Below are 72089 nucleotides of genomic sequence, written 5' to 3' on the forward strand. Positions count from 1 at the left end.
AGCTTTATGCATATTTAGACTGACAAGTGGAATAAGGAAGGAAGGAAGGAAGGAAGGAAGGAAGGAAGGAAGGAAGGAAGGAAAGAAGGAAGGGAAAGAAAGAAAGAAAGAAAGAAAGAAAGAAAGAAAGAAAGAAAGAAAGAAAGAAAGAAAGAGAAAGAAAGAAGAAAAAAGAAAAGAGAAAAGGAAAAGAAAAGAAAAGAAAAGAAAAAAAAGAAAAGAAAAGAAAAGAAAAAGAAAAGAAAAGAAAAGGAAGATGTGGTAAGAAAAAATACTAAATAATTTAAGTTAATGTGAGTAATTCATCTGATTCAAAGTTTGATACTACAGTAAGTGTTATTATGATAAATTTTATTCTCGTATGGATAAAGCCTAACTCTACTCAGAGATGGGGGCTGATAAGTTCCAGGAGTTAAGCTTTTTTCTGGTCTGAGTTCATTTAATGCGACATTTAACTTTGGATATAGAGATAACCAATATGAGACATGGGAAAAAGAAATGAGAAGCTGGCAAATAAGAGTATTAATAGTCCATCTACAGATGACTACTATATCTACCACTGATCTAAGCACTATACATATATTTAGACATTTAATAAGACAAAATCCTGTAAGATTTGGATTCTCATATCCCATTTTTCATGTGTAAATACTAAGACATCGATGATTTTCTGAGGTTTATAGAGTAGAATACAATGATGGGGTGGTGTGGCGGGGGGGGGGGGGGGTGGGTGTTGGACTCAGTGGCAGAATTTAAGCTCACAGGTGTAGGACTCCAAACAAATATTTGAAATACAGGGTTTTCCAAGTTTTATACATTTCCATACTTCTATTACAATAGTACTAAACCCAAATGTGACTTTGACTATTCCTTTACTTACATAAGTGATTTTCATTTTATATCAGTCCTATAAATAAATTTTTTCCTATTGATAGAAAATACACTGACAACAAAATAAACAAAATATTATTACTCGATTCTATGTAGACACTATTGGTTACCTGATGCTGAAGATCATGAATTATAAGGATCACTCTAAAAAATAAAAATTATCTCATGTTCAAGGGAGTTAAAGAAATGATCACAGACTAATCCTTTCCCTGAGGATTAATTTGGTTGAGGAAGAATTGAACAGAGAGTAACTTCCCCATCTTTAAAGTCATTTGATGCCAATTTCATAAGCTACTTAATACTATTTTATATGGTCAAAGTTGAGCCATCCCATACTCTGAGTACTACTAGATGGTCCTTGAGCTCTGGGCCAACTTTCACTATCCATCACACCATTTCTGGGTAGTGTTACATTGAGGTTGAGACTCAAGACCTGGTTCAATCCTTGTCTGCCAATTATTAGCTGGGTAAGCTTGTGCATGTAATTAATTTAAGCCATAGTTTCCTAAAAATAATAACTAAAGATAATAAAAAGATGGACTCTTGATAGCATTATTGGGAAGTTTAAATGAGTAATAACAGATGAAATTTCGTACAGCATTTAGCACACAGTAACTGCCCAATAAATATTGCCATGATAATAATTTTTATTATTATTTGCAAATAGTAGGATAACAGGGAGGAAGCACCAACTTTTAAAATGTATGCTCCTCTTCATCTGCAAATTAAGCTACAAAAGGACAAGTAAGGACATGTTTTTGTTGAAGATTTTAAATATGAATTCCATCAGAAGGGTCACTATATGTAAATGGATTATTTGTAGGACTATTTAAAAACTGCACGCTGCATTTTTGGTGTAATTTGGCCTCAAATCAGTTTCAGTGATAATTGGTGTTATTTGATCATCTCAGCATAGACCTTTTCTTTCCACCCTCTGGGCACCTTCTCTGCCATCTTTATCAGAATGGCACATCACTTAGCATGGTCATCATGAAGACATGGCTGAAAATTTGTCAGCCACATATCTTAAAATTATTTCCAATTCTTGAGACCTACTCAGCAAACTGGAAGAAGGGATTCTTTTTGATGAACCTCACCAATCTCAAAAAAATGGATTGTTTTCTCATTAATAGAACTATATGTAAGAAGAACATGATATAAAAAAAATGGTTTCCTTACTAGGTATGATTCAAACTATAACCATTCAAATGGCTCTTGACTTGAAAAAAATTAAAAAAAAAAAAAGAAAGAAACAAAAAGTGGTGGTTGGGTGGCTCAGTTGGTTAAGCGTCTGACTTCGGCTCAAGTCATAATCTCACCATTGTGGGTTCAAGCCCCACATCGTGCTCTGTGCTGACAGCTAAAAGCCTGGAACCTGTTTGGGATTCTGTGTCTCCTTCTCTCTCTGCCCCTCCCCATCTCGTGCTCTGTCTCTCTCTCTCTTTCTAACTCTCAAAAATAAATAAACATTAAAAAAAAATTTTAGGGGCTCCTGGGTGGCTCAGTCGGTTAAGCGGCCAACTTAGGCTCAGGTCATGATCTCGTGGTCTGTGAGTTCGAGCCCCACATCAAGCTCTGTGCTGACAGCTCAGAGCCTGGAGCCTGTTTCAGATTCTGTGTCTCCCTCTCTCTAACCTTCCCCTGTTCATGGTCTGTCTCTCTCTGTCTCAAAATAAATAAATGTTAAAAAAATTTTTTAAATGTTTTTAAACAAATGACTCTTTACTATTCCAAACTACACATCCTAAATATCTGTCTGCCATATTCTCTGCTCTAGTCATAGGAATGAATAGCATATTGGGGGAGCTTAAAAATACATAGTACATACCATATCAAGGCATTAATTTTAAAAAAATGGTGATATAAGGAATGGTTTGCACCATTTCACTCAGTGATATAATAGCTAACATTAAATAATTACAGTGTGCTTGGGTTCAGTTCTAAGCTATATTATATGTATTAACTCATGTCATCCTGTTAGCACATATATGCAGTAGATAATATAATTATCCCCATGTTACAGATGATGAAACTAAGATACAGAAATCAAAAAACCAGTCAAAGTCACATAGCTGCTAAGTGGTGGCATAGGGTTAAAACTCAGTCTAGTTTCAGTGTCCATGCTCCTAAGGATCTCATTCATAATCTTACATGAGGGTAGTAATAACAACTTTTAAGTTTTCCTACATAAAAATGTATGTATATTTATATCAATTTTTACAAAGAGCCTTGTTTTTTTGTTTTGTTAATTGCCTAAGTCATAAATGTTACAATGGATGGAAAGCAAGAAAAAATGGAAAACAGTTCTTTCTGAAATGTGTTCTGAAGTCCTACCTACTGCAGACCTCACAAAATATTGACCCTAGCCTGCTTTCATCTAGAAGACAGCAAATCTCTTCTAGATTCATGCACCTTAAAGTAACCTCAATTAATTCTATTTCCAAGTCAAGTACCTTCTCTGAAGTCCACTTAGATTTCTTCCAAAATTGAAATCCATTCACATTTCCTCACAGGAGAGTCTCTGTGCCTTCTTTTTGTCTGTCCTAATGACTAACACCAGCCTGAAATAACCATCCTTCCTGATACTCAGTAGTGGTAGAATATGGGCTCTAGAACCAAACTACCAAGTGTCATCACACCGAGGTCAGCCTTTTTTTTTTATTTGTAATCACATGTAAACTGAGATATATCAGTTCATCGGTTGTCAGTAAATATGCCACAAAGGTGCCAAAGGAAATGGTATAATTCTTGGGGATTATCATAGCACTTTTTCCTCCATGAGCTCTCCTCCATTAAGGGAGGTCTACTACCTGATTCCTCTGCCAAAGTCCCCTGATGCCCTTCCAAGATTCATGTAAATTTTTTTTAAAAAATAATCTTTTCTAATATAAAGTGTGAAAATAACTAAAAGTAATGATGGAATAATCAAGAAATTAAAAGAAAAATTTAAAATACAATATGATAACTAAAAAAAAAGAGAAAAGGAATTTTGACTATGTTTAGTATTTTACATGTCCATTACTAGGTAAAGTACTTTCCAGGCATTGTTTCATTTAACCCTCACAAATCCCTATGCCATCAGTGCTGTTAGTGTGCTCATTTTACAAATAAAAACTCTGAGGTTCAGAGTATTTAAGTTGTTGGCCTAATGGGATACATTTTGTAAGCATAAGTACTGAGATATACACACGGGTCTCTCTGATTTGATAATAAATTATTCTAACTCTTCAACTAGTGAACAATAAAATTGAATGTCTGTAAAAATAACAGCTCACAAGACTGAGACAGAAATTTGGATTGATTTCTTAAAATTATGTCATGTATTAAAAATAATAGATTAGAGTTAAAGTAATATCAGTACTTGTGTTCTATGTTGCAACAAAGTTAAAGGAAAATTATACTCATGATCAGAAATGCAAATTACACCTTGCAATGCAAATGAGCCTCACTTTGCAAACTGCCTACTGAAGAACTCAGTGCTAGCAAAAGTGAGATGCTCATCATTGATTAGAAAAGAGCTCAGCATTTGTTTGGATAAAAATAAATTATCAACAAGAAATTAAGTCAGTGCTATAAGGTAAGTTATTTTTTATGAGTAGGGTGAGAAGTCAATGTTACTTAAAAGCTTGCTGAGCAGATATACAAAATGCATCACATTTTCACATTCTGGATGATGGTGGTTGGTGACGAAGACCCATGCTTGAAAACAGTCTATTTTATTAGCAATGATTAAAAATACTAGTGTTTATGAAATCAACTGTAGTTAGGTAAATACCACAGGTTTTGGTAAATATCACAGGCTGTGTCTGCATGATAGAACAAAATATTATTAAAGTTACAAAAGGAGATTTGGAATTTTGTTGTGTCTACCCAACACTGTGTGTGTGTGTGTGTGTGTGTGTGTGTGTGTGTGTGTGTGTGTGTGTCCTTAACTGTTTTTCAGCAGTATTTCCTATAAGACAAGTTGCCACATTGCAAAGAACTTTTAATGGATATTTAAGAGATATATGTACTAATCTTGGCTGTAGGCTTATTTGATTTCCTACTTCTTTCTTATCCATAGAGAGTTTAGATAATATGATTTCAAAATAATATTATTTACTTTTATTTATTTATTTTTTTTTTTGGAGAGAGAGCGAGCACACATGCTAGCAGGGGTGCATCAGAGGAAGAGGGAGAGAGAAAATCTTAAGCAAACTCCACACCCAGCATGGAGCCCAACAGAGGGCTAGATCTCATGACCTTGAGATCATGACCTCAGCTGAAATCAGGAGGTGGATGTTTAACTGACTGAGCCATGCAGGCATCCCCCAAAATACTTTAATTTTAGAACTCAGGGTCTAGATCTTAAATTCCCCACAATCACAGAATGGTTGTTAGCTATTAAAAGGCTAATAGCTTTGAACCATGTTCAAAATCAACTGGTTATTCATAACCTACTTGGTGGCAGGCTCAGTGCTAGGTACTTAATGACACCTCATTCCCATCTTCACAACTCCATAAGGTCCAAATGATTGCTCTACTATTGCAGATGGATAAATTAATCTTAGAGAAATTTCCCATCACATACCTAGTGATGAACATACAATAATTGGGATATAATCATACTAAAAACAGAACAAAACTGTTGTTTATCTGGAAGTTATATTTAACAGTATGTCCTGCATTTTTATTTCCTTATTCTCGCAACCCTAATCCAGGTTCATCTTATTCCATAGTTTTGGAATTCGTGGTCTTCTCCTGAATTTAATGTTTTATTGCTCATTTGTATTAAATTTTCACAACAAACCTGTGGGGAAGACTGCATTTTCCACATACTTTCCATCTACATTCAGATGACAATAAAACACTTCTTAAGGACAAATGAACATTATTTGGCAGGAGGACAATTTTTCATTTTGCTAATATAGGGTTTCATGGCATATAAACCCTAGCGTTTTGTGCCTGGCCCATAAGTGTTTAAAAAATGTTTGTTGGGGCGCCTGGGTGGCGCAGTCGGTTAAGCGTCCGACTTCACCCAGGTCACGATCTCACGGTCTGTGAGTTTGAGCCCCGCGTCGGGCTCTGGGCTGATGGCTCAGAGCCTGGAGCCTGTTTCCGATTCTGTGTCTCCCTCTCTCTCTCTGCCCCTCCCCCATTCATGCTCTGTCTCTCTCTGTCCCAAAAATAAATAAACATTGAAAAAAAAAAAATTAAAAAAAAAAAAAATGTTTGTTGGTGGGGCTCCTGGGGCTCAGTTGGTTAAGCATCAGACTTTGGCTCAGGTCATGATATAACGGTTTGTGGGTTCGAGCCTGGTGTTGGGCTCTGTGCTGACAGCCCAGAGCCTGGAGCCTGCTTCAGATTCTGTGTCTCCCTCTCTCTCTCTGTTCCTCCCCTGCTCACTCTCTCTCTCTCTCTCTCAAAACTAAACATTAAAAAAAGTTCACTTAAAAAAATGTTTGTTGGTGATGCTTTTTCAAGTGTTATCATTATTATTATTACTAGAAGAATCAACTAGACTATTTAAGAATAAAAACCTTTGTGTGCACAGATCAGTAAGGGTTTTCTAGAGAAATAGCTTCATCATTGTAATTTTTTCACATCTGATAAGCAACTTCAAATCATTAGCAAAATAAGAAGGAAACAAAAAATATTGAGTCAGAGAATAAAATGGTCATATCTGTAGGGCTAACCGTGGGTCTCTGAATAATTTTACTAGACTACAAATGCTTTAAAGACAACCAGGTAGTAGGGAAATAAAAATCCATTTAACCCACTAAGATGGAATCCACTGATGACAATAGCAGCACATTTAAGTAATCCCCACTGTTCCCTTGTCCATAGGGAATAGGAAGGTGTGCAGGAAAGTATGAATCTCAGATTTATGTCTTTCTGACTAGCCACACAACCTCAGACAATTTATTCAGTTTTTCTAAACTTTGATTTCTCATCTTCCAAATGGCAATAATTTGAGAACCTCTATCATTGAGTGGTTGCTCCTATTAAATGAGATGCATGTGCAAAATGCTTTGCACACTGTTCCATAAATGCTTGCTGTTCTTATTATCAACTTTGTTTCCCCATTTCCTTTCAAAATACTTTAGAACTCTTTAGTAAATAACTTGAAAGTTGATTTGACTGTTTTTGATGAGGTGTACTCAGCTGGTTAAATCTGTCAAAATAATTTGTGGCTGTAGATTTAGCCTACATTTCATATCCCCTAATATTTGGACTCAGTTAGGCCAGATTAATTAGATTTTCTGACAGCTGCCCCACTTGGCTGTTTAAGATTAATGGTTTAATGGCTTTATTACCACCTTAACACCCTTCTTCAGAAGAATCAACTTGTGCAGGAAACTCCAAAACCACAGTGCTAAATAAAATTGATCTTCATAAATTCTTCTAAATAAAGGCCTCAAATGACTAGGACTTTTTATTGCTATTCCATTCTCTGTTTCTAGTTTCTGTAGGGGTTCAGTTTTAATGTATCTCTGGGTTGCAAATGTTCTCAAAGCTTCGGGCTACCAGCACAGAACACCCATTATAACGAGATTTCAAAGTATTTTCTTACTTTGTCTGTCTTCAGATACATTTATTAAAAACAAGCAAGCCATAATCACAATGATACTATTTAAGTGATTGTTCTCTGCTATCAGTTTTTGAGCAAAAACAGAAAAGAAAAGCTTAAATCCAGAACACAACGCATGCCATCTACTTCCTGATTCTCTCAGTGAATCATATGTGAGCATTTCAAATCATAGCTTATTTTCATACTAAGAAATGTTCCTGCCTAAGAACAGAATTGCTCAAGGGAAGCTCTTGAGGAGATTGCCTGGAAGAGAAGAGTGGTCAGTCACACTCATATTCAATTTGCTTCTGTCTCAGGAACAAAAATACAACTAGGGCCACTCACAAAGTCAGAAGTCACTGTCTCCAAAGTCTGCAGGGTCAGACAGGTAATAGCAACTTGTAACCTACAGTTGATGTCTGCCATGTAGGAATAGGGTCTGATGCAACAATATTTTGCCTTTTTTTTTCAAAAGAAGAAAGAAATCTAGACTAGACTTACTCTGAATTTCTTGACTTTTAAATATTTCTGATTCACATATTTGAAATATATTTTGTGTGTCACACAAATCTTTCAGGCCAGATCTAGCTAATGAGCTTCTAGATTAAAACTTCTGCATAAGGTCTTGAATGATTGATCAAATTCATTTATTCAAAGAAATCCTAATCAGAGCATAAAATAGTTTTAAAAATAATAATATGTTGAAATCTTTCCCAGCTACCATGGGCAATACCTGTGCAGTTCATCACAATTCTGGCCTTTATTGACATTTGGCTTAATGGAGTCCATTGTAGGAAGTCAACTGTGAACTAGAAGAACTGAGCTATTTCTCCCTATTAGATGAGAAGTACACTCTTTGCTAATGACATAACAATGCACCAAAGGTATCTTTAAGCTCTTTCTTTGGTCTCTATTCTTTAATTGCTGATAACAGGATGATAATAGTCCTCCTTGAGTGGGTTCTAGATATTTCTTTCCTTGACTCCATTTCTAGGAGTGGGTTCTAGATATTTCTTTCCTAGGCTCCATTTTCCCAGAACTGCAAGTATCAGGGGAAAAAAACATCAGTAATAACATGTCTGAAACTTTATGACAGTTATATATTATTATGTTATATATTTATTTTCTCATCTAATGAATAAACTACCAGTTCCTGGTGATCTTCCTGGAAACTATTAACTGTCAACAATGAACAATGGTTATCCAGTTACTTTTAGAGATCAATAAGTTTTTTCAAAGGAGATATTTTATAGAAATCCAGTGTGTAAAAAGACAGCAAGCACTATTCTAGATAAGGAAAAACTCTCTTCCTCTTAACCTTTCCCCACCCCCACTTCCCTCCTTCCAGGAGAACTTAGAGTCCTAAGAATCTGTATTCACAGAGTCTTAAAGCCTAACAAACAACTTGAACTGTGAACATTTTTGTCAAGAACATAATGATATTACTTGTTTGAATCTATGAGTAAACTCAGAACATAGGAAAGTGTGTATGCTTGTGTTTGTGTATTTTATCACATCCAATCTTATTTTTACGTAGCATTTTAGCTCAGTTGACAAGCTGAGCTTGTTTCTATTGCTCCCTTCTTCTCCCTAATACACGTATCTCTAAAATCTAGTTTTTCCTTCTCTTCTTTCTTGGAAATATAGCATTCTTTCTCCTTATTTCTATCTCTAACAGTTTTCTTCTAGAACTTGATCCATCTACTATTCCTACCTCTATCTATTTCACTCTTCACTCTATGATAAAAAAAAAATTAATGACATGGATATTTTTTAAGGCATAATATTTTCTATATTTCCTTCATTGCATCATTACACAAATGGACTATGTATACAATGTTTTGAATTACATACATAATTTTTATTTTTTTTTTATTTTTTTATTTTTTTATTTTTTTCAACGTTTATTTATTTTTGGGATAGAGAGAGACAGAGCATGAACGGGGGAGGGGCAGAGAGAGAGGGAGACACAGAATGGGAAACAGGCTCCAGGCTCTGAGCCATCAGCCCAGAGCCTGACGCGGGGCTCGAACCCACGGACCGCGAGATCGTGACCTGGCTGAAGTCGGACGCTTAACCGACTGCGCCACCCAGGCGCCCCTTGAATTACATACATAATTTTTAAATGCAAACTTCCATGCATCAACCTGTAACAGTGGCTATTTGTTATGGATGGGTTTGCCAGAAATATCATTTTAGCCTTCTGCATTGTTTGTATATTTTTATATCATATATTATTCTTATCATATTGTTAAAAACCATATTAATATGAAAGTGTGGCCATTATATTTCATCATGTAGTTATTCCTTAGTCACTTGGAATTTTTTTTTCTGTTCCTATGACTCTTAAGAAGCTTTCAATTGGGGGCCATTGTTTATCTCCTATTGGCAAAACACAAATCTTTCTGATTTCTCCTTCTGTAGCATTTGGCCTTATGGGCCCCATTTGTTCAAATCCTCATCCTCCTATATCTCTTTGGTTTTTCAAAAGTGTTCTATCTTCCAGCACTGACTGAGTATTCCATTTCTTACAGATATCTCTCTTCATTCTCTCAAAAATATAAAAGCATCCTTGAACAGTAACATAATTCAATATATACATTCTATTGCTTTTGATCAAATACCATAATATAATGAAGATAAGTATGTCAAGACAAAACAAACCATAGAATTATCAGAAGAGATCACAGACCCATCATTTCAGACTCATTTCTTGTTTAAAACACTATTATTTGCAAAAATCATGACTATATCAATCTCTGATCTCTACATGAAATAGTTGTTAAATTTTATGTCACTTCTTTCTTTTTTTTTTTCAACATTTATTTATTTTTGGGACAGAGAGAGACAGAGCATGAACGGGGGAGGGGCAGAGAGAGAGGGAGACACAGAATCGGAAACAGGCTCCAGGCTCTGAGCCATCAGCCCAGAGCTCGACACGGGGCTCGAACTCACGGACCGCGAGATCGTGACCTGGCTGAAGTCGGGCGCTTAACCGACTGCACCACCCAGGCGCCCCTATGTCACTTATTTCTATTGCTTACCATGTTAAGAAATACTCTTTCCAGGTTTGTTGAGATATAATTGACATTTAATGTTGTGTAAGTTTAAGATGTACAACACAATGATTTTATATGTATGTATTGCAAAATGATTAGCACTATATGATTAATAACACATCCATCATCTCACATAGTTACAATGTGTATGTGTGTGTATTATGACAAATTTTAATATATACAATACAATATACAATATGTATTCAATATGAACATACAATATGAACTTCAAATACACAACTCAGTATTGTTAACTATAGTCACCATGCTAAACATTACATCACCAGAACTGATTCACCTTATAACTGGAAGTTTGTACCCTTTGGCCATCTTCACCCATTTCTTCCACTCTCTGCCCTCCAGAGAAGGGGAAAGAAAGTCTATTCAAATCTATTTCAGCAAGAATTTTAGATAAATAAGCAAAATATATTACGTTTAGACTGTCAAGTAAAAACAGTGGTTTGTAACAGCAAAGGCATTAAAAAGAATTCTTGTTTTTCACACCTTTAGAAAAATAAGTGAGGTTTTCATTTCACATTATCTGGAGTTGTATTAAGTGTTTTTCTCAAGTCATAACGTTATTCATTCTGTACAACACCATGATATTAAAAGGGAAATATCAAGCTAGAAGAGTAGGAAATATAATGTGAAGTTAATTGACCTGACGGCAGAAAATAACATAGTATATTGGGGGTCTTTGTTGTTGATTGGACAATATTAATCTAAACAACAATCTGTTTTCAAGGCAAATGGAAAACTCTGAAGAATAAGCAGAGGAAAGAGAATGTAAAATCTGTGAGATCTAGGGATGTGTACATACTACCAAGACATCAAAGAAAAACAAAACGGGGAGAAGAACCCTTTAGAATATTAGAATGACATGCATTATTTGAAAGGAAAACTGAAGGTACAGAGAGATTTGACCATGCATTAAGTTTTTACTTAAGTCCGAGATGCATATGCTCACTCATTGGCTCCTTACAATATCCCATTCACCAACCCCAGACAGGCATGAACGTTAGTAGTCAGATCTACCTTGAGGGAGAGTTTGGGGAAGAATGTGGGAACAACTGGCTCCTCAGAGTGAGTAAGACTATGAGCCAAAGAACATAAAGAACATTTAATGTGACCCCCTGGACAGTTTCCATTTTTTTCCCACTAGACTAGGCCAAGTCAGTGGTTAAGATAACATGCTTGTATCTCTCCATTGTCTCATACTTTCACTTGCCATCATCTCAGAAACACACTTGAGAAAAGGCGTATTCATCTGGATGAGAATCACACTGAAGCTAATTATATCATCACGAATAATGATATTTTAACTTCTTCACAGTATGCCTCCTTATTATTTAATATCCTTGTCCCATTATTACACAGGTTAGCATTTTCAAATCAATGTTACATAACATGTTAATAGCAGGGATCTTTATTTTAGTTCTCATATTAGTGGAAACATCTCTAGTGTTTGATTGTTATATTTGATATTTTCATTTGATTTAATTTAGAAACTACTCATAGGGCACCTCAGTGGTTCAGTCAGTTAAGCAACCAACTCTTGATCTCGATTCAGGTCATGATCTCAGAGTTTGAGATGGAGCCCCGAGTTGGGCTCCATGCTAACAGCATGGAGCCTGCTTGGGATCCTCTCTCTCCCTCTCTTTCTCTCTACCACTACCCTGCTCTATCTCTCTCTCAAAAATAAACTTAAAAAAAAAAAAGAAACTACTTAGAACCCTTAAAAATTCCTTATAGAGTGAGTTCAATATGTTTTTTCTTCAGGAATGTATATTTAATTTTCTCTAATGATCATTAGCAACAACCAAGATAATTTTGTTCTATTTATTGATATGATTCACTAGACAGATGTGAAACCAATCTTACATTCCTGAGTTAAAGCCAACTAAGTCAACAGAATCATGTCTTATACTAACTTAGCAGGTACATTTATATACATATTCAAAAGTGAGATAATTCTATAATTTTATGTTTCAGTGTTGCTTTTCTTATTTCAGAATGTGCTTCATTTCCCTTTCTTACTATACTCCTTTCCATATCTAGATGAACATGTCCTATTTTGGGAATCCAAGATTGACAGAGCATTTCAGAACCAGAGGAGGAAAAACTGTGGCAAATATGACAGTCAAGAAATGGAGTGCTAAAGACAGAGAGTGTGTTTTCACTGAGAGAAAATGTTCATGTAAAGACACTGGGAAAATTTTTTGCTATCTCCAGAATAATAATTATTCATTATGCAGCATGGCCTGATAATATATTTGTTTTTATGCCTATGTATTAGCTCTTATGAAATGAATGAGTGAAATAAGCTTAACTAACCCTTTATTAGATACATCACTTTTTAATATCATCTCCTATTCAGTGGTTGTCGTTCAGTGTTGTTGACTATTTCTTTCACTGTGCAGAAGCTTTTTATTTTTATGTAGTCCCAATAGTTTATTTTTTCTTTTGTGTCCCTTGCATCAAGAGATATACTAGCCAATTATATTTTTGAAGGATTAATAGATTTTAAACATATTTAAAATTTTTCATGTACATTATCTTGTCTATAAGCCGAATTTATGTCTTCTGTCGGGCAAAAAATATTTAAAATTGTTAATAATACTGAATGCAGCATCTAAGCTTATCTCCAGAGCAAATTTTCATATTAAGAATGCTATTAATATTTATCTATTTAAACATCCCTTACAGGGGCATCTGGGTGGCTCAGTAGGTTAAGCATCTGACTTTAGCTCAGGTCATGATCTCACCATTCGTGGGTTTGAGCCCTCCTGCAACTCTGTGCTGATATCTCAGAGCCTGGAGCCTGCTTTGGATTCTCTGTCTCCCTCTACCTCTGCCCCCTCCAACTTGTGTGTGTGTGTGTGTGTGTGTGTGCGCGCGCGTGTGTGTGTGTGTGTGTGTGTGTGCTTGCTTGCTCTCTCTCGCAAAAATCAATAAATATTTTAAAAATCCCTTAAAAATTTTTAAAAATTACAGCTATCAATATTTCTAAACAATAAAATGAAATGAACTGCCTCCATTAGAATATTTCATTAAAATACCTATTTTTATATGTTTTAGTGGCTCCATAGACTCTATTATTATTACCCCTATATATGTTCTTATTAGCCATTCACATATGAAAAGAAAGAAAGACCACTCAAATGAGAACAGAGGCTATTCAGAGCTTGCAAGAGCAAGGAATTCAATCATCATCAGTTGTATTTAAAAAAGACTCAAAGATAGGCAGGGGAATGAGAAAACTTTATATTGAAAAAAAAGAGGACTTCAGGTATGCTCAGATTGGAAGTTGTTGGCATGGAGTAGCTGGAGGTAGGCCAGCTAAAAGCCAAGTACCTCAGGGTGCCTGGGTGGCTCAGTCGGTTAAGCATCAGAATTTGGCTCAGGGCATGATGTCCTGGTTTGTTAGTTCAAGCCCTGTGTGGGGCTCTGTGCTGACAGCTCAGAGCCTGGAGCCTGCTTTGGATTCTATGTCTCCCTCTCTTTCTCTGCCCCTCCCCCACTTGCACTCTGTCTCTCTCTCTCTCAAAAACAAATAAACATTAATTTTTTTTTTTTAATATTTAAAAGCCAAACATCTCATGTGAATGGTTTGGGAAACATATTTGTCTTTCTCCGGCTGATTCTCAGCTGGAAGCAAGGTCAAAATATTGGGAAGTTAAAATGATTGTCCAAGTCCTGACGAGTTTGGGCTGATTGCTACAGAAGATGTGGTTTGGCATCCCAGGACAGTTGCTGCAGAGTTTCTGGGTCAGTTATATTGTCAAAGTGTATAACTCTGGCCATTGGCCTTTTGTATATTCAAAAACTTATCCATATAATATTCAAATAACAGAGACAACATCTTCATGTAAACCTGCCATTAGTAATAGATGACCTCCTTAGCATGAACTCAGAACAAATAATATTATTTCTGTTGATATTCCACAATATAGATTCTGATTAAATAGATAAGGTAAAGAGATATTCAAATAATTATTTTTTATCCAGCATAACGCGTTCACTGTTGCACACAAACACTGATCTAAATAAAAAGTACTCGTTCACTCAACACTCATTGAGAACTGTAGTGTTTGGTTGTTAAATCCCAAGAAAGCTAAAGCACTTCTCTTAACATTTTTTTCACCTTCTTACACGAAGAGATATCTAGCTTTCCCTTGGGATTCCCTGAAAGTCTCTCAACTGGCTATTGTTTGAACTGCCATATCCTAGATCTGGAAGTGGAGTAACAGATCATCTTGCCTCAGATTGCTGCATTCAAACACTCACTCCTTCTCTCTCATGAAACCCCCCAGATCTTAGCATCAGACTGCACCATATGCTTCCCTAACCTGTTGCTGCCATCTACAGATTGATCTCATTTCTTCAAGATTTTAGCACCTTGCTCAAATACTTCCTTACACTTTCTCTTCCTATCTCTTTTATTTATGATTTCAAAAGTCAAAAGAGACAATGCAACGTAATACCTCAATATTCTCACTTCAGATGACTCCAATGTACAGTTAAGGTTGCAGATCAATGGTTCTCCATTATCACCAGTACCCCAGAGCCATTGTAGATTTCAGTGTTCCGTTTCCAAAGCCTAGACCAATTAATGTCATCATTACATGGAACTGGGCCCGGAAACAATGTTTCTTATAATAAAGAAAGGAAGGAAGGAACACAAGAAAGATAGAATACATAAATGGGTAGACAAACAAACAAATTTCCTGAGTGATTCTAACAGTAAGTTAGAGTTGAAAAATAAGCTATATTCTATACCCTTCCATTACCAATAGCTCCACCTCTCTGAAGTCTTTTTGTTTTCTTACTACTCTTCTGAAATCTCATTTCTCCCAAATAATCCCTCATCTGCAAACAGTTCTGATCTGCTGAACATTCTCCATTGTATGCTCACTTCCCTCCCTAACCATTTTAGATTCCAATCCACCGTTTGAATTTCTCCCTTACAAAAATACTAAAGTATCCTGTCCCACTCTGCTCCCTCTTGCAATAATGAATTGTTCTCTTTCCACTTGTTTGTACCATTCCTTCCTGCTCACTCTAGAATATTATTCCTGTCCTTGTCTCCTCTTTCTCAATATCTCTTTCACTGTATCATTTCCATTATCAAGCAAAACTTTTATGATAATTCTACATTTGACAATAATCTCTTGATTTTACATCCTCTCAGTTAGCACCCTGTTTATTTGCCTCTTTATACATTATAACATTTTCTCCATGTATTATCTTTCCATTCTTTTTCCAAACTACTCTAATCATCAAATCCACTCTTGTTGAGGTCAGTAATGACTTTCACCTGAAGAAATAAATTTTTAAGTCTTATATTATTCTACCTATTAACTAGTATTTTTCTGTAGATGATCACTCTTTCTTCTAGAAATCATGTCATTTGATTTATATGATAGCATATTCTTTCTTTTTACCTATTTCACTCCTACTTCCTACTTCAGTATCTTCTTTGCTGAATCTCTAAATGATAGCATCACAAGGGTCTCTATCATCTATGGATAGCTTCTTTCACCTATCTACACTCAATCTCTACATGAACTTAGTCTATCTCACTGTTTATATGCATTCTTTATACTGATGACTAATATTTTAATTTCTTTCACCTTGGCTTTCTTCTGAACTTAAAACTCTCATATCCATCTGTGTCCTTAATTTATTCTCTTGGATCCACAATAGGAACCTCAAATTTAACATGTCTAAAACTATACCTTTGATGCTTCTCCCCTGCTCTTCTCTCAATCTTCCCTATCTCAACAAATGACAACTACATTCTACCAGTTCTCAAGATAAAAATCTGGCATTCACTTTTTTATCTCTTGTTTTCTCTTATACACAATCCCACAAGCAAATCCTGCTGTTACTTTCTTCAGAATATTCCCAATCTTGGCCCCTCTCACAGATTTCACCACCCCAATCCATGGCATCATCATCTCTCACCTGGGCCACCATACTGGCCTCCCAACTAGGCCTTGTTCTACTCTTCTGTTCCTAGTGTCATTCTACTCTCCATACATTAGCCAGCGTGATTCTCATGCAGTATGTGTCAAATCAACCATTACTCTCTTCAGAACTCTCATCCTAAAAAGAAGTCAAAACCTCTTTATAAATATAATATAAAGGTTTAGTGAGTCCTCAAATATGTCCTCTCCTATGATTCTATTTTGTAACCTCTTTACTCCAAGCTTAATGAACATTTTTCTGTTATTTGTACGTGCCAAAACCAAAACTGCTTAGGAGATTTTGCACATGCTATTTTGCCTGTAAGGCCCTTCTGCCATATGTCTCCAGGGCTTGCTCCCTCACTTATTTCATAACTCTTTTGCAACATCATCTCCCCAGAGACACTTTATCTGTCCACCATATCTAGAAGAGCACTTCCCATTACTCTGTTCTCTTCCTATGCTTTATTTTATTGTATTTTGCTTATCATTATATTTATCTACTCATTACTGTGTATTATTTGTCTTCCCACATGAAAATGTAACATTTACAGAGCAAAGACTTTGTTTTTTCCATTGTAGCATTTTAGATTATAAACCATGCTTGCCACATAGCAGATACTCAAATATATTCAAATAAATGAATGACTGCACATTTACTGTAACCCAGGTTTTTTGTGACCCTGCCCTCATGCAGCTCATGTATATTAAACAGAAAATAAGCAAATAACCAAAACAAAAGCCAGATAGTTACAGATGACAATAAATGCTGTGGAGGAAATACATACAATGATGTATATTATAGTGACTGTGTAAGAGTCTTAGGAAGGATAAGGGAAAACATTTCTGAGTACATGATATTTAACTTGATGCCTATAGGTTAAGCAGAAAGTATCCTTTGAAAAAGCTGGAGGCAAAACACACCAGTAGAGAAAACTACAAATACTCAGGTCCTGTATTAAACGAAAAAAAAAAAACAAAAAAAAACAAAAAAAACAAATGCTATGTAACTGACAGAAGGAAATAAGAATACCAAAGAGGAACTCTCAGAATGAATGCATAAGTAAATCAATGACTCTACCAGCAAGGAAAGGGATGTTTCTCAATAGAATTTGTATAGTGACCTAGGTCTACGTAAGACTTACTTTTCTGTTGACCCTCAGCATTACTAACACCCTTGTGGCCTAAATCTAACTCTGACCTATACCCCAACAATAGCTACTCTGCCTGCATCACATGAGCTCAGCTTTCCCACTCATTCCAACCAGCGCCACACATGTTGTCATTCTTCCAGAATACAAAATATATAGCCTGATGAGGCTATCCTGACATCTGTTTAAACAAAATGATGTGGCTTTTTTTTAATGTTTATTTTTTTTTGAGAGAGACAGATAGAGAGAGAGAGAGAGAGAGAGAGAGAGAGAGGGAGGGAGGGAGAGAAACAGAAAGAGAGAGAGAGAGAGAGAGTAAGTGAGAGCAGAGAGAGAGGGAGACACAGAATCTGAAGTAGGCTCCAGGCTCTGAGCTGTCTGCACAGAGTCTGACGTGGAGTTCCAACCCACGAACTGCAAGATCATGACCTGAGCAGAAATCCGACCCTTAACTGACTGAGACACCCAGGTGCCCTGATGTGATTTTTATTTAATTAAAAAAATTATATCTGCAGCAAAGAAAGGAAAATAAATTCTAGTTCCACTTTTGGCAGCAGCTTAGAAGGTAGCCTTATAGTTGTGGCTTCATCTCAGATGTTTTGTGATTTTTTTTTTTTTACCTGCAAAATAAGGAGGTTTGAGTGGATCATTAGTTGTCAAATTGTGTGCAATAGAACTAAAACAAGGATCCCCTTAGGGAAGAGCTAACCAGAGGAAGCAGACCTCTAGATGTTGAGCTCTATTATGACCAGGGAAGCACTGAGTTTTAGGAAATATTGGGGTTCCATGTAAGATTGCATTTTAAAATGGATGTTTCTCAGGGTGCCTAAGTGGCTCAGTTGGTTAAGCACCCAACTGTTGGTTTCGGTACAGGTCATAATCTCACTGCTCATGAGAAAGAACCTCACGTGGGGCTCTGTGCTGACAGCACAGAGCCTGATTGATATTTTCTCCCTCCCTCTCTCTCTGTTCTGGCTTGTATTCTCCCTCTCTCAAAATATATAAACATTTAAAAAAATAAAATGGATGTTTCTTTACAGAATGATAGACTGGTCATAAAAGAAGTATAGTTAAATTTTTTAATGGTAGAATCTAGGTGCTATAAATGTGTTCACTATAAAATTATGACAAGTTTTCCCTATATTTGAACATTTTCTTAAAGTTGGCAAAAAATGGATACCACTATAAAAAATAAAGCTATAGAACATTTTCGACTTAATCAAAGTTTTACTACCTCTTGTAGTCTATGAATTAATAGAGTTACTTACAATCTAGCCTTTGGATTGAAGGGGAAGTTTTTAAAATGATGTTAATATATTAATGTTTTACTGTTGAGAAATTATTGAATCTACATAGTCTTCTAGAATATTGGGTATAGTTCTGAGGCAGAGGTGCTCTTTTTCTTCCGCCTAGGTACTAGAACAGAGATAAGCTCATCAAACAATCATAAATGTATTTGTGTGTGTGTGATTTTTAATCAAAGAATAAACAGATGACATAAAAGGTAGCAGTCATTTTTCTAAATAATTTGATTTCATTTAACTAAGTGCCTAGGCCCTCAAAACAGGTTTGTACATTTGAGTTTACAACAAAGATTTTGGTCAGATGCAATATTCCTCCATTTCTCTTTTTTTATACATGTTAAAAACTAATACAAGGCAAACAGAATGAGTGACTGAGTTCAGCCAAGTACTTCCCAAAAAAAGGCCCTGTGGGCTTTTTAAGCCATCATCTCACAAGATCCACAACTGCCATCCTATTGTTCCAAACACTTTGCAGTCATTAGCAAATCCCTCTTTACACCATGCCCAGAGAATGAGGACAGGCTTCTTTCTCTTTTTTCTCAAAATATCATGGGATTCCACTCAATCTTACAAAGTCAAACCTTTGAAGACTGCTGACAGAATTAAGGTTGTCTGGTTTTAGACCGTCACTGCAGACTGATTTCCCCATATCTCCTTGGTACAGAGATAAGGATATTAACTCCTTCGTAGGTTTCTCTGAAGCACATTTTAGAGAAGCCGTTTACTACAATGATGATCCAAACAGAACAAGCAATAAATGCAAACCTGAGTGTTCTAATATTCATACTGGGAAAAACAAATAATAAGATATACAGAAGATTTCTGTGCCTGGCTCACAGGTTGTGACACCAAGCACTCAGATATTTCAATTAATGTTAACTGAGCTTCATAACCAGGGCAGCAGAAGGTTACAAGCAGTTTCATTCGTGATCTGCTAACACATTAGAGAGTAAAGTACTTCTCTCCAAATGTCTTCACCTAAGTGAGTAAACATGCAGAGAATTTTACTTGAGATCAAATGGAATTTTTTTCCCATACTTTAATGAACTTTAAATGGTCTGTGTTCATTTTACTTGTTAATTACAGTCATGTGCACACGGAAGCTGGTGAAAATCTAATTCACTCGTATTAGGAATGAGTGGTGTATTTCCAAATGTCTTTAGTAAGGAAAAGATAGTCCACCAACAGAGCAAATAAAACAGTTTCAAAGAGCCAGCTGGCAAAGGTTATGACCTGAATCACTATGGGTAAGAAATCATTACCTAGTGTCTTTCAATTATTAAGAATGAGTAACTGAATGCTTGTTTTGCACCGGGAACTACAATAAATGTTTCAACTGATTAATCTCACATAATCTTGCCAATCTTTTGAAGGAGATCATCTGATGCTAATTTCAAAAATGAGGAAACTGAGGATTGGTGAGGTCAACTGTTCAAAGTCACACAGCTGGTAAATGATGAAACTGTGACTCAACCCAGTTTTATTTATACGGAAGCACTACATGTGATGGCCTGTTCAACTACTCCTCACTGTAACCCAGCGCCCTGACTCAATTGCAGTAAACTAATTTTCACCCAGAATTCTTTGTTTGCATAACAGTTCTAGTCTGTGAATATAGGATATCAAGGTGTAAACTCTTGTAGACATGTCCTTTCTGAATTCTCTTTTCAGCATGGTGAAAGTGAAAATTGAAATTAAAAAAAAAAGCTTCCAGAACTTTACAGAGTATATATTTAGTCAAGGAATGTATATCTTCTGAATATGAAGTATAAAAATGTGTGACCAGCAGAAATGTAATAAATTTCACTTCACATTTATAATTTGTTTTGCTGATAAAAGTAAGGACACGATGCTAATTAACTAGTTTATTAATATTTAATCTTTATTTACAAACTTTAAAGGAAGACTGAGCTTTGGAAAACTCAGTATTGTTAATAAATGTTTGATATTTCAGTATATCAAGTATAAATAACTGATTAATATCCTGTAAGTATTATCGACTTATGTTTCTCAAAGAAGTATATCTTATAAAATTACTTTTATTTTGTCTCTTTCCACTATAAACAACCCATCACTTTACTTAAACTTGAAGTAGTGACATCATTGCTTGGATCTGCACAGTATTTGTTTTACTCTTCTGCTAAACAGTAGCTTGATTTTCTTCTGGTGTGAAACCCCACCGCATGCTTAGACAATATGATTAAAGGAGTCTGAGGTTAGCCTAGGGATTGAAAGGTTAGCATACGGCCAGTCAGAGCTACATATCATGGTTTAGATATGGCCAAATGACCTCACGGAGGCCAATAAACTCAAACCTAGGACTCTGCAGTTGTTGCTGTTGTTGTTGAATGGGAAAAGAAAGTATCTTTCAATGAGAGCCACTAGGCTGCCAAGATGTGAGTCTGGATCTTCTGATGGTCCTTCTCCTACCTTGAAGACAGCCTTTCAGAGCCAAGACAACTTCTAGGAAAGCAGATCCAAGAAAAGGAAGAGAAAAATTACTGAAGACATTTTTTTAACATCTGGATCCAGCTTTGCCAGAAGCTTAGAAATTTCCAGGCAGAATTTTGTTTCCTGAGCCTATAAATTCCTTATTTTGTGCAATCTGTATGAGCTGTATTTTTACCTGTAAAACAGGTACTTGAAAACAGTCCTGCTAATATATTTTGACCTGAAGGAGAGAAATATTCACTGAGGTGTGACATGAATGCAAAATTGAGAGGATTGCTTATGCCTGATTAAAAATAGTCTTTATATAGCATTTCTCTCTGCATTAGAAGGCAATTAGGGAAACAAATAATGGAAATTGTATGAAATGGATTTCTAGACAAAGCCCTCAAATCACTATATAAAACCAATGTAATATAGCTAAAACCAATAAATATATCCACTTATTCTGCAGTTAACTCCATAAATTCTATACATTATTTTTAATTGTGAAAGTATAGCATTATTGACTAAACAGACAGAGCTCCCTTACAAAGCAAGGAGATAATTGTCAGACAAATGACAATGCAGAAAGCTGGAGTTAAGAGTCAGTAAACGTGGTTCTAAATCACAATGACTTTTTCCTCTCTGGTTGTCAATGATCACATCTATAAAATGGGAATAATATGTTCTTGTACTAGTCAGCTGTATTGACAACATAAAAGAATATTTATGTGGAACCAACTGGAAGACATGGAAAATATAAACAGCAAAGCTGTATTGTTGGATTAGTTTAATCACTAAAATCTATTTTACAACAGAATGGTGACTTTACATCATTAACATGTGTTAGTTTTTACCATCCTAAAGACACATTTTTGAATATCAAAAAATGCATATTACTTGTATTGCTCATGCCTTCTGAAGTTAACCATTCATTTGATGCACAAGAAAAGAAAGAATTCAGCACATCTACCTTCTGTGTGTCAGGAATCATGTCCTCTCTGAACCTCTAGAGGCATGTGTCCCAGACCCAAACTCCGAAAGTGATTATAGATGTTTCCCAATGAATGGTTCCTACCATATTTTTAATAGGTTTCTATGGTTTCCCCTATAAATTCTATAGGGTGTTCATTCCCCTGCTCTGCCAGATGTGGCCTCTGTCCACTGTCCAGCGGACACTCTCACATCTCCATGTGTGCCTTAGCAGTATTTGAACTGACAATGCCCTTTATCTTCAAATTATCTCTTATCCTTTGCCTATAGTCTGGGGAACTGAAGGCCAAATGTGATCCCACTGACCAGTACATACTGCTTGTTCACTGAGACTTTAGATGAAGCCACCAAGAAAGATTCTTGAATTTACTGCCATACATTAGCCATGGTCCTTCTCATGTTTCCTGTGCAGCTGACTGCATAAGGTGTCATGCTCATCAATTGGCATTAATTAGCAAAGGTAATAAAAATGATCATAATTACTCAATTATAAATATTTCAAGTTTAATTCCACCAAAATGATTTCATGAACTATGATGTGAATGATGCCTCACTGAAAGAAAAGAGACATGAATAATTTTAAGTACATTCAATGGTCATAGGCCAACAATCCATGCCATATATATAATTCTGATCATGTACACAATGACTGATAAAATTTAACATCCCTAGTTTTTCACTCATTTCCAAAGACGTGGCTTAAACTTTATGTTGACTTTGGCATTCAGTATTGCCTCATGAACTCTTTCTGTTTTTAACTGAAATACATTTGACACACAATGTACAACATAGTGATTCAACAATTCTATCCCTTATGATATGCTCACCACAAGTGTAGTGACCATCTGTCACCATACAATGTTATTTCAGTGCCACCTACTATATTCCCTATGCTTCATGACTTCTTGAACCAAGTCCTATAACTATGTTGTTGCAGCTAAGCTAAAAATAAGTTCTCTTCCCACACAAGGTACCCTTCCTTTCTGCCTCCTTATTTCTCCTCTTCTTCTTCTCCTTTCTTTCCTTCCTCCATTTTTCCTTCCTCAGTTTTTATTGAGATGTTTCAGATACTGTGCTATGTGCTAACATGTAGAGAATATGATATTGAATGAGACAGAAGTTCTCTTTCTTTCAAGGACATTAAAAGCCAGCAGAAGAGAGTAAACTGGATAATGCATAGATTGAGGAATAAATATATAGATGGATATGAGAATGCAAATATAGAAAAATGTTAATCTTGCAGAGATGTAGGTGTTAGGTAAATAGAGATTCTAAATGTACAATTCATTCAATCATTCTGTGTTTGAAATTTTTCACAATAACATTTTGGAGAAAAATTCAGTAGAAGAAATAGAAAACAAAACAAACAAGTCTATAAAGTATAATAATTGCTATGATGAGACATGTACAAAATACTATGGAAGCTAATCTTGTTTTAGGAGTAAAGGAAGGAGTCTTAGATTTCCAGATGAAGATTATAATGGGAATTAAAATGGTTACTCCAATATCCATTGTATAAGAGCCATGTGGCTCATAGAGACGAACTCCCATCCACGATTTCTATATTCTATTGGTTCAACTAATCTAAAACTAAACCAGTCAGCACATGACAGTTTCTTATAATTGGGACAGGGCAAGAAATAGGTGTGTGACTCAGCTGGGACCAAAGAAGCAAGAGTAGAATCCTCCATATTCTTGGGGATATGGAGAAATTTGTTTCCTTGATCTTTTGAAAAAAGCTATAGACAGGGGCGCCTGGGTGGCTCAGTCGGTTGGGCGGCCGACTTCGGCTCAGGTCAAGATCTCGCGGTCCGTGAGTTCGAGCCCCGCATCGGGCTCTGTGCTGACTGCTCAGAGCCTGGAGCCTGTTTCAGATTCTGTCTCCCTCTCTCTGACCCTCCCCTGTTCATGCTCTGTCTCTCTCTGTCTCAAAAATAAATAAACGTTAAAAAAAAAATTAAAAAAAAAAAAAAAGAAAGAATAAAGCTATAGACAGAAGCCATTCTCCCTCTCTTTGGGGATGGCATGATGTGTTTTGTTTGATAAGTAGGACTACTATATTCATTTTTCTATCATGACAGAGACAGATTTAAGATGTGGCTGACAACTCAGTCCTGGGTGACATCCCAGAGCTTATGCTACAATCCAACTCGAAGGACACATTTGCTCCTAGACTTTCAGATTGTGGCAGACAATAAAGTCCTTTTAATTTTTAAATTATTCTAAGTTGTGCTTTCAATTATTGCAACACAGAATCCAAGTTTGTTTAGAGGACTATTTTTGTTGTTTGTTTGTTTTATTTCTAATATATATTGTTCCTAGTTTATCAGGTTTAAATGACTAACTTTTTCAGTGTTTTGCAGCCTTTGGTATGCAGCCTCTGGTGATGGGTTAAAAGACAATATGAATGGAAATACATTGTTGTACCCAAATCCTACCTCTAGATGTAGGAATATATGGGAATAAAGCTGGTATATCTTGGCCCTCCCTCCCTAGCTCCAAATTGTTTACTTGTACCCTAATCTAACCATTCCCAAACATTCCAAAATTTTCAATTTGCTCATATATTAAAATGGTCAATAAACTTTTACCAGTGTTATATTCATGGACTCAGAATCTATATCTTCTTATCACAGGTAATATTTTTTTAATGTCTATTTGGAAACAGCTCAGCCCATCTGTTAGTATTTAGTTGCTGTTTTTAAACCAAACTTTCACAAATGTTTGCAATCATAGAAGTAAACAAATAAAACAAATTCTGTCATTGTTTTAAAAAACTCAGTGTTTGAGAAATGAGGGATTTCTTTCTGTATAGTGAGCATATGCTACTGGCTTCCTTTAATACCTATGTCCATACATTTATTGAGAGAAAAAGTGCTAAAGAAAAAATAATAATGACCATATGTTGAGACTTATGGATCAGGGTGGCATATTTCACCTACTATACCAGTTACTAGAAACTCCAAATCGTCCTCCACTTTTATTGGTCTTCCTTGCAGATATAAAAATAAGGATATTTTGATCTGTAAATGACTGTAGTATTACTCTACCAAGAGAAGCAATACTGAGAATGAAAACCACTCAAAAGCAGAAAGGGAATACAAAGGAAGATCCAATGTGTCTCCCATAGCCTTCAAATTTCTTTTCACAGCCCTCTTCTTCTCTCCAAATTCTGTTTCTCATCTCCCAATCCCTACACCCAAGACTTTGTGTAAGAAGATCAGCTTTTACCATATCCCAGTCTTTTTCTTATAGTCTTGTATTAATTTTCTATTGATACTGAGACAAATTTCCATATGCTTGGTGGCTTAAAACAACACAGATTTATTATATCGCAGCTATGTAATTCAGAAATATGGGCATTCCTTCTATCAGCTGGTTTTCTGTCCCAGGTTTCACCAGGCCAAATCAAAGTGTGAACAGGACTGAATTATTTTTTGGACACTGTGGGGAAAAATCTGCTTCCAAGCTTATTCAGGTGGTTGGCCAAATTTATCTCTTTATGCTTATAGGACCAAGGTCCCCATTTCCTCAGAGGCTGTTGGCTAGGAGTCTTTCTCAACTTCTCATGGTTAAGATCCACATCCCTTCATTTCTAACTCTTGTTTTGTCTTCAAAGCCAATGACACATTTAGTCTAATGCTTTCAGTCTAACCTACTATAGGGTTTCACTTCTCATCTGCCTTCCTCTTCTGTTTTTAAGGACTTATGTAATTACATTGGGCCAACCAGGATAATCTCCTTATGTTAAAGTCAGTGGTTAAGCAGCCAAATTTTTTTCAGCAAAGTACCTAGATTGGTATTTTTTAACAGATTTATTGAAGTATAATTCACGTACAAAAACTACACATGTTAAGACAACTTTAGACATATGAATACCACATCCATCACCTCTAAAAGTTTGCTTGTGTCATCTCTGGTTATTGTTGTTTACTTCTTTGTTTTGTTTTTGTTGTGGTAAGAACACTTAACATAGGATCTATCTGCTTGACAATTTTTTTTAAGTGTGCAGTGCCATATTGTTAACTATAGGTACCAGGTTGTACAGCAGACCTCTAGAACTTATTCATCTTGGATAAATGAAACTTTGTAAATATTTACCAACAAAACTACTTTTCCCTCCTCCCCACCAGCCCCTGAAAACCCATTCCATCTTCTACCATTGTTTCTGAGTTTGACTATTTTTAGATACATCATATAAGAGGAATCATGAAGTATGGGTCCCTCTATGACTGACTTATTTCACTTAGCATGATGTCCTCCAAGTTTGTCCATATTGTTGCAAAGGCAGGATTTACTTCTTTTTTAAAGGTGAATAATATCCCAGCATATGTATATATCATATTATATATTTCTTTATCCATTTATCCATCCATGGACATTTGGGTTGTTTCTATATCTTAGCTATTATGAATAATGCTGCAATGAACATGGAAGTGAAGGTATCTCTTTAACAACCTGATTTCAATTCTGTTCAATATGTACCCAGAAGTAGGATTGCTGAATCATATGGTAGCTCTATTTTTAACTTGTTGTGGAAACTCCATGTTGTTTTCTATAGTGGCTATAACCTTTTACATTCCCACCAACAGTGTAGAAGGGTTCCAATTTCTCCATATTTTCTCCAACACTTGTTACCTTTCGTATTTTTTATAAAGACCATCCTAACAGGTGTGAGGTGATATCTCATGTTTTGATTTGCATTTGCCTGATGATTACTGATGTTAAGCACCTTTTCATAGACATAGCAGACACTTATATGTCTTCTTTGTGGGAATTTCTAACCAAGTCTTTTGCCCTTTTTAAATGGAGCTTTTTTTTTCTACTGAGTTAGAGGTATTACTTAAATACGTTGGATATTAATCCATTATTTATTTATTAGATAAATGGTTTGGAAGTATTATCCTGCATTCTACACATTGGCTTTCCACTCAGTTGATTGTTTTCCCATGAACAGCCTTTTAGATTGGTAGAGTCCCACTTGTTTATTTTTGCTTTTGTTTCTTTAGATTTTTTTTATCATATCCAAGAAATAATTGCTAAGACCACTGTTAACATGCTTTCCCCTATGTTTTCTTTTAGTTTTACAGACTCTGGTCCTATGTGTAAATCTCTAAGTCATTTTAAGTCATTTTTTGTGTATTGTGTAATATAGAGATGCAGTTTCATTCTTTTCTATAAGGACCAGCACCATTTGTTGAAGAGACTATTTTTTTTCCTGATTGTGTATTCATAGCACGCTTGTTGAAGATCAGTTGATCATATATTGTGTGGATTTATTTCTGAGGTCTCTATTGTGTTCCATTGGTTATGTATCTGTTTTATACCAGTACTATACCATTATTATTACTGCATCTTTTATAACATATCTTGAAATCAGGTGGTGTGATGCCTCCAGCTGTTGTCTTTTTCTTAAGACCACTTTGGCTTTTTTGAATCTTTTGTAGTTCCATATGAAATATAGGATTTTTTTTGTAAAAAATTCCAGTGGGATTTTATGAGGATGGCATTGATTCTGTGGATCACTTTAGTTAATAAGGACATTTTTGTCAGTTTTTATTTAAATTCCAGTTAGTTAACATACAGGATAATATTAGTTTCAGGTGTAGAATTTACTGATTCATCACTTACAACACCCACTGTTCATCACAAGTGCCCTCCTTAATCCCTATCACCTACTTAACCCATCCCACCCACCCACCTCCCCTCTAGTAAATCTAAGTTTGTTCTCCATACTTAAGAGTCTGTTTCCTGGTTCGCTTACTCTTTTTTTCCCCATATGTTCATCCGTTTTGTTTCTTAAATTCTACATCTAAGTGAAATCACTGGTATTTGTCTTTCTCTGACTAGAGCTACACTCTAGTGCCACCCAAGTCATTGCAAGTGGAAAGATTTCATTCTTTTTTATGGCTGAGTAGTATTTCGTTGTATGTGTATGATATATATATCATATCATTTTTATCCGTTCATCAGTCGATGAGCATTTTTGGCTATTGTTCCCATAATTTGGCTACTGTTGATAATGCTGTTATTAATTATTAACATCAGGGTCCGTGTATCCCTTCAAAACAGTATTTTTGTATCCTTTGGATAAATACCTAGTAGTGCAATTGCTGGATTGTATGGAAGTTCCTTTCTTTTTTTAACTTTTTGAGGAAACTCCCCAACCAGAAAGGTTGTACCAGTTTGCATTCCCACCAATAGTGTAAGAGGGTTCCCCTTTTCCACAGCCTCACCAACGCCTGTTGTTTCCAGTGTTGTTAGTTTTATCTGTTCTGACAGGTATGAAGCGGTGTCTTCTCAGGGTTTGATATGTATTTCTCTCATGATGAGTGAGTTGAGCATCTTTCATGTGTCTGTTAACCATCTGGAATTGTTCTTTGGAAAAATATCTATTCATGTATTCTGCCCATTTTTAAAATGGATGATTTGGGTTTTGGGTGTTGAGTTTGATAAGTTCGTTATATATTTTGGAAGCTAACATTTTACCAGATATGTCATTGCAAAAATCTTGTTCTACTCAGTAGGTTGCCTTTAGTTGTGTTGATTGTTTCCTTCACTGTGCAGAAGGTTTTTATTTTGATGAAGTCCCAATAGTTTATTTTTGCTTTTGTTTCCCTTGCCTCAGGAGACATACCTAGTGAAAAGCTGCTATGGACAATGTCAAAGAAGTTACTACCTATGTTCTCCTCTAGGATATTGATGGTTTCCTCTCTCAGATTCAGGTCTTTAATTTTGAATTTTGAATTTATTTTTGTGTATGGTGTAAGAAAGTGTTCCAGTTTCATTCTTTTGCATGTTTTTGTCCAGTTTGTCCAACACCATTTGTTGAAGACACTGTCTTTTTTTCCATTGGATCTTCTTTTCTGCTTTGTTGAAGATGAGTTGACCATGTAGTTGTGGCTCCATTGCTGGGTTTTCTATTCTGTTCTGGTGATCTATGTGTGTGTGTGTGTTTGTTCTAATACCATACTATTTTGATCACTATAGCTTTGTAATATAACTTGAAGTCTGGAAGTGTGATGCCTCCAGCTTTCCTTTGCTTTTTCAACACTGCTTCGGCTCTTCAGGGTCTTTTGTGGTTCCATACAAATTTTAGAGATGTTTGTTCTAGCTCTGTGAAAAATGCTGGTGGTATTTTGAGAGGGGTTGCATTAAATGTGTGGATTGCTTTGGGTAGCACAGACATTTTAACAATATTTTTCTTTTGATCCATGAGCATGGAATGTTTTTACATTTCTTTGTGTCCTTTTCAGTTTCTCTCATCAGTGTTTTATAGTTTTCACAATACAGATCTTTTACTTCTTTGCTTAGGTTTATTCCTAGCATTCTAACTATTTTATGGTTCTTGGTGCAAAGATAAATGGAACTGATTCTTTGATTTCTCTTTTTGCTTCTATATTATTGGTGTATATAAATAAAACAGATTTCTGTACATTAATTTTGTATCCTGCAAATTTACTGAATTCATTTATTAGTTTTAGAAAGCTTTTGGTGGTCTTTCAAGTTTTCTATATAGAGAGAATGTGGGGGATAGGCTTAGGAATCCCCTGGGCCTACACCAATGGGTTAACAAGGCATAAAGAAATACAAACCCATAGAATGCTCACACTCGAGTTTGGGTAAACCAGATTGGTACCCCAAGAATATGGAGGTGCAAAGGCATCCCAGAATAGAGAGAGGGTGCAGACCCCACAGAATAGAGAGGGAGGGGCAAAGAACCCAAAATAGGAACAGGAGCAAAACCTCCCAATACAAAGGTATATAAGGTAAACAAGATTAGGCATGCAGAGCAAAAATGCCCCTTAATTTAGTACTATAGCAGAAAAGCTGCTTTCCCAGGAGGAAAGGGCCAAGTTAGGTAAACTGGTGAATTAGACTATGGACACTGCACTGCAGGCAAAGCAGCCCAGAGTGGAGATGGTTAACAAAAGAAAAGGTGTCTGTTAACCCTGAGTTATTTCCCCTATCTGTCTCATCACCTAGGCTAGCTAAGATAAACGGGCATGGTGCCTCCTGTCTGCAATTAACAACCATCTGCCTATCTGCCCAGTACCAGGATTTTGTTTTATGCTGACCCTAACCCCGAACACTGTGTATCTTCAAACCCCCCTCTTCCCTCACGTCCCCAAGTTAATGTTCCCAGTTTCTTTGTCTCTTTCTGCATGCTCACCACGTTTGTAAGCCTTCTGATCTTAATAAATATGGGGCAAGGACCCATATTTGGGGCTCTTGTCTCTTCCGGGACATTAGCCATCTCTCACTTTAATCCTACATCCAGCTCTTTTGCTGGCCAAAAGAGAACTTTAGACTTAAAGTCTATGACAAGAGAGTACCATGTCATCTGCAAACAGTGAAAGTTTGACTTCTTCCTTGCCAAGTGGAATGCCTTTTGTTTCATTTTGTTGTCTAAATGCTAAGGATAGGACTTCCAGTATTATGTTAAGTAACAATCATGAGAGTGAACATCTCTGTGTTGTTCCTGACCATAGAGGGAAAGTTGTCACGTTTTCCCCATTGTGGATGATATTAGCTGTGGGAGTTTTGTATATGGCCTTTATGATGCTGAGGTCTTTTCCTGCTATCCCTACTTTGTTTAGGGTTTTATCATGAATGGATGTTGTACTTTGTCATATGCTTTTTTTTTTTTTTTTTTTTGCATCTATTGAGAGGACCATATAGTTCTTATCTTTATGTGGATATTATATTGAACCACATTTGCAACCCAGGAATAAATCCCGCTTGATTGTGTCAAATGATTTTTTTAACGTATTGTTGGAGTTGATTTGATTGTATTTTGTGAGAATTTTTGCATTCATGTTCATCAGGGATATTGGCCTATAGTTCTCTTTTTTAGTGGAGTCTGGTTTGGGAATCAAAGTAATGCTGGCCTCATAGAATGAGTTTGGAAGTTTTCTTTCCATTTCTATTTTTTGGAATAGTTTGAAAAGAATGGGTATTAATTCTTCCTTAAATGTTTGGTAGAATTTCCCAGGGAAGCCATCTGGCCCTGGACTTTTGTTTGTTGGGAGATTTTTGATTACTAATTCAATTTATTTGCTAGTTATTGGTCTGTTCAAGTTTTCTATTTATTCCTGCTTCAGTTTTTGTAGTTTATATCTTTCTAGGAATCTATACATTTATTCCAGATTGTCCAATTTGTTGGCATATAATTTTTCATAACATTCTCTTATAATTGTATTTCTGTAGTGTTGGTTGTTATTTCTTCTCTCTCATTTGTGATTTTATTTACTTGAGTCCTTTCTCTTTTCTTTTTGGTAAGTCTGACTAGGGGGTTATCAATTTTATAAACTTTTTCAAAGAATCAGCTCCTGGTTTCATTGATCCTTCTACTGTTTTAGTTTCTATGTTTGTTTTGTTTGTTTGTTTATGTTTTGGGTCTTTTGTTTTTATTTCTATATAATTTATTTCTGCTCTACTCTTTATAATTCCCTTCTGATGGCTTTAGACTTTGTTTGTTATTCTTTATCTAGCTTCTTTAGATATAAGGTTAGGTTGTTTATTTGAGATTTTTCTTGCTTCTTCAGGTATACCTGTATTACTATATATTTACCTCTTATGACTTGCTGCATCACAAAGGTTTTGGATCCTTGTGTTTTCATTTTCATTTGTTTCATGTATTTTTTTATTTCTTATTTAGTTTCCTGATTGACCCATTCATTCTTTAGTAGGATGTTCTGTAACCTCCATGTATTTGTGGTTTTTCCAAAATTTTTGTGGTGGTTGACTTCGAGTTTTATAGCATTATGGTCAGAAAATATGTATGGTATGATCTCAATCTTTTTGTAGTTGTTGAGGCCTGATTTGTGACCTATTCTGAAGAATGTTCAGTGTGAACTTGAAAAGTATGTGTATTCTGCTGCTTTAGGATGAAATGTTCTGAATATATCTGTTCAGTTTATCTGGTCCAGTATGTCATGCAAAGCCATGATTTCCTTGTTGACTTTTTGCTTAAAGGAACTGTCCATGATATATGTAGGGTGTTAAAGTCCCCTACTATTATTGTATTATTATCGAGTTCCTTTATATTTGTTATTGTTTTATATATTTGGGTGTTTCAAGTTAGAGGAATAAATATTTACAATTTTTAGATCTTGTTGGGTAATCCCCTTTATTATGATATAATGCCCACCTCATCTCTGTTAGTCTTTGGTTTAAAATCTAGCTTATCTGATATAAGTGTGACTACTCGCTTTCTTTAAACATCCATTTGCATGGTAAATATTTCTCCATCCCCTCACTTCAATCTGCAGGTGCCTTTAGGTCTAAAATGAGTCTCTTGTAGGCAGCATATAAATGGACCCTTTTTTTAATCCATTCTGACACCCTATCCCTTTTGATTGGAGCATTTATTCCATTTACATTCAGAATAATTATTGATAGATACATATTTAGTGCCATTTTATTACTTATTTTGTCATTGTTTCTGGAGATATTTATTCATTACTTTCTGGTCTGTCCCTTTTGGTCTCTCCTTCCAACTCAAAGAGTATTTCCTGGAGGGCTGGTTTAATAGTCACAAACCCCTTTAGTTTTTGTTTGTGTGGGAAACTCTTTATGTATCCTTCTATTCTGACTGATAGCATTGCTGGATAGAGTATTATTGGCTGCAGATATTTCCCATGCAGCACATTGAGTATATCATGCCACTCCCTTCTGGCTTGCCAAGTTTCTGTGGAGAGATCTGCTGCTAGCCTTATGGGTCTTCCATGGTAAGTTAGAGACCTCTTTTGTCTGTCTGCTTTTATGATTTTTTTCTTTATCACCATATTTTGCAAATTTAATTACCATATAACTTGGTGTTGGCCTGCTTTTGTTGATTTTGATCAGAGTTCTCTGTGCCTCCTGGATTTGGATGTCTGTTTCCTTCCCCAGATTGGGAAAGTTTTCAGATATTATTATGTCCTCAAATAAATCTTCTGCCCCCTTTTCTTTCTCTTTTTCTTCTGGGCCTCCTATGATATGAATGTTTTAAATTTGATGGAGTCACTGAGTTTCCTAAGTCTACTCTCATGATCCATAATTTTTCTTTCTCTTGTTGTTCAGCTTCATTTTTTTCTCATAATTCTATCTTCTATATCACTTGTTCATTCCTCTGCTACCTCCATCCTTATGGTCATTATGTCCATTTTTGAATCTCAGTTATTACATTTTTCATTCCTGCCTGATTGTTTTCTTAGCTCTTTTTTCTCTGCAGTAAAGGTCTCCCTGATGTAGTCTATGCTTTTCTCAAGCCCAGCAAGTATCCATATAATTGTTGCTTTAAATTCTCTATCAGGCATAATACTAATATCTGTTTCAGCTAAATCTCTGGCCATGACTTTTTCTTGTTCTTTCTTTTGGGATGAATTCCCCCATCTTGTATTTTTGTCTAGGTCTCTGTCTTCTTCTGCGCATTTGAAAAGTCTGTTATACTTCCAATTCCTGAGAGTAATGGCTTTATGAAGAAGAGGTCATATACTGACCAGGGCCTGGCACTTCAGGAACTGTCTCTGGTGTGTGCTATGTATACTCTGCCTCTGTGTTTGGCTGCTCTATCCCTGAGGCCAATTGTCTGCAGAATTTTTTCTTGCCTGCAGTGGGCAGTGTTTGGACTTTGGCCAGAGTGTGGCAAATTTTAACTAGGCGTTCTCTGATCTGCTTGTTAAATGAAACCTGATGCTACATCCGCTAGAACTGAAGCCTGGAAGAATTCTATAGTCAGTAGATCTGGTGCATGTGGAAGTTTCTGCTGGGCTTCTAAGGAAGGGACCCACTGCTGGTCCTAAGGCACACTTGCCTGAGAAAAGCAGTACCAGCAAAGCACATGGCAGTGGGACTTGGTAGAAGCAGGTTAGTAAGTCACCGTTGGTGGTGTGCTGTTTACTGAATGAAGTTGCTTTATGCTGAGGGGCAAGGGAAGGAAATGGTGCCAGCCAGATCCTTCATCCCCAGAGAGGAGACTAAGTGCTTTCTGCTCTAATGGAATCACTCCCAGAAGAGGGAATAATTTTCCCTCATGTGTCCCAGGTGTTTTTCAGATAGCGGTTTTCACACTGTCTCTGAATTGTTTGCCTGCCTGGAGCAGCACAGTGTCCCCCAATCGCTATCCCAGCCAAGCCTACTGACTTTTCAAACTCCAAACTTTAGGTACCTGACGTGGTGAGGACTTGCACTGATCTTCTGGGGGAGGGTATTACTGCACTGGGACTGATGCAAGTTTGACCAAGGAAGTTCAGCCATGCCAGAGTGCAGGGGCATGGGATTTGGAGCACAGCAGGCTAAATAGCCAGTGTACAATTTAGCTGCCCTCAGCAGGTGCCTCTGTGCCTATGCTTAGGGGCAGGGAAGGGAAATGGTGACTGCTGGCTCTTTTGTCCCTTGAGAGGCAACTGCAAACATCACCTCTCACAGATGTACTTCAAGAAGAGTGAACAATCTCTCTCCATGCATCCTAGGCAATCGTTAGATCACAATCTGCCCTGTGAGTTGCTGGCATGCCTTTTCTACTGGAATTGGGCAGCATCCTTATATTCTATCCCAGCCAAGGCAGCAGACCTTTAAAACTCCAGGCTTTGAACCCTTCTGGTTGCAAAAACTCACAAAAATCAGCCCCCCTTCTTTCCTAGCCAAAGGCTTGGGAGATGTGTTCTCCTTGAGCTTACCCTTGTGTGCTCCACTCTCTCTTCTCTTTCTTTGCAACCAAGGCTTCCTCACCTCTGGCGCACTCATGATCCGTTTCTCCCCTAAACCATGTGTCTTCACTTCTTATCTTCCTTGATATAGCCTCTTCCCTCCCTATAGTTGTGCAGTGTAGTTCATCAGTCATCAGGTTGATTTAATGGGTATTCAGGATGATTTGATAGTTATCTAGCTGCGTTTGAGAAATGAGGCAAGCCTAGGGTCCTCCAACTCTGCTACCATCTTAGCTCCCCTATTGGTAATATGGACATTTTAACAATATTAAGTCTTCCAATCCATGAATGTGTGATGTCTTTCCATTTATTTATGTTTTTTTAAATTTTTTTCATCAAAGTTTTGTAGTTTTCAATGTACACGACTTTTATTTCCTTAAGTTTACTACTTTTATTCTCTTAGATGCTATTACAAATAAGATTGCTTTCTTAGTTTCCTTTTTTGATAGTTCCTTGATAGTATATAGAATCACAATGACTTTGTGTATGTTGTATACTATATATGTTGATTTTGCATTCTGTAATTTTACTGAATTTATTTATTAATTCTAAGATTTTTTTGTGAAATTGAGGGTTTTCTATATATAAAATCTGCCATCTGTAAATAGAGACAATTTTATTTCTTCCTTTCTGATTTCCATGCCTATTTTTTTTACTCTCTTGTCTAATTGCTCTGGATAAGACTTCTAGTACTATGTTGGACAGAATAACCCATTGTTCCTTATCTTGGAAGAAAAACTTTCAGTTTTTCCCTGGTAAGTATAAATTGTAGCTGTGGGTTTGTCATGTATGTCTTTACTATATTGAAGTGCATTCTTTCTATACCTAGAAAAGCAATATAAAAGATCAGTAAAAAGAAGAGCTGGTTTTTTGAACAGATAAGCAGAATTTGCAAATGTTTAAGTACACTAAATAAGAAGAGAAAATACAAATGAAATTAGAAATGAAAAAATGAAACATTGCAACTGATTCCACAGTAATGCAATGGATCACAAGAGACTAACTGAACAATTATACATCAATATATTAGATAATTTGGAAGAAATGAATAAGTTTCTGGAAACATACAACCTACCAACATGGAATCATGAAGAAATAGAAAATCTAAACATACCATTAACAGTAAAGAGACTAAATTAGTAATCAAAAACTTCCTATCAAAGAAACTTAACACAGGAGTAGATGGCTTCACTAGTGAATTCTGCCAAACATTTAAAGAATTAATGCCAACCTTCTCAAACTCTTCCAAAAAATTAAAGAGGATAGAACACTTCCAAACTATTATTACAAGATCCAGAATTACCTTGAAACTAAACCCAGACAAACACACTACAAGAAAAGAAAATTATAGGCCAATATCCCTAATGAACATAAATGCAAAAATCCACAACAAAACAATGACAAACCAAGTTCAACAGTACATCGAAGTGATCATACACCATAATAAAGTGGGATTTACTCCTGGGATGCAAGGATGCAAGGATGTCTATACTACTTCAAAATAGACAAATTGATACATATGATACACTATAAAAAGTTTTTAACAAAATTCAACAAATTTTCATGATAAAAATGCTCAAAGCTTAGATTAATATTTCATTGCAAAATCAGGAGATGTTAATCTGATGGATGACCAGTCTGTAGAATTTTCACTACCACATTCCTCCATGTGCCAAAATGTAACCTTCCTACATTCTGTTCTGCCAACTAGGGGAAAGAACTTAAATTTATTTAAGATTAATGCTGGCAAGATCCTTAATGGATCCTTCTTCCAAATCTGGGCTTAATATATACCTTTCAAGTCTTTAGGTCATGGGAAAGTCTGATGAGAGAAATTTCTTGATGTTTTTTTGAAGCATGTTTTAAAATATTGTATCTTTGGTTGTGGTTGTACCTTGTGTCCTCGGAATTCCCTGCAGGTGATGGTGCTGTATTCCAGTTTTTGGAACAGTGAACTGCTTTCCCATGTTGGGGGAGTTCCTCACCTTACAAATATCTCCTACCATAAAAGCTAGAAAATGCTGGATACTCACTTCCCTAGGCTTCACTGTTATCACATACACATATGACCTAGATTCAGCCAGTTAAGCACATCAGAGCTAGTGACTGGAGCAGCAAAAGTGGTAAGGAACTCTTTCTATAGCAACGGTAACAGGTTCTGAAAATAGTAAATCCCAGTGAAATTGCCAATTCTATTAACAACCTTGCTCTATGATTTAGTTTTAAATGTGGTTTCTAGCTGCAGAGCTTTGAGTTTTGTTTTCCAGCACCCAACAATTCTATAAACTCCCAATATCCTTTTAATAAACTCTGTCTCTCTTTTCTCAGCCAAAGTCTGCTTTGGTTGTTCTCAACCAAGAACAATGAGTTACATAGACAACATCAAATGTGCTAATGGAGACTTTGAAGGAGCTAATGGCACTTCACAGGGGATCTAAGTTACCACAATCCACAGCTCAGGTACTAAAAGAGTAGAATATAGCTTTGCCTCCAATGTGTTTCTGCCACTCATCCCGGGACTTTCATTTGAAAGAATTTAGCTCTGCATTTGGAAATTGCCAGTTTAATTCCTACTTTGTTTTTGTTTTTATATCAAGTCACTTTTTTTCCTATTTACATGACTAAGTGTTCAGTGAATTATAAGCAAACAAAAATTGTCAATTTTTGATACATTTGCATAAGAAATAAGTGTAATGATTTTATATTGCATTCCAGTGAAATAAATTCATAGAGTAATTCAGATGGAAATCATGCATATTTTTCATTTAATGAAATATGCAGGTTTTTTTCTTTAGAAGATTAAAATTAAATGTTCTTAGGCAAGCCTTGAAAACAGTTTAAAATGAGAGCAACAGAGACAACAATAAAAGTTCAGAGTTTAAACACTGTATTGAGTTTAAATCATTCATTTGGCATCACCAAGCATTTTTTTATTCTTCAATATTTCACTCTTTCTTCTTTTGTTGCAGATCACATGGAACTAAAGAAAACTCAAATATCTAATTGTGGCCACTTGCCCAAAACTTTGAATGATGAGTAAAATTAGAGACCTACATCTCTTTAAAATGAATGCCAATAGAAATTAAACAAAAAAAAAGAAAGAACATAAAAGTCACACACCAATATTATTGCTCATTGATACTACTTCCATTTTATATTAGATACTGGCTAGAATAGTAAATAGTTAAGTTATCCAGAATATATCTTTGCACTCTCTATCCTGGTTTAAAAGAAAGACTTTTTCTTTTCTTTTAAACTCACTGGATGATGGGCCTAACTGACATGATTCTCTTGCCTTATTCATGGTTTATTGTTAGATCCAGTTTTTTTTTTTTTTAATTTTTTTTTTCAACGTTTATTTATTTTTGGGACAGAGAGAGACAGAGCATGAACGGGGGAGGGGCAGAGAGAGAGGGAGACACAGAATCAGAAGCAGGCTCCAGGCTCTGAGCCATCAGCCCAGAGCCTGACGCGGGGCTCGAACTCACGGACGGCGAGATCGTGACCTGGCTGAAGTCGGACGCTTAACCGACTGCGCCACCCAGGCGCCCCTTGTTAGATCCAGTTTTAAAAGTCAAGTTAGTATTAAATTCTTTAAAGCATGTCACTTTTGCAAATTATGATTCTTCCTCAGCCTTTTCAAGAAGGTTCTCCCAGAAACACTATTTATTTTGTGTCAATTTAAAATTCACAGAAAACAGATTCCAGAACTCACTCTGTATCTGTGACTAGCTGTAACAAACCTTTATTAGCAAGTCATTTTAGATAACTGTTTTTACTAAATTAGATTCATTTAGTCTTACCAATCTTGATGGCAATAAATAAACAAATAAGTAGTTTCTGAACACTAACTATATCGTATACATTGCCCAGATGTGTGTGTATGTGTATGTATGAGTGTGTTCTTGTACCCCATATGCAATGCCCTTTCTTCTTGTGGGGAATTCTCCTTTGCAAATATAATTGGTGGGATACCTTACATCATGTCTCTACAGGAAGCTGGACAGAGGAAGGCTGTAGAATCCTTAATCGTCATTCTCCCTACTTTGCTGGCAGCCATATGCCAGTATATAGACCAATCACAGACTTCCACATCTACTTTTATTCACTTGATTGTGAGGTCAAGAGCAAGAGCACCTGCTTCCTTCAATACAGTATATGCTTCCTACCCTCTAACCCTCCTGTCCACATGCACACCTTACAAGTTTGATTCTCCAGCCTTTATGTTACTCTGTGAATTCCAAAAAAGCTTCTTATTAAATTTACCTTTTTCAAAGAATAGCTAGAGATGGTTTCAGCTGTTTGCAGTAATGACACTAAAAACCCAAGCACCCCGACTGATATACTATTAGGTTTAGAGGATGGAGTTGACTACATTTAATGGTGCCAGATATTAGACAAAAGGAATTGTATGTGCTGTTGAAGGGCATAGAAAAGAATGTTGATGCTACATTTTACAAACACTAACTGATTATCTAAAATTCCCTACATTTTCTATTTGCTTTTTTAATAGCATTAAAATAACCCTATGAAAATATCTCAGCATTTTCTTTTCCAAGTAAGCTAATCCAATTTTTTAAAGTAAAAAATGCCAGGTTTAAATAATTAATTTAGCAATATGTACCCTTTAAGAGGGAGAAAAATGAAAAACTAAACAAAAATGTATAAAATCAACTTTGACATCACTGTTACATACAACATTTTAGAAAACTGATTGTTTGCATCCCCAACCTCCCACACTTGAGCTTATGTACTTTCACTGTTTAAATTTTACTTGTCATAAGTGAGAAGCTAAGTAAATGAAAGTAGCTTTAAAAAGATCTGCACCCAGCATCATTGCATCAGAGTTGCAGACATCAAACTCAGGCTCATGAGCTTGCCTTCAGATTTAATTCTAGATGTCCTTTCTCTCCTGCACATGTGAATAAATAGGAAAATGATTTCCGTTAGCTAGATCTCTGGTTTAAGCAGAAATGCAATCATCATAGTTCCTAAGTGTTGTGTGTACACTCTCTAACTCAATTTTCTCAGCATTATTTAGACACGCTCACTGCTTAAACCTGATAGGAAGCCTTACCGCCCATACCAATTAACCTAACCCTGCAATTTAGTTTTACCCAGTCGTCCTTGAATCCTTCCTTGTTCTCTTCTGTGCTACTTATTTGAATTGGTTTGAATCCTTTCCCAGAAAGTGTTTGTAATCTGAAAATTGTCTTAATCTCTTTGGTCCAATTTTTCCTGCTCTTTAATTTCCCATGGGACCCAGGTGGATTTCCAAACTTTTCCACACATCACATGGAACACTATTTTTTAAGAACAATTTTCTCTTTGCATTTTGCCCATGGGAACTGGGATTCTAAAAACAGCAGTAATCAGCCAAACCACAATAAAGAGCTTATCTTCCTTCTATTCTCATGGGGTTTCTAGATGTTTCTCTCAGTAGGATCCAGAAAGGAAAGAAGAGACAAAAATGTGTCTTAACTGCCAAGCTAATGCTACTCTATACAGGTTAGGCATTGAAAAATATAAATCAGTTGAGAGGTAGGAAGTCAACTATGCCCTTGGAATGACAACTTCTCTGGGTACTTGGGACCAGGCTTAAATAAAGAAATGAAACTGGGATCTCCAATTTGGCTCAAGTAGAAAATAATTAACCCCACATCACTTACCATTATAAAAGTAAAATAAAGTCATTAGAGGGGATGAGTATGTTCTCTGAAGATTTCATTTAGAACTTGGTACTCCTTTAGGTCATCATCTTTAGAGCTTCTATGATTAATGTTGAGGTATAATATGGTTTTATGGGTTTAATTGACTTATCTGGATGCATAAATTCATGATTTTCTGAAAAAACACTGACAGATATTCATGTCACTCTACATGTGTTCATATTTTTCTCATATTTCTCTAGGTGGGAGTTTTTATGCTGACATTCTCTATCCTGCAAACAAATTGAGCCCTATAATGAGACGTTGTAACACACTGGTTAACTTGGGATTTAAGATCTGCACAAAATAGATTTCCTATAAAACTAATAACAAGGCAACATAAAATACAGTGATATATCCGATTTCTCTTCAGTATCAGGATGATGTTAAGTGGTGTCTCTATAGAGTTATATATGTTAAGGGAAACTAGAGTTTTTAATAACAAAAATTACCATAATTCTTTACTTCAATTTCTTCAAATAAGCTTCTTCTTGATTGTTCTTCCTAGTAAAACATGAAACAAAGACTCTAGCAATAATAACATACTAGAGCCTGTATTTTCATAATTTCAGTTTGTCCTCAAAATAACTTTATGAGTTAGGTATCCAAGTTAGGCATCCACATTACCTCAGTGTTACAGAGGGAGAGAGGGTGGCTTGGAAAGAACTGTTACTTGCCCAGAGTTACAGCACTAGTGGAGCCAGTACTTGAACCCACATCTATGTAGATACAGAGTTCAAGTTCTCAAACACATCTCATCTCCATGGAGAGACACAAATATTTATATAAATGTAAACCATATAAATTACAATCTCAAGATTCAATCTCTGCCTGGTAGGAACAACTGTACTGTGCTAGTTATCTTTGGCAATGGAGAAACCATTCTCAAGTAAGACAGAATCTTCCCCTTGGTGCAATAACTATTTGCATTTCTGTCTTAAAAAGTAAAGAAAAATTGAAATTTCCCCAAAAGACATGACATGAATACCAATCAACACATAGCTTTTTTATTAACCTGAAATTATAATAATCTTTATGTCCAAAAGTTCCAACTGTAAGACCAAACAGAGTAAAGAGAGACCTGATAATGCAGATTTTTTGTAGAATTATATAAGAGACCAGGATAGTATATATTCTAGACACAGGAGAGCGGGTAATTTTCATGGCTTACTTGTAGCATACATGTGAGTTTGTGTGGGTGTTTGCAAGTGGTGGACATAGAGAAAAAAGGGAGTATTCATAACCATCTAGTCTCACAGAATTATTTTAAGAGTTACCAAATGATACATGTCTTAAAACATAGATTACTTGTAATCTCCTATTCAAAGAATTCCATGTATCCTATAATTCATGCATTAGTCTAATTTTCTTCAATATTTTAAATATTTTTATCCTTCAAAAGTATGCAACTAAAATTACATACTCTGAAATTGCCTTTCTTGAGATTGATTTACTGCTGTGATGCTTGCTAACTAGAAATGGATTCAGAAAATGCTGAGATAAATAGCTAACCATATTAGAGAATATAGTGCTAAGCTGTGATAAACCTAGAACTGTATATATTATATTACCATATGTTAGTAGTTTTCAGATTAAAGAAAATTTATAAAATAACTGTTTTTTCCCAGAACAGACACTTCACCAAGAAATATTATTTTCTCTTTGTTTATGTCCTAATATCTCTGAAGGAAATTTTTAATACCTGATGTGTGTGTGTGTGTGTGTGTGTGTGTGTGTGTGTTTATAAATCAGAGGACACAAAATAAGAGTCCACAGGTCTTTGTTAGTCTACAGATATGTTTTACTAGAATAAATTTTACTAGAATAAATTTGAGCCATATGAAAATACAGTTGATTCTTAACACGGGTTTGAATTGCATGTGTCCACTTATATGCAGATTTTTACTTTTCTTTAAATATACTTTCTTTTCCTTATATTTTCTTAATAACATTTTCTTTTTTCTAGTTTGCTTTACTATAAGAATACAGTTTATAATACAATGTTTATTTTATTGGTAAGGCTTTCAGTCAACAGTATGCCATTAGCAGTTAAGTTTAGGGACAGTCAAAAGTTATATATGGAATTTTCACTGCATGAGAGGCCAAAACCCCTAACCCCTATATTGTTCAAAAGTCAACTGCATTCTCTGGATGTTAGCACTCTCCTGTGTAAAATGCAATTTTTGGACAAAGTGATCTCTGAGCTCTTCTGATTTGAAACCGTGTGAGATGCTGAATGCTGACAATTGCTATCTGTCATTTAAAATAAAAGGAGGGCTACCAATTTCTACTACAGTGATAGCTTCCCATGTTCGGGCTACAGTCAATTAGTGGGAGTGGAAAGCAATTTGTCTGCAACTTTCTAAGGCAGTACTGTGCAAACTTGAGAGTGTGTAAGAATCACCTGAGAACTCAAGAAAATGCAAATTCTTGGGCTATACCCCTCCAGACACTGACTAAACATGTCTGGAATATAAACTGAGTACTGTATTTGCATTTCTAACAAACTTTCCAGGTCATGCTAATGTTATTGGACCATAGACACATTTTGAAGAGCACTCATTCACCTGAAGAAGAATCATTCAAAAGGCATTCAACTCATACCACATACAAAAATTATCACAAAATATAATCAAAGACCTAAGTATGAGAGCTATTTAAAAAAAACATACAATCTTAAAACTATAAAACCTTAGAAGCAAACATATACATAAATCTTCATGACCACAAAATATGTACCAGCAACAACAAAAACAAACTGATAAAGAGACATCATCAAAATTAAAACAGTTTTGCTTCAAAGAACACCAATAAATAGGTAATGTGGTGATGGATGTACAACTCTGAGAATATACTAAAAACCATCAAACTCTATATGGTAAGTGGGAGAATGATATGTAATGCAAATTATATCTCAATGAAGCTGTTTTTAAAAGGCATTAAATCTTTACTGAGCAGGTATTGCAATTTGAGCACTGTCTTCTCCCTCTTTTTAACTTTGAATATATCAGATTAGGTAGCAATTCCTCTGGAACATTTTTCTAACTTTCACCTTTCCCAATGACTTGACTTGATACTTTGACTAAATACTTTCAACTCACCTCTGCTTCCCCTTCAGAGCCTGTGTGTCACTTTACCAAGATAGATTATTCAATATTCTGTCATCTTTTTCAGATTCTAAATTCCAGGAACCATGAATATTTCGTCTGCCATGCTATGTCCATAACTTAATACAGTGTTTGTTAGAGTTGGTGGTTAATAAATTATTCTCAAATTAATGAAGGAAAGGCTCATGATCTTATGAGATTTTATAGTGTCATAATACCTTGGTAGCATGAGGTGAAGAGAACGCCAAGCACTTCCTGTGCTCTTCACAGGCATACGGCCATGGTTATTGTGAAGACAAAGCACATTTTGTTATAATCAAAGAGGACACCCAAGGACTTTCTTCAAAAGGAGCATCAGATGGCAGAAGATTTAGAGTAAAACCCTTACCTTTTCTTGTTGTTGTTAAAACCTTAACTTTTTTGTTGTTGTTGTTTTCTTTTAAGCTCTGTAGCTCTGGGCAGACTGCCTCACCCAGCTAAACTCCAGTTCCCTCATCAGTAAGGCAATGATGATGAAATTCATTTCTATTTTCCTGTCTGGGTGGTTGTGAAGAACAAACAAGATAATTCAGGTGTTCACTTCTTGCAAAGATGTGAAACTACATACCATGCTAATGGTATGACATATGAGTAAAGAATTAAAAATTTGAAAACTGAAGAAAGTCATTTGTTTAGATCAGAACCAAACAGCAGACATGCTTAGTTGCCTACACAATAGCCATTTCTCTTTTCTTCCTCACTAACAGGATTCCAATTTTGTTTGAGTAGCCATGTGCCCTCCCCTAGGAACTGAATTCTGATTGGTCTAAGCAAATCATTAAAATTATATTTTCCTTATCTACAATTGGTTTTGGGATAGACATTAGTTCAGTTCTGGCCAAGGAAAAATAATGTGAATCTAATATGTGCTTCAGGGAAAGATTTTCCTCCTTGAACAAAAGTATACAAGAAAAAAACTCTTTTATTTCCACCTACTTTAACTCCCTGTGTGAGATTCCATTGTAGAAGGACCTCAAGCAGAGGGCTGCTGTCACCAACTCCCAATTGTGAAAGAAGGGCCAAGAAAAACACAGAGATACTGCACCATAACTGTCAGTGAGCCACCAACCTTGGAACCAATGATCACCAGAGTTTTTGCCATATGAAGTGAAGAACCGCCTGTAATATGGAAGCCACTATTAGTGGTGCTTTAAAATAGTGATTTTGAAAGTGCTCTAACTGATGTTAAGCTCTTTTTTGGAAGTGTGGTGACAGAGTGACACAGGGAAAGCCCTAGTTTCCCCTAGTCATTCATAAGGCCTTCACAGCTATCTAAAGCAGTTTAGCCCAAAGACTCCTTGCATTTTGCCACATTAGAGCTGGAACAATAGGCAATTAAATTTTTGAAAATTGGAAAACTTGTTCTTGAAATTAGGCAGATTAATTGAAATGATAAAAGGTATTTTTAAATGTTCATGTCTAAGTGCTTGTCACACTAATTTCGCTAAAAGAAGAGAAGACAAAGCATAAGAGAAAAGAGGATGAGTTTTTCAAGCCTGAGCATTTGTTGATTTCTAACGTAGATTCCTATAGGTTCAGGACACTGTTTTAAACAAGGTACAATGGATAGCTGAAAAGTAATTGTGCAATTTTCTGAGTGGCTTTTGAAGCCTTACTGTCCCAGTCAACACCCATCTCTTTTATTAGAGTAACCACATCAAAGCAGCCAGGAAACCCAGGAATGCATAAGTAGGCACAAGGGCACATGTGTATACACAGACACACACGCACGCGCGCACACACACACACACACACACACAAAACCACACATAATTACTTTTGACAACTCTTCCTTTATCTCACTGAAGAAAGTGAGAGTAATTCTACCCAACTGAATTTCCTTGGGGGAAGGGGGTACTTTTGTTGAAAATACACAAGTGCTATTAGTTAAATAAAGCACCTAGTGGAAACTCAGACAACAGATCTTAACGCTTTTTAACAGTGTGTCTGAAAATAGTGACTATTGACATGTTTTACAATGAATTTATTCTTCTTACTCCAGAGATAAATCCAAGGCAGACTCAGTTGTAGTAAGCATACATAAAGCTAAATGATTTGAAGATACAGTAATGAGTCATTTGTCTAAAAAGACTGACTCTAAGTTAACTGATAGCAAGGCTCTTCACCTTATTCATATCGGAGTTCTCAATGCTAGGCAAAATCCCTAGCACAAAGGAAGGGCTCTATAAGTTTTTGTGGAATAAATTTTTGACTGAATGAAATCATGAATAAATTACTAAGTTCCCAAATTTTAATGCTATGGTTCTTTTAATTCCTTTTCTGGATCCCAAACATTGTATTTTTGTAAAGTATCTTTCAAACTCCATGTATGATGAATATTTTGAATCATAAGAAGAAATATGCCTCTACATAATTTAGATTGTCATGAGCTAGAGTGAAGAATTGTTGGATTTTAGATTTATAAATGTTATACATTTATAAACTGAGAGCAGGTAATATGTGATCTCCAGCAGGGATCCAGGACATTGAAAATAACTCAGAGACCCAATAATACCTGAGCAGTCCACTACATGTACAGATAATCATAGGCTGAGGGTCATTGTTGTAGTAATGACCTATCCTGGAGAAATGCTTTGACCAAAAAATGGTTCATCCTCTTCATCCAAGTCCAGCTTCAGCTAAGACCCCTAAGAAATAGTAAAAGAGGATCTCATCCATCTAGACACCAATATAGTTTAAGCAGTCCTGGAATAGAAGATACTATAGCCAAATTGCCCTCATGTCTTGCCCTCCTCTGTCCAGTGGGAAGGAAACGACCTAAACAACCTCCCAGTTCAGCCATATTGCCACTTTGGCGATGCCCTTCATACAAAACTTGTTCACTCCCTGCTTCTAAATCCTTAGGTCATAAAATCTTCAAGAATATTCTTCCTAGCTCCCTCTGCTCACTTACATGCTCTTCTTTATACCAATGCACACAATCAATCCATTTAGATGTAATCTCTTCCTTCCCTGAATTCCTAAACCATATATATATATATATATATAATATATATATATATATATATATATATTATATAAATATATATAAAACCCACAACATTTGTCTCTGCATGGCATATTATTTTACTATGTATAGCCAATCCCATATCATTTCAGCATATGTAGTCTGTCCTATATCATTTCATCATGATCACTAGTATTTTTAACAATGGATACCTTTTATTTTTTTTACATATTGAGCACTAGGTGCTATGTTAGGTGCTTCATAATTGTGTGTCAGGGTCATATCTCAGATATATCCCCCAGTGTTCCCCTTCATTCAACCTATTCCAAAATAGAAAAAAAAAAAGAATCAAAGAAAGCACTAGCCTAAGTATACATCCTTGACTAAAAAGTGACTGTGTCTCCCCTTAATACCAAACAAATCATTCATCCTGATGCTTTCCTTTTATTTCCTATCTAGATCATGGACTCCGTACTTTTACAAAACCAGAGTTTGTGGAAAAGCCAGGGAAAAACAGAGGGGAAAAACGTGGAGGACTCTGGATGGCAAAAGACAAAAGAAGTTTCCATTCTGGAAGATCTGGGAGTAGAATGGAAGGGACAACTCTCCCAATTTCCTAGAGAATGGAGGAACCATTTCCTAAGGGCACCCCAGTATCTCAACAGTCCTAGTCACTTGTAAGTGTCTGAAATAAGGGTATCCAATTTGGGGGACATATTATGTAGTTCTCCCCACTTGTTCTAAATTAAGAGGCCTTGGTCCATATGATATTCAGAAGGGTTTCATTAAAAACTATTACCATATGTGTATATCCTGTGAGTTTGCCTTGGTTACACACTTCTAGAATGGTATTCAACTCATCTTAAGGGTACAGTAATTATCCTATTAATCAACATATTCAATTAACTAAGATTTCCTATTCATCAAAAACATACTTAATAAATGCAAGTTCATTTAGCTAAGAGAAAGCACAGGCATATTAATCTCCAGTAAATTTCAGATGACAATAAGATTAACAAATGTTTATAATCCATTTCTATCCTCGGCCATCAAAGCAAACATCAAACTCAAGCTGTCATCATTGTGATCCTAAATCATATAAAATGTTAACAAGCTAACACTTTAAAAACTAAAAAAGCACAGAGCACATCTTTTATTAGATATTATGATGGTCCCAGACATTTAAGCCTTTCTTATTAGTTATCCAGAGGAAGTAAAACATGACTTTTATCATTTTTACTCCTCCCTCTAAGACATAAAGTACTGGTTAATAAAGTTTTTCAGGTTTGTCTGCAGCATAATTTGTGACATCATTAATCATGAAGAAATTGATTATTTTTGCCACCTAATTAGTGAAACAAACCTCCATTTAGCACCTTGTGCTGAAAACATGTCAGCACTTCATTACACAGATATTGGAAACTGCAATCTGGTTGCTATGGTGACAACAAGATCCTATGGGGATTTTTGTGTTTAGCTGACACCTCTAGATCAGACAGAATATGATTAAAAGAAAAGAATCTAACTTAAAACACTTTTGTGCTGAAAACACTATAAAATTATGTTTTTCAAACTGCCAATTTCAAATAAAATGATTGTATAAGTCTCCATAGAAATAAACTTCTTTTTGTATTTCATTATCTTCAGACTTTCATTTGTCTTTACTTTGAAGATAAAAATCATTATTGTAGAAACACTCAGACCATAAGCCCAATTGTTTAAATATTTTATTGATTTTAGCAATGTATAAATCATGATAGAAGTCAGAGAGTTAAGCCAAAGGAAAAAGACAAAAGATGTATGGCCTTAAAACAATAAATAAATAAATCAGAAACATAGATTGCTTTATGTTAATATGATTCTGTGACAGTAACTGGCAGGGAAGCTTGTTAAAAAGACAATTCATTAAAAGTTATAGCTGTTTGGTTACATGCCAGATTTTCCCCTGTTCTTCCTTTATGCTATCGCTCTGCATTTATTTGCAATACTTGGTTTTTACAATTTGACATACATATAATGGAGTCCGGGGTTAATATTAAAATATAGAAAAATATTCCAGTCAGCAAATAATGATTGAGCTCTTATTTATTCTAAATAAATGTAACACCTTATAATTTTTATAATTTAATCCTCCTTTCAAAAAATTCATTGATCTCAAAAATGCAATATCTTATTTGCACAGCCCATTTCAGCACCTAAAGATGGCATAGCTTTGCATAGTCTTGGGTAGTTAGAACCTGGCTTCTGTCAAGACTAGGGTGCTACTACTGAGAGAATGGTCAAGACCCAGAAGACTGAGAAAATCCTAGGGTGGGTATGGCATGTGCTTAACAAGTGCACTCCAGAGCACATAATACCAGCCAAGTGTGACAAAGAGAGAAGTCATTTGGTAGTGGAGTCCCAAATGGTTAGTGCCCAAGATGGCTCTTAACAGCACACAGGATCTGAGATTTAATTGCAGGAAAGATTTCAGCCCTGGCAAAATTTAGATATAAGGCAGGAAAACCAAGGCATTGGCATACCCACAACCTAGTTTGGGAAGCTATTTTTATTTTTATTTTATTTTTTTTTTAATTTTTTTTCAACGTTTATTTATTTTTGGGACAGAGAGAGACAGAGCATGAACGGGGGAGGGGCGGAGAGAGAGGGAGACACAGAATCGGAAACAGGCTCCAGGCTCTGAGCCATCAGCCCAGAGCCCGACGCGGGGCTCGAACTCACGGACCGTGAGATCGTGACCTGGTTGAAGTCGGACGCTTAACCGACTGCGCCACCCAGGCGCCCCTGGGAAGCTATTTTTAAAAGTATCTAATTTCCAGGGCATCTGGGTGGCTCAGTCAGTTGAGCGTCTGACTCTTGATTTTAGCTCAAGAGTCAGCATCACTACCCTGATCACTACCCTGATCCCAGGGTAGTGGGATTGCGCTCCACTCAATGTGGAGCCTGCTTGAGATTTTCATTCATTCATTCATTCTCTCTCTCTCTCTGTCTCTCTCTGCACCTCCCTCCTGCTCTCTCTCTCTCTCTGTCTCAAAAATAAACTAAAAAATGAAAAAAATTAATTTTCATGGATGCTGAATCAACAGGAGCCAGCAAATCATTATTGATGTCCCAGGTGACACTGAATTGTTAGCTCTGCCACTGGACATGCAAATTTAAGAATAGAAGTGATAACTCTTCTGAGAACCTAAGCATAATATATAGTAGACTGTATTGGTGAATATTGACTCAAGAGAGCCCTAAAATCACTGAAAAAGTCTATTCATAAAATAAATTATACAGAAATCATTTTGCAAGTCTGAATAATGATTTAGCAGAATTATAAAGACAGGGAGACTCCATTTGACTTTAGCACTAAATAGCAAAACTTAGCATAAATTATCTTGCTGGCCTCAACTTCTCTGGAAGCACAAAAAGCAAATAATCTGCTATAAAATAAAAGGATAAAGGCAACCTTTGGCATCCAGATCCCATTTACTCAGGGCAAAATAATGTATATTAATTTTTCTATATTTCTCTAGAATTCATAATCAAGTCAATAGTAGCCATGTATATTTGGTATAATATGTTCTCAGAACTACTCTTAGTGTCAAATTTGTGGCATTACTTTCAGCTATATTGATGCTAGCTAGAATCTCTCCTAAGTACTATATGGAGCTCTAAACTCCATGACTGGAGAAGTGGCACATAGGCTTACAGCTGTGGAGTAGAGTTCAGTTTTCTGCCTGATTTATGAATAAGTATCTGAACTTCAAACTTTATCATTCTATAGGTACCACATCAATTCCTACTTAATCACTAAGGAAGGTAGATGGCTATACTATGACTTATGTAAGTGTATCAGTCCACAGACAAATATGAAACTATAAGGTGTTTTGATTTTTCATTAAATCTTTCATTTTGAGATCATTTTAGAATCACATACAGTTACAGGAAATAATACAGGAATATCCTGTGACCCTTTATCCACTTTCACCCAATGCTAATATCTTTATAAAACTACAGTACAATATCCCAACTAGGGTATTGACATTGATGCTATCAAGTTGCAGAACATTTCCACTACCACAAAATCCCTCATGTTGCCTTTTACAAACATACTTCATTCACAGCCCTAGACCCTCTTTAGTTTCTGATAGCAGCTGATCTGTTCTCTGTGATCACAATTTTTCAAAACTGTTATATAAAGAGAATCATACAGTATGGAATATTTTGGAACTGACTTATTTTATTCAATATAATTATCTGGAGATTCATCCAGGTTTTTTTGCACATATCAGCAGTTTATTCCTTTTTTACTAAGTAGTATTCCATGATAAGAATGTACCACAATTGTTTAACCGTGTAGTCATTGAAGGGCATTTGAATAAAACCACTATCAATATTCATATACAGGCTTTTTGTGTGTTTTCATTTGTCTGTTGTAAACGCCCAGAAATGCAACCGTTAAGTCATATGGTAGTTGCATGTTTAGTTATTCAAGAAACTACCAAATTGTTTTCCAGAATGTCTGTACCATTGAATGTTTCCAAAAGTGATGTATGAGTGATCCATTATTTGGCATTCTTGCCAGCATTTGATGTCAGTACTGTATTTTATTTTAGCCATACTGGTAAGTTAAAAGTGACATTGATTATCATTTCATTATCATATTTTCCATCTTCATATGTTCTTCATGTCTTCTGCCATTTTGTAATTGGATAAAATTGTTTAGTTTTGTTTTTTTCTGTTGAGCTTTGATTGAACTTTATGCTTCCAGATTCCAGTCCTCTGCCATGTATGCAGTTTTCAAATATTTCCTCCAAAGTTGTTGATAGTCTTTTCATCTTCTTAGCAAATTTTCACAGAGCAAAATGTTTTGATTTTGATAAAGTTCATTTTATCAGTTTTTTATTTTATGTGTCATACTTTCAAGGTGAATTCTAAGAACTCTGCCTAGCTTTGGGTCCTGAAAATTTTCTCCTATGTTTTACTTCTAAAAGTTTTATATTTTTACATTTTACATTTAAATCCATGATCAGGGCGCCTGAGTGGCTCACTCAGTTAAGTGTCCAACTCTTGATATCAGCTCAGGTCATGATCTCAGGGTCATGGGATCAAGCCCTACATTGGACTATACGCTGAGCATGGAGACTGCTTAAGATTCTCTTTCTCTCTCTCTCTCTCTCCCCCCCCCACCCAAGACATTCTCTCTCTCTCTCTCCCTCTCTCTCTCTCAAATAAAAATATAAAAAGAATTTATAAAAAATAAATAAGCTCATGATCAGTGTCAACTTAATGTTTGTATACTGTGTGAGACAAGCTGAGGCTCATTTTTTACCTATGCTATTCATTTGTTCCAGCACCATTTGCTCAAAAGTAATCTTTTCTCCCTTGAATTAACTTCCTCCTTTGTCAATAATTAGCTGGGCATATTTGTGGGTCTATTTCTGCCTCTATTCTGTTTCATTGGTCTCTGTGTCTATTTCTGACAATACCATATAGTTTGGATTACTGTAGATATATAAAAAGTCTTCAAATCAGGTAGATTGATTCCTCTCATTTTATCCTTCATTTTCAAAATTGTTTTAGCTATTCTACATCCTTTGTCTTTCTATTAAATTTTAGAATAAGTTTGTCTATACAAGAAATCTGGCTGGGATTTTGATAGAAATTGTGTTAAATTGAATTAAAAGCAAATGTAATTCAGCAAATAATATCAAATTGAATCATTATCTCAGGAACACAGAAGTGGCTTCTACAGCAATGGGTCACAATCTAATATTTGTATGTCATTATGTTCATGCTGAGGTGCTTCACAGACCTCAGCTGGAGATGAAGGAGAGGCCTAGGAAGTCAAGTTTCTCCTGTTTCCTGGCTAACAATCTTCAAAAGCAGCAATCCCATTTAAAAGTATTTTATGTACCGGTACTTTTATTAATCATTGCTCTGTATGAAATTATCTCTGAACTTAATTACTTAGAAATAAATACTTCTTTCTAACCAAAGTTTTGAGACTCAATAATGTGGGAGCAGCTTAGCTGTGTGGTTATGGTTCAGGGTCATTCATGAGGTTGCAATTCAGTTGTGAGCCAATGTTGCAGTCATCTGCTTCCACGATGACTCATTCACATGGCTATTAGCTGGAGGCCTCAGTTCCTCACCCTATGGAACTCTCTACAATGCTATTTGAGGATCTTCATGACATGGCAGTCCGTGTCTCCCAGAGTGGGTGATTAAGAGAGAGAGAAAAGAGTAAGCCACAAAGCCATTTTTGACCTGGTCACTCACTATCACTGTTGCAGTAGTCTATTTTCTATAAAAGAGTCAATAAGTCTAGCCTACCCTCAAAGCAAGAGAATTAGACTCCATCTTTTAGAAGAACAAACCCACCATAGATTTATACATAAGATGCCATTTAAAAAAAAAAGTGTTTTGCTACTTTAGAAAAGTTAGAAAATATTTTTCTAAATTAATTTCATGAATGTACATGGCAATTCAATTATGTTACCATTTTGGTATCATAGAGCTTATTTTTGGTAATCCTTAAGCAAGGGAACAAAGGACTTTTTTTCATAACCAGATCCAATAAGAGTAAGTGTCTAGATTTCTTCCACTACCAATTTTCATAATAATTAACTATTAAGAAAAAAAGGAAAGAAAGGTGTTTATGGCAAGCTTTGCAAGACAGTTTTACATACAACCATATACACATGCACTTATACACACATGCATCTGTACATTCCATGTCCACATCTAGGCACACAGATATACATACACACTCACTTGCCTAATCTTCATTTTTCCCATATGTAAAATAGGAATACAAATAGTACGTAATACATAAGACTGAGGGTAAAATGAGATGATACCTGCAAAGCACTTGGCACAATGCTTGGCACGTGGTTAGTGTTCAATATATGTTAGTTATTTTTGTTACTTAAATGACATTGTCACAAATATGCCTTTCCTGTGATTATAAATAGGAAGAGAGGAGTTATATACTGGTATATAACATGTTAATACTAAATTTCTCAAATAGGACTATCCTGTTTCTCCCCCACTGCATTACTATTTTTAAGACTCAAAGGCACCCAGCTAATAAGTAGGCAAACTGGGATTTAAACCCAGTTTTCTGATCTTTCCACTACACTACATAGATTGAATAAATGGCTTTTCAGCACATATTTTAAGTGCATTTTTTTGTAACCATCCACTGATGTATAGGTTTTTTCATATAACCCTTATTATATACATATGATATATTCTGATTAGATATGTGAGGTCCTCGGGGATAGGGTCCAAACTCTTACTACTTCCACTGTCCTCTTTGCCCATCCCTTCCCCAACATAATTTCTCAGTACAATGCAATTCTATATTCAGGTAATCAATAAATTCATGCTTCTTAAGAAGATAAATTCCTTCCAGCACCTACTGATTTGTAATAGCTGGTTTTGACTATAAACATTCAACTCTGATGTAGGAAATTAATCAAAATCAGATATTCAGTAGCCAAGTGGAAACAACAAATGTGATAATCATATGAACATGCGGACCTATAGGTGCCTGACTATTCTCACATTAGTTTTCTCTTCAGTTGAGTAAAGGTTTTACTATAAAAAGTTTAATCCTGTTGCTATTTCAAATAAATGAAAAAAAGAAAACCTTTATCTTAGACTTCAACACTACTCAAAAGCAGCAAACTGACTGCAAAAGAAAGATACCTAATGAAGAATATAGCTCACTGGTTCTCAGAAACAAAGAGTAAGCATATGAATGGAAAACACATCTGGGTCCCTATATGGATAATAATTTCTGAGGAACTTATGAACAGGAGAATCTTATAAGAGGACAAATTGGAATTGCCTCTGGGGTACTTACCCACAAAGTGTAATCTAACAGATCATTTCCCAAACTAAGCTGGTCCCTCAAAGATAGAGTCAAATCCTCTGGCTGTGTTGAGTTCTCAAGAAGAGATCAAATAGAAATGAGAGCTGGATAATGGTCTGGAGAGATTTCTGGAATGGGGATACTATTAAATTTGGTGAATTTTAAAGAAGTCTGACACTCTGCCCCTACCAAGTAATGTGCTTTAGCAGTTTGGTTTGACTCTTTGAACCAGAGGGCCTGAAAAAGAATTAAAGAGTGTCATGGAAATCTCTTTTATTGCACCAGATGAGGAACACCAGCCTTAGTAATAATGAAGTTGGTAAGCATAGAAACCTCTCTCAGGAATCTAGACTCTAGAGTCTTACAAGTTGCTGCCTGGCTCACTGCTCAACCAAGACTATCCAGATATAGATGGCTTACATACTTAATGTATTTAATGGATTCTAGAAGTTCAACCTAAGTGCCAGGAAGCAAACAAAGAAAAAAAAAAAAAAGAGCCATGTGGAGGAAAAAACAAGCAGAAGGCATAGAATGCGGGACACTTAGTGAAACAGAGCTACTGGGAAGAAAGAAACTTGAGCAACGCAAAAAAAAGTAATGAAAGCAATTAATGACACTCAAAGTTAGCACCAAAAAAAAGTTCTTGTGGAAAAAAGTGATGCACAACTATACAATTAAAAAATTAAGATAAATTGCATTATTGCAATCCAAATTAGTGGCCTGAAAGATTAAGAGGAGCTATAATACAAAAATAATATTAAAGGAGATGGAAAAATACTAAGAAAACATTAGAAATTTGAAGGATGGATTGAGAATACTAGGTAAAAATAACAGGCAGTCCATGAAGAAAAAAAAAAAAAAAAACAAAGAAGAACTTATAGAAAAACAGATTATAAGCAAATTGAAAAAAAAATTTCTGATAAAAACTCTCAAGAAAAATCTATAACCAGAAATACAAACGTGAGGACACAGATCTCCACATCAGAGGAGAAATTGAGAGTAGGACAATTAACTTTACAATATACATAGTTTAAGGGGTAATGATATAGTGTCTGAGAGTATGCAATTTAAGAGCCAAGCTAGGATTCTTAGCTAGAAATAGAAAAGACATACTGCTGGCGAAAACATAATAATGATCTGGAACTAAAAATACTAAGATATTTCTGAAAAAAATAACAAAATATTAAAATAAGGTAGGATGCATAGGTAGACTATTCTCAGTATTATCTCTTTTTCCTAGTAAACAGAGACACAATAGAAAAAAGTTTATTATGAGGAGGAACTATTTATAAATTACTTTCGTATAATAGCAAAATGTATTCTATTAACAAAGTTAGACAATAGAGCAATGAAGTAAATAATAAAACTCCAAATTTGCAAGAGAGAGAGGTAAATACAATTTTTCTAAAAAACAACAAAAAAGAAATGATTAGCAACTTGATCTAACCAGAAAAAAATGAAATGGAAAAAAGTAAACAATAATATAAAATAAACACTAGATATACATAAACCAGAGAAAGAAAATCTATTATATCTATTGTTATACCAAATGTGACCATTTAAAAGCATTTAAAACTTTAAATGGAAAAGATACTGAAAAGGAGGGATAAAAAATTGATTGATCATCCCTATAGATTGGTAAAGGGTCATCATCAGTTCCTTTGGGAAGAAGAATCAGAAATAAATGAACCCCACTTTTCATCCTTTATATTTAGAAGAGTAAGATTCTTCTATTAAGGATCTTGAATGGGAAGGAGGAAGAGAGGAAATAAGAGAGGAAGAAAAAAGAGAGAGAGAGAGAGAAAAGTCCTCTCTATCTACTCTGTAGCAGTCCACCATTTATGTTCAAATGCTAAATATAGAAAAGTTGCCATTTGTCATTTTGAATGGCTACCATGCTCTTTGATTTAGAATATGTCCTTTGTAACTAGGAAAATGGTCCCATCTCTTAGCCCAAAGAGGAAGTGTTTAATCAGAGATAAAGAATAGGAATGCCTTTTCTCTAGATCCTTCTGTCCTGTGGTAGATTATTTCAAAGCCTGTTATTTCTCTGATCCTCTTAGCAGAAAGCCACCAATGCTCCCATGGCAATAGTCAATCCCAGATTTTCCTTTCTACCCCCATTCACCTGTACCTGATGTGTTAACTTGTCAGGGCAGTCATACCAAAGTATCACCAACTGGGTGACTTAAACAGTAGACATGCATTTTCTCACAATTCTGGAGGCTAAAATTCTAAGATCAAGGTGTTTATGGGGTTAGTTTCCTCTGAGGTCTCCCTTCTTCACTTATAGATGGCCATCTTCTCCCTGTGTCTTCTCCTGGTCTTGCCTCTGTGTCTATGTCCTAATCTCTTCTTATAAGGGAACCAATTATATTGAATTAGCACTCACCTTACTGATCTCTTTTTAATGTAATGACCTTTCTTAAAGACACGATTTCCAAATACAGTCACATTCTGAGGTACCACAGGTTAGAATTGCAACACACAAATTTAGAGAGGGACATAATTTAGCCCATAACACCTGCCTCCCTCATCATTGCTTGCTAATGATTGCAGGGACAACATTTCATTGACTCAGACTGATCAGCGAGCATCAGCATTTTGGTGTTTATTACCCAGTTCTGCAGTATCTACAAAACTGATTAGAATCAGCATTTTGGTGTTTATTACCCAGTTCTGCAGTATCTACAAGACTGATTAGAATCACCAGGGTCAAGAAATAATAGAATTAATTATTATCTCACCAGCAGAGCATGCACCTCTAGTTATTATTAGTTGGCACTAACCGGGAGGCTTTCTGCCTGACCTTGGTGAATATGGACTAGTGACAGGAATAAAGCAATGCTTGGTAACAGGAAAAGCCTGTTTTTCTTTACTTTATTCTCATACTTCACTTAGGATACCAAATGTGTGAGGTTTCTCCCACATGGACCAATTACCTGACTCCACTTGGGTGCCCTACAATTCCATTTCATTTTGACACTAACTGAATGAAATTAGTACAGTCACCACAGTAAGGACTCAGTCCCACAAAACTGTCCCCAATTTCAGACACCAATCTTAGTGCCGGGTTATCACCTACACTCCTGACTGACCGGCTATAAATCGGGGTTCCTATGACCCCCCTCTCAGGTTTGACAATCTGCTAGAATGGCTCACAGAACCAGGGTAACAGTTTACTTATTATTACTGATTTATGACAAAGGGTATATTATGGGATACAAATGAACAGCCAGGTGAAGAAAGATACAGGGTGAAATCCAGAAGGGTCTCAAGCACATGAGCTTCTTTCTCCATGGAGTTTGGAGTGTGCCACTCTCCTTCCATATGCTTGTGTTCTTGTCCACTAACCTGGAAGTTCTCCAAACCCTTTTGGCTAGAGTTTTTATGGACTTTCAGTCTGTAGACATGATTGACCAAATCATTAGTCATTGGTGATTAACAACCTTCAGTTCCTTTCCCCTCCCCAGAAGTCAGGGGATGGGGCTGAAAGTTCCAGCCCTCTAATCACACAGTTGGTTCCCCAAACTCCTTTCACCTTCATCAAAACAGAGCTATTTCAGGAACTGGAGACAAAAACCAAATATAAATTTATTTTGTTAGGATTTCTGTGCCAAGAACGAAAGACAAAGACCAAATATATCTTATTATATATCACAATATCCTACTTGGAAAAACCTGAGTTATATTATCTCAGTCATCTTCTCTTCCTTAGAGGTATGGTACTTATACTAAATCAAGCATTTTTTGGGGGGGTCAATAATAATAGCTTTTGGTTGGGTTGCAGATGATTAAGTTTGTACTATTACTTTTAATATTTGAGAACAAACCTCACCCCGAGTGAATAGAAAATATCACATAATCTGCTCCAGGCAAGTAACAGAAGTCAGTGTTTTTGAACCAGAGATGTCTATTCATTTATCAGTCAAGTAATTTTTCAGTATTCATCACATTACAAGCTTTCTACTAGTTCCTAAAAACTCAACGATAACAAAAACAGACTTCACTTGTCTTCTTGGCACTTACAGTCTGTTCAGGGGAGATATTATGAGCTGCACACCCTCTTCAGATCATACACATCATAAAAGATGATAGAATGTTAAACCTGGGATGAAAAAAATCTAGTATTTCTCACTTATGAGGAATCTGAGGACTCTCAGGTTTCTACTAAGAAACTATTGCTGGAGAAACACTTAATTAAAAGTTGATTGCTGGAGGCATCTGGGTGGCTCAGTCAGTTAAGTATCTGACTCTTGATTTAGGCTCAGGTCATGTCTCAGGACTGGTGGAATCAGCCCCCACGTCGGGCTCTACGATAACAGTGCAGGGCCTGCTTGGGAATTCTCTCTTTCCTCTCTCTCTGCCTCTCTCCCGCTCATGCTCTTCCTCTCTCTCTCAAAGTAAATAAATAAACTTTAAAATAAAGGTTTATTGCTGAATACAATACACATTTCTCCAAAAAGATATCCAAAGGCCCAATAAACTCATCATTAGCCATCAGGGAAATGCAAAACAAAAGCACAATGAGGTGCCACTTTATACCCATTAGGACAGCTACAATCAAAAAGGCAATAACAAGTGTTCTTAAGCATATGAAAAAACTGCGTTGTAAAATGGTACCACTGCATTGTAAAATGGTACCACTATTTGAAAATATCCTAATAGTGACTCAAAATGTTAAACATAGAGTTACCATTTGACCCAGCAATTCTACTCCTATGTATATATCCAAAACAAATAAAAACATATGTTCACACAAAAACTTATATGCAGAAAATGTTTATAGCAGCATTATTTATAATAGCCTAAAAGTGAGAACAACCCAAATACCCATCAGCTGATGAACTGACAAGCAAAATGTGGTATATCCATACCACATAGAATATTATTAAGGAAAATAAAGTAATGAATTACTGACAGATGCTACAATATAGACAAATTTTGAAAATATGATAAATGAAAGAAGTCAGTCACTAGAGACTGCCTATGATACCATTTATATGAAACATTCAGAATAAACAAATCTATAGACACAAAAAATAGAGTACCAGTTTCCCAGGGTTGGAATATGGGGGTAGAAAACATTGAAGGAATTTGGGAATTGAAAATTTTCTAAAATTGAGATGATGCACCACTGTTGAACTATAAACTTTAAATGGGTGAATTGTGTATTATGTGGATTATACCTCAAAGCTATTATTTTTAAATGCCAGTTGCTGTCATTTTAGGTGTCTACTTCTTGCCGATATGATCTTAAACAAAATGGGAAGATAGGCACAAGTAGAACAGTCATTACTGACCTAAAATGATTACCCCAATAGTCAGAGAATGCTTGTATTTTTTAAAAATTTAAATAATAAAATATAATAAATAATTTTAATAAATTTAAAATTTCCATCAAGATAATGGCTCAACACTAGCAAAGTCAGGTAAGGAACTGCATTCATCTAGCTTTCAGAACCACGTTCTTACCATTATACTTTCTCCATATGGACTGCACAACTTCAAAATTCACAACATTGTACAGTGAATGGCGCCCCTTGGAGCTCAGCACACCACATAAACAGCAACCCACAATGATCCCAATTGGGTCACTGCTCCAAAGGGTAGAAGAGGTTTACTACTAAGTATACTAAACCCTTGGGTTGTGAGTGTAATTTTTTCTGGAAACATGCTTGTAATCAAAGCACTTGTATATCAAAGAGAATTTCCCCATAGGAAATAATGGAAACTCAGATGATTCATTCCACACCCAAAAATATTCATATAAAAACGATTACAATACTGTAGTATAATACAAAATAATAAAGAAAATACAATATATAGAGAAAAATAAACAAATTAACCTTCACTTACCTTTGAAACCTTCATGGTTGGTATGAGGGAGACAAGAGAGAGGAGGGTTATTGTGTAGGACGATTTTCATTATCACGAATGGATGTTGACTACAGTACAGTATTAATGAACTCTTGTCATACACTGTATTTAATGTAACTGCCAATAAGGCAGCAGAGGAAAGGGTCTATATCTGCAGGCAGCCTGACCTAGAATGAAACAAAGCATTCCTAAACATACTCTTGTATAGAAAAGCAGAGGACTGTCCACAGCTGCTTTGAAGTGACAAAAATACAGTAGTGCCAGTTGTGGGCACCTTCCAACATTCTGAAAAATCACTGATTTCGCCCAAACACCATAGCTTCAGACTGAACATCTGAGCATGGGAGATGATCACCCAGAATCCTGCAGTGAGCTAGAAAGAGAAGAACCATTGGCTCATTCATGATCATGTGACATTCAGTGTCAACTACTACTCATATTGCAAGACATTTATCAAGTTAAAATTTATTAGAAATGTTTGGTCATCTTGTGGGACACTCAAAGAACAAGTTACTCTGAATCCAAGGTTTTATTGTATTTGAACTTCCCAAAGGTAACGTACATCCTGATTTGTTTACTGAAACTTAGGAGGTACTTTGTATTCTATTATCCTTACCCAGGACCATGAAATCAGCATTAAGAAAAGGAAGGCATTTACTGACACCTGCAAGTTACTTCTCTGAAAAGGAACCAGTATGCTGGTAGGAGTCATGGACTGCTGTCTGGGTGAGCAGACTTGTCTAGTGATTTTCTATAGTCAAGCAACCCCAAGCAACCTTCAAAACAAAACAAAATCTTTTTAGCTTAAAGGAATGTAAAAAAAAATCAACATACGATAGAATTTGGCAATTTAATTTGTTTCCTTTAATTTAATTTTCACGTGCCAAAAGTGCAGACTAAAGAGGTGTTAAAATGCAGGGAACAACCTTATAGAATTACTGTTGCTCCCTGTAAGAGGTTATGAAGAGGACATAGATGAGAATTTCCCTGAACCACTAAATTTTAATGCATGGTTGATTTGGGCACTTTGAGATGAAGTGTGTAAAGGGCTGGTTTCCTTGAAATTTCACAGTGTACATAGATCATAAATGCACAGCTTTGATGTTTCCCTAAGGTTCTTATGTTCTCTGTTTAGAAGGCAGTACATTATACAAGTGAAATGCTGAAACCATGTCCACTCTATGCAGATAGTGGATAATTTTTTTCTGTAAACATTGCTTCTTCTTCAAAAGTTTCAGTAAATTAATGATGAGATACATTTTAAATAATAGATTGCAATAAATTGATATGTTTAAGAAACAGTTTGAAGAGATCATAAAGAAACAGAAGTCTTTCCCCAACAATCGTTATAGAGAAATGATAAATGTTACTTTCATCTTTCATTAGAAAAGTAATGCTTATTCCTTAAAGAAGAGGTTGAACACAGAAAACATTTTTTAATATCTTAAGAACCACCATCATAAAACAATTATGTTAACATTTTGGTGAAGTTCCTCTTATTTTTCATATCTAATTTGTTTTGTTTTTCAAAGCATCAATTATATATTGCAACCATACTATTTATCTTTACAAGTTTGGGTTCAAAGCCTAATATTTAAGCCTGAAACATGCCATATTCTTCACACACACACACACACACACACACACACACACACACACACACTCACCCAGAATTTTATTCAAAGGACAAGTTTTATTTGCTCTAATTTCCTTAATGTAGCCAGAATATGTATGTGCTCCTTTGAAGCTGAAAGATTCCAGAAGAACTACCACAGTTGGTTAGTCTGATCTAAACAGTTCCCAAAACAGATGTCTGGGGGTGAGTAGAAACTCAGAGAAGGACAGTTGCCCCTGTGAATGTTAGAATACATCATCATCCTGTACAGTTCTGATGCTAATGCTTGGGCCTGGGACTTTTCCTGAAGATATTATTACTCCTCAAGCAGACCACTGGGTTTGTTCAGGTGGGACAGAGGAAAACCTTTCCACAGAATTGTGAAAGTTAAGGATGATTCACCCAACATTGGCCTTGTATCTTAAGATGACAGCTATTTGGATTCAGTCACAAAAGCTACTTTTGCTAGGACAGAAGCCTGGGCATATCTCTGTGTCACCCAGAAAACCACTTCCTTCTGAAATATAGCTTTACAGCAAGAGAGAGTCCACTCATTCTTTCTGTGCCTTTCTCCTTTGAAAAGTTTATCTCTGGAGTCAGATTGTCCTCACCTGATCCCAGGGCCTCCTTCGGGGCCACTTCAATCCAACTTTCCTAGATGAAAGGGGTTGGGTCTTGACCCTTTCTCTACTAAAGAGCTCCCTGCACCTTATATAAATGAGCCCATTAGTTCCAAGACAAACTTCAACTTCCACCAATCAATGCTTTCCTCAAGCAACAAAAAAAAGTTTGCCTCACCAAACAAATCACTGTCCTCTACATATAAAGCCACATCCCATGGCAGTTGAGAGTACGGGTTCCAAAGCCTCAAGGCCTGGGTTCAAATCTCATCTTTATCATTTACTTTCTTTATGACCTTGTCAGATACCATGAATCTTCTGTTCCTAGACTTCCTCATCTGCATAATAGAGACAATATCAATGTCTTCTTCATAAGAGTATTACGAGAATTCAGAGTTAACTTATATAATACACTTAGAAAAGCACCTGACATATAGTAAACACTGAATATATGCTAGCTATTAGTGCCCTGATTTTTTCACTTAAAATTATGACTATTTTCCATGTTATTTCTTATAGCTGCCTATTTTATATCAAATGAATGTAAGCTTATTCAACAATTCTCTTAAAATCGGAGATTTAGCTCTGTTCATGTTTTCACTGTTACTACTCTATTGACATAAATATCTTTATGCATTAATTTTCTCATGTTTAGTGTTACATCTTTGAGTTGAAGTTCCCAAAATAGAAACAACTAAATTGAAGAATAAACAGTTAACAGCACCTGATAAATTTTGCCAAAATACCTTACAAAATCAATCTAATTGTTTTCAGCAATTTTGATGCCAGTGTAGTCCCAGACCTCAAAAGGTAGAATTTGAAGAAGAAAAAAGACTCCTAATTTTTTAAATAAAATTCTCAAATCTAACCTCAGACTTTATTATGGGTCTTATCTGTCCTCACCTTTTGCTCTGAGAGCAATACTATTATTCCAAACCAATACAATGATGTCTCTAGTCTTCAGCATTCCATGACTTGAACTCAAATTTGTTAAAAATGAAAAATGGGAGCTGACCTTCAATAAATACAAATACTCTCAGTCTACACTTTTCTCAGTAAATATTGCTTAAACATTTGTTGTGTCAAAAGCCCTACAATGGAATCAGAGAAAATAGAGATGACTCAGAGACAAATGCCTGTGATAAACCTGAAATGCATAAATTCAGAATAAAGAAAACTTAGAAAAGCAAACTTATTCCCTGTCATCAGAATGTGACTGTAGAACAGCAGTATAGCAGATGAAAGCTCTGGGTTAGACTGCTTGGTGTGAAGAATGTTTACTTTGAGCTAGTCTTAATATTAGATAAAGTCTCATGGAAGACTGAATGTAAGTCTCCATTGGTGGTACAGGGATGGCTGAATTAAATTGTCCCCTAGCTTTTAATTCCCCTCCTCATGAAGTTTTGGATGGGCACGGAATCACCCAGCTAACCCACATTTCCATGCAAATCTTGCATCTGAATTTGGTTATGTGATAGAGTTATGGCCATGGGGATATGAGAAGAAATTGAGTGTGCAATGCCTCAAAATTGCTTTAAAAAGGAACGGGTACACACTAGGCTTTGCTTCTTCCCATAGGTTGATATATGGTAGGATGTGGAGGATCTGCCTTGGTTCCACATGCAAAGAACAAAAGTTTTGGATGACTGAGCTGAACTGTTACATGAGAATGGGATAAAGTTCCAGGCACTTTAGGAGTAAGGTTTCTTGGGGGTGCCTGGAGGGCTCAGTCGGTTAGGCATCCAACTCTTGATTTTGGCTCAGGTCATGATCTCAGGGTTCATGGGATTGACCCCTGTGTCAGGCTCTGTACTGATAGCATGGAGCCTGCTTGGGATTCTCTCTCTCTCCCTCTCTCTCTACCCCACCCCTGCTCACACTTACTTTCTCTATCTATCTCTCAAAAATAAACAAAAAAAAAATTAATAGGGCTTCTTTGTTTATAGCAACTTAAGCTTCAACATTCCTGATATAATACAACTCCAGCAAAGGGCAAGTTTGTTTTTATTTGAATTTTAAAAAAGAATGGCCATGAAATATCATCTGAAAAACATAATCACTAATGACTTCTACATTGTTCAAAGATCTTACCCTCCCTGCCGGAAGTGCTGTTGGCCCACCACCTCCATCTGCCAGTTCCTCACAGTATGCCTTAGCTGTATAAAGCCACCTTGCCCATGTTCACATCCTAATAAACAGCCTGCACATTAGAACCTTCTCATGCTCTACTTCTCAGAAAGTTCAACCTGCAATGGTATGTAACAGGGGTGGTCCCCAAAAGCAGGGAATAGAATGGATTGTCACCCTCTGGCCGGCAGTTAAGGTCCCATCATTGGTGGTAGATGCATCACAGATGGACCCTGGTACAACTAGATGGCCCAATTGCTAAAACTCATGGGTACTGAATTGTGATGGTGTACCAGAGCAAGGAAGGCCAGAGCTAACACAATGTATCAAACATTTGAAAAACTGGGGGAAATAGTAACCATAATGACAATGGAATTAAGTGGCTATTACTAAGCTCCACTGATGCTCTAGAAAAAGACAATGGAAAGCTGAGAGCAATTAACAGGCAATTGAAAGCTAACTGTGAGAGCCAGAGAGCCTCTTTGGTAGTAATAAGCTCTCACTTCCTGCAGCAGGGGGTCAGACAAAGTTAAGGACCAGACTCAGGATTTAATTGTCACTTGAGGAATTTGTACTTTGTCTTCCAAAAACTCCAGGTTCTCCAGAGTTAGAGGTCTTGGTAATCCCTAAGGCACACGTTCACCAGGGAACAAACCACGAGACCCTTTGAGTTATAAGCTATCTCCATTGTCTGAGCACTTCGGATGCCTTGTGTCAAGAAACCAGCTGGCAAAAAGAGTCACCCCTTTGGCAGAGTTTCTATGACACAATAGGGGCAAGGAGGGATATTTTTGACACTTCAATGTTCCACATGGGTGCTGCTTGATATCCCCTTGCAAAGTTTTGATGCTACATCAAGTGAAGCCACACTGGCCTAGAGAAGGGCATAGTGACCAGAAATGAGATTCTGGACCATGCCACCAAATAAGCCAGTGAAATCACCAGAGCTTCCAACTGTTGTTTATGGAAATCTGGAATGTACAGTTGAAGAGAGAGAAAATGAACATCAGTTGTAACCTCAAAACCAGCTGCAACAGCAGGGGCTCTGGTTTATCCCAACCAAATTTCCTTTTCTAAGTTTATCCCAGAAAGAGGGCAACCAATTAGAATCTTGGAGAATAAACTCTCTGAAAAAGCAAATAAAAAAATATATTATATTAAACATATATATAATATCTATACACACATACATATATCTCATTTGTGTATATATATATAATTATACATAATTTTTATGTGTATTTATAATAGACATATAAAATTTTATATATACAAATCTGAGTTCAAAGGGTGGATTTTAGTGGGCACCATGAGGCACCACTTAAGGAAGGTCTTGTCTCAGTCTTTGGAAGAGATGTCAGCCAACAGCCTTTGGCTGTCAGCCCCTTAAGGAATTTCCTTAGCGGCACAATCACCTGGCTCAAGGTTACACCCTTCCCAGGGAAACACACATTCAGTTGCTAATTGTGGTGGGCCATTAAAAGCCTAGCCATTTTGGCCTAACAAGGGACAACTGTGATGGACCATTTTAACTCTGGAGCCAGCCGGGGCTGTCATCATCAGATCAGCATTGTGGCTCCATCTATCTTTGCCCCATGTGGCTTCCTTCCTCTTCCTCCCACAGGTTTTGCTCTCCTGGGCATTCCCGAATAAACATTGCATGTGCTACAACTGGTCTCAGTATCCAATTGCCAGAAAATCCATCAAACTTCTTGAAACACATTATTCACTTCGATTATAAGACATAGCAATCTCCTGCCTTTCTTCTACTTCATCAACCACTACTTCCTCTTTTATATCATTTCTCTAACTCACATGCACCAGGACTCCTTTTTCAGTCTTCCCCCCTCTTTTATCTATTTCTCTTGCTGATATTGGCTAGTCTTACTGCTTTAAATATCATGTGATCTGTAAAGCAGTCAAAGCAGTTACATTAAAACACAGAATCATGTCACTCCTCCCAAAACCATCCCATAACTTCTCACCTCAATCAGAGTAAAACCCAGTTTTGTTGTTTGTTTTTGCTACAATGACCTACAAGCGTTGACACCAGTGGCTCTCAGCCCTGGATATATGTTAGAATCACGAGGGGAGCTGCAGATCCAGTTTAGAAAAAATAAGTACAGTATTTCAACTTTATGAACTCAAAGTTTTTTTAAAATATATATATTATATATATTATATTTATATATTTATATATTTATTAATATTTATGTTAATATTTATATATAATATTTATATACTTATATATTTATGTTATTTATATATTTATATTTTTAATTAATTTATATTTTAATTAATATATTTATATCAATATTTATATAACATATATAAATATTATATATATATATGTATGTCACCAAATCAAATATAGGTAATATTACCAAGCAGTAACAGCCATAGATACAGATATAATAAAGCACACTTTTGAATACTATTAAGGTCAGGTTTGTACTTATGTTAGTAACCACTCCCAACCATTACTTTAATTACATAGGTCAAATCTTAGGAATCATCTCTGGCTTTCCAGTTTTTCTCACACCCATAGTCCATCACCAAAGCCCGTGGCTCTTGTTTCAAAAATATATCCCTTACAGAAGTAATCATTAATGTTCAACAAATATCTCCAATCTCCTTCCTATTTCCCAGGTCCTGTGCATATTAGGTTGAAACCATGGAATTAAGACAAGCCAAGCAAGTGTGAATGCCAATAATGAGTACCATCTCCAGTCTAAAGAAACCAGGAGCTAGTATGCCTCCTTTATCTCTCTCTTCCTCTGCTCTACTGACCTTGAAGGCTACATGCTCCAGATGGTGTTGCTAAAATATGGAAGAAACTTTGATTCTTGAGTCACCATTTGGAAGAGAGCTGCCTTGGACAGCTGCCCAAAATGTATCAGACTGCAAGAGGTGAAATACACTTTTATCGGGTTAAGCCATAGAGATTTGGGGATTTGTGTCTTGTAGCAGCTAGCATTAATTACTCTAAAAAAAATTAACGCTGGTTCCAGGAATGGGCAGGGGTTTCTCTAAAGAAAACAAAAGCAAAAATACAAGGCATATTTTCAGGGGCCATGTGTCAATCATAACTATGATCATATCATTACTGAGTTAGCAACTCTAGGAGAAGAAATAAGAAAATAGAAAATAAGTAATGTTCATTGCTTAGTGTAGTCACTAAAAATGTTACTTCTTTACACAAGATTTTCTTCTCCCCACTTCCCACAGTTTCAACATTCATTCTGCTGTGTATCACTTCATATTACTCACCATTACCTTAAATTATACAATATTATTGTTTATTCATTGAAGATGTGTCTCACTAGAATAAAATCCCCATAAAAAATATGACTGACAGTCCCATGTTTACCACTTTATCATCAGAATATGTAGCAGTGCCTGTCACACAGTAAAAATATATAAATAAATGTTAAACAAATGAAGAAAAGAATGAATGACTACACCTTCCTTTGAGATGAAGTCTTCTTTAATCAATATGCTGTGGTAACTGTCTTTTCATTCTCTTTCTCTTTTATTTTTAATTTTTTTAATGTTTTATTTATTTTTGAGAGAGAGAGACAGAACATGAGCTGGGGAGGGTCAGAGAGAGAGGGAGACACAGAATCTGAAGCAGGCTCCAGACTCCAAACTGTCAGCACAGAGCCTGACACAGGGCTCGAACTCATGAACTCTGAGATCATGACCTGAGCCGAAGTCAGCCAGTTACCCGACTAAGCCACCCCGGCACCCCCCTCTCTTCCTCTTTCTACTTCACATTCTTGTTCTCTCTATAGAAACTCTCTTTTCTTTCTCCTTTATTCATCTGCTTATCTTTTCTCTCTAAAGACTGGTTTCTCTGCTTCCAAGTTTACACAACAGCCCCACAACTTCCAAATTAATGTGTTCTCTTATTATACCATAATTCCTAAGTTATCTTAAGAAATGACCTTATTTAGGGGTGCCTGGGTGGCTTAGTTGGTTAAGTGACTGACTCTTGGTTTTGGCTCAGGTCATGATATCAAGGGTTGTAGTTTCAAGCCCTGCGTCAGGCTGTGTGCTGACAGCACGGAGCTTGCTTGGGATTCTCTGTCTCCCTCTCTCTCTCTCTGCCCCTTCCCACTTGTATGTGCTTCTCTCTCTCTCTTTCTCTCTCTCTCTCTCTCTCTCAAAAATAAATAAACACACAAAAAAAGAAATGATCTGATTTAGTTGCCTTGGGTCATTTATGACCACTTTTGTCTATGTGGGGAGAGGAGGTATATACACAAATATCAATGTCCTAAGTAGAAATCTCAAAATACGTTCTACTACAAATGCTCTCGAGAGCAGAATAATGAAGAGGAAGCTGATTAATTAATTTTCAAATAACTGCCCCCTATTTGTGACATAAATCCTTTATCAGGACACCAACCATTTAAAAACAGTAATGAAAAAAAATCCTAAAAATTGCATTCTAAAAAGGAAATAGATAGCTGAGTAATATTATTGACCATTTTGAAGAGCAAGGGAAAAGCAAATATTTTAATCAATTTTTATATCATCCAATATCCCCCAATCTTTAGAGTTACTTGTTCAGTTTTATGTTTAAAGCAAAACTCTCTTTGTTGGAAGCATATTCAGTCACAATACTACAAAAAATATATAAGGGTTAAAAATAAAATCACATATACTTTTTTCTATATGGAATTATTTTATTCTGTCATTCATTTAGGAAAGGAAAAATTAAACAGCTCTAGCAACAAATTTATAAGCAGATAAAAAAGCAAGTTTAGCTATAGCTTACTCGAGCACTTTCCTGGAAAAGTTACAGATCAAACTAAAGATTCTGACAGTAAATACCCTGCTTATGAGTATGATTTATCCATGAATATAGCTACTGATTTAAAATAAACTCACAGCTCATACTATAAAAACTATGCTTTATATATTACTCCAATTATGTCATCTAGTATAATCAGGACTTTTGACATTCTCATTTTAGAAAAATAATTTTAATATATTTTATGATTATGTGATAATTTTTTAAGGTATAAGTGTTATACATAGTTGTGTGATATAGATATATGTGTATATGTATGTAATATATATACACACACATAAACCCAGTGTTTTGGGTCAAAAATATTAAATTTAAATAAATTTTAAATCTATATCACAAATATGTACTTATCCTACCTTTTGATTTCTCCCCTTAAATTCTTCAGATATCCATTATTCTCTGCTGCCCAGAAACTATACAATTTTACTACATTACTAAGGTCTTATTTTATTCCATAAAAGATTTCTTTTGTTTCCCTTTCCAGACCAACCAGAAGATAATATTCCAGAATGTCAAATAGATGATTATCTTATTATTTTATACCATAAAAAAGTTTTAATGCTCCCCATATTCATTCAAGTAGGGGACACACACACACACACACAACCCCCAAACTGACAGCATGCTAAGTGTTAAAGAAAAAATAGTGAACAAGCCAATTTCCTAAACTTTTGTTGTTTAGAATCTAATAAATAAAAATTGTTAAGCCCTTACTACATTCAACACGTTATGTACAAAGTATAGTAGCTCATTTTGTTCTTCCAACCCTTTGACCTAGGGTTAATATCATTTTAAAGATGTCATAAATTAGTTAATAAGCCAAAACTCAGATGATGTTAATTTTTGTCTGTGGATAGCTAATCCTCAAACACAAATATTAAGCACTAAGATAGTGTTTGAAGCACTTTTAGATAGAATTTGAATAAGAAACAAAGAACCCCACAATCCTATTTCATCAAACACCTTCTTCTAGATAATTGCTGAGAAAACTAAAGACATATATCACTAACAAATGGGAGCCCAAAACATCACTCTAGTATGAGGTAAGCTAATAGTGATACTCAAATGCAAGACTTTCTTGTAACCTAGATCAAACATACAGCTTAGACTCAAGCCCTAAGTGGGCTTCTATATGTCAAAGAATGGAATCCAATCAGGATGATTCCCTGGGTTTGAGAGGAACACAGATGTGCAAGAGGGGTAACTGGCCTTCCCATGCACCAGTGGCCCTTGATCTCCTTACAGTCACTGGAGAGAAAGACAGAAAGAGAAAGAGAAGTAGTAAAAAGTTGCTCACGCTCTGTCTCTGTCTCAAAAATAAATAAACATTAAAAAAAAATGTTTTAGTGGGGGCGGGGGGCAGTACTTGGGTGGCTCAGTCGGTTAAACTTCTGACTTCAGCTCAGGTCATGATCTCGCGGTTTTTGAGTTTGAGCCCTGCATTGGGTTCTGTGCGATCAGCTCCAAGCCTGGAACCTGCTTCAGATTCTGTGTGTGTCTCTCTCTCTGCCCCTGCCCCACTTGCGCTTGCTCTCTCTCTTTCTCTCTCTCTCTCAAAAATAAGCATAAACACTTTTTAAAAAGTAAAAAAAAAAAAAAAAAAAGAAAGAAAGAAAATGCTGAAGAAGGCTTCCAAGAAATATTTAACTTAGGGAAGTCTTCAAAGGAGTATCTAACTTGTGTTATATGGATTTAGCAGGAGGAGTGTGGCCAAAATTTAGTTATTTTCAGGAATAATTGATGGGAGATAGTTCTGGGAAAATGAGGAATTATAAATTACCATTTATTGATTGAGCAATGTGGATTTTATCAAAAGGGATGCAGAAGAAGAGTAAGGAGATAGAGCTGTGTGTAAGAGGGAATAGGGAAAACAGTTGCAAGAAGCAAGGACATGCATTTTTAAATGCGCAGCAAAAAGGGGATGAGGTGCCATTGAAGAATTTATTGTCACCAACAATATTGAAACAGCCTGTTCATCTAAACAAAGTATAAACAATAAAATTATGCTATAGTTAGAAGTTGCATTTATCATTTGGAAGTTATCTTTTTCTTTCTTACAGTTTACAATATCAGGAGGAAAATACAGAGGAATGAATGAATGATAAATAAATCAAATCTATCCCTCCAAAAATTTTTAAAAGCTGACAAATGCAAATTCTATAGTTCTATTATAACACTTCATTAAGTTGAGTACTAAAAACAAAATTGGTTATTATTTAAAATTTGATGTGGGGCATTCTCCCAACACACATTTTCCACACCAGAAAGTTAGAAATTTACTGGCCTTAATTCCT

Source organism: Puma concolor, chromosome A1 (assembly GCF_028749965.1).
Source record: "Puma concolor isolate L17-30 chromosome A1, mPumCon1.1.hap2, whole genome shotgun sequence".
Classification (NCBI taxonomy): domain Eukaryota; kingdom Metazoa; phylum Chordata; class Mammalia; order Carnivora; family Felidae; genus Puma; species Puma concolor.